This window comes from Myotis daubentonii, chromosome 3 (assembly GCF_963259705.1).
Source record: "Myotis daubentonii chromosome 3, mMyoDau2.1, whole genome shotgun sequence".
NCBI classification, from domain to species: Eukaryota; Metazoa; Chordata; class Mammalia; order Chiroptera; family Vespertilionidae; genus Myotis; species Myotis daubentonii.
The window spans coordinates 44,703,224-44,775,074 of record NC_081842.1 but is presented as its reverse complement, the minus strand read 5'-3'; the positions used below and the strand labels follow the sequence as shown (position 1 = coordinate 44,775,074).

The window sequence follows — 71,851 nt, the reverse complement described above, 5'->3', positions numbered from 1 at the left end:
TTTTAGTTTTGTATTTTCCTAACTGCACACGATGTGTATATAATGATTTTATGATTTGAAATATTTTTAAAACTTTGCAAAAACAAAATTCCCAGTTTGGGTGAATTAAGAATAATTTTTAAAATTAATTGAAAAAAATGTTGGCAAAACTATAAAAAGGTGATATAATTAAATATCTGAAAAATCTCTGGAATTAGGCAAAAATTAAAATTTATTTTTTAAAATATCATAATAGATATGCACGCCTGCCAGTGGAAAGAACAATTCCTACTTCCGATCCTGCTCCCTTACAAGTAATAATGTACCAAGTCTTTGAAAATAATAAGTGTAACAGCCTGCAGGATTCTGTTACTTGTCAACCCTTGGACTCAAAATGCCTTGAACTAACCTCTACCATTCATGGTCAAGTTTGAGGAAGGGCTCTTGGAAGAAATCCCAGCTGTGGAGGTGGGAAAGGAGGCGGGTGGGGGAGCAAACATGAGCCTCCTCACCAGCCTGGAGTGAACTTAGACACTTATTCACTGAAGGCACTTAGAACTCTGTTCTCCCTCCTCCATGCAAGTTCTCAGAGGCAAAAACCAGGACTTCCTGGGTTGATTCCAATCATTCTGAGGCACTCAGAGTCCCAGCAGCCAGTAGACAGCCTTCCAAATTTTTTTCTGTAGTCCCAATCCTGTTCATTTACACTTCGGAGTGCTGAAGCCAGGATGAAGAGGAGGCTAACAAATGCTTCCTTGGATACCTCCATCTCTTCATCCACAGTCTACACTATTTTTCTCTCACCTCTCTACTCCAATGTACTTCAGGCCACCCTTCATATCCATGAGATTCGTCTTCCCCAAATTTCCCCTTTCCACTTGTCACTTCCCTACTCCAGAACCTACCTTGGCTCCCTCTTACTCAAGGGATCAGATCCAGATTCCTCAGATCCCCGTGCACAGTTTACTCCCTCCTAACGCACCTTCCTCTGCCCTACACCACCCCTACGCCCCCATCCTCCTTACCCTCCACTCCCCCCCGGCATTCAGCCCAGCCCTCCCGCTCCTGCGAGCTACACTGTAGTGACACTCGGAAGTCCCATCAGTTGGGAAGAAGTGTTCTTTCACTAAAATAGCATAATGGCGTCTTGTCCAAATGATGCTCAAAGATACAATTTTCTCAGTGTTCAGTTTTCTCCCCTCAACTTTTTTTTTTAATATATTTTATTGATTTTTTACAGAGAGGAAGGGAGAGAGATAGTCAGAAACATCGATGAGAGAGAAACATCGATCAGCTGCCTCCTGCACACCTCCCACTGGGGATGTGCCCGCAACCCAGGTACATGCCCTTGACCGGAATCGAACCCGGGACCCTTCAGTCCGCAGACCGACGCTCTATCCACTGAGCCAAACCGGCTTCCCTCAACTTTTGTTAAACCTGTGGTATCAGCAGCTCTGCCTAGCTCTAGTGAGAGCCCCCAGATGGCAAAGGGGCAAACAAGCTCCTGGCGAAAAATTGTGGAAAAGCCTCAGCAACAGCCCACCACGTGTCTTCAACAGCTTGTGTATTTCACAGACACAGGCTCATGGTTGTAGTTTTATATGCACACAGAAAATAAATTCCCATTTCCTACTAATAAAAGTGTCCTTGGTTCATGGATAGAATTATGTACCGCATGCTTTTGTGATAGTCCTTTTAAAAACATCTTGGTGGTCTATTAAGAAAATTATGATTGCTGTGAGCCAGGACACCTGGGTGACTTTGGAAACCATTTTTCAGACGTATTACACCCCTCTTCCCCCAGTATACACACACTCACACACGCTTGTGCCTTCGTCTGCATATGATCTCCACATCCCGTTTTCTGACAACGAATACCCCGGCACGCTGCCACTCACACAGCACATGAAGGCTTTCTGCCCTCTGTCCTGAGATCCAACAGAATTCCTTTAGTCCCTTCAGAAATCTCTGAAGAAGAAAGAAACACTGGGTATCAGAGAAAATTGGTTAAGAAGAAAACACTAAGTGAAATCTACAAGGGGGAAATATCACATCGAGAAGCAAGATGTTAGGAATTCTTTAATTTATCCCAGGGAATACTGAAAAGGTCAGTAGTAGTCATGAAATGTTAGCACCTAGTGCCTCAATTCATACCGAGAAGAAGGGAGGGAGCAAGATGTATTCTGTCGACTCTATGCCAGACACTCTGCTTGATGCTTTTGGAATGTTCTATTTATTCCTCCTCAGAAACCTTAAAGTTTGCATTATTATTCCTCTTTTACAAATGATAAAACTGAGGCCCAGAAAGATCAAATTTGCTCAAATTCACCCACTTAGAAATGGCAGAGCCACGATGGAAACCTAGTTCCACTGCCATAGCCACTAGGCACTGGACCACACACACACACACACACAGAGAGAGAGAGAGAGAGAGACTAGCCAACTCTGTGAGGCAGGAGTTACTATACCCATTTTTCTGATAGGAGACCGATGAGCAGAGAAGTGAAGTGAGCAGGACCAACAGTCACATAAGAGTGGTGAAATTGAGATGTGAGATGGGCTTTCACCCCATGTTCTTGTTCTGTTCACAACACAACGGAGCACAGGTGTAATTTAGGAGCTGTGAGAGAAGGCGGTAAATCTGGAAAGCAGGGGGATGTAGGTCTGAAGATCTTTGAATAAATAAAGAGCTTCTTCCAGACATGAGTCTACAGAGCTATTACCATATTGCCATATGGGTTACCTCGTTACCATTTACATTTGTAAGATGTACACATAGTTGTAAATGAATGCTACCTGCATTCCAGCCGGGAACGTGTGGGTTGGAAAGGGTAAAACATGGTTCCTGTAATGAAAAATTACATCTTGTCACTGAAGTCAGTTTTAACACATAAGGAGGAAGAGGAAGACCATATTTAGCTCTTACATTCTACTGTGGCTCAGACGGACCTGTCAGAACAGGCCCTGAGGTCAGTTTCCAGGTTCAAGATGAGCATTCCTAAGGTCCAAATGAAAGCCAGATAAATATACAAAGTAATTAGGCTTTTGGAGAAAGGAGCAATAAAAGTGAGGAAAGATTTCAAAGTTGATTCAAGTCAAAGGGCATGTGAAATTCTCCCAAACAGGAGACTACCTAGTGAAGAAAATTTCTCAGTGATCAAGCCAAAATGTTGATCTTTCAGGGCTGCCTAAAGGAAATCCTCCAGGGGCACTGGGGCCTATCCCTGGTTGCTGGCCACACGTAGGAGGACCAGGCAGGCTAGAGGAGGAATAAGAAGTGCTTCTTTCAACCTATTCAAGATCGCCAGCCCAGAGGATAAGGGTGCGCCTATGGGGGAGGATATAAGTTGAATAAGTTAGTGAGGAGGCTGATCCCTTCCTCCTGCACAGGCCTGGATTTCAGAAATGGAAATGGGAGGTTTGGGCATTTTGGTGCAGTATAAATTCCTCTGAGTTGCTGAGAGCTGAGATGAGGCTGTAAGATCCCACCAAGCTCCACGCCATCCCAAATCTGGCTGAAATGAAACTCAGTGTCCCAGGGCCCAGGTATGGCTGCTAACGAAATGAAGCATTTCCTTTGGTGTGAACCCTGAGCAACTGCAGAGGCCAGGCAACCAGCTCCTCACTCCTCTCCCACCCTGTGGGCAGGCAGGAGCTGGGCATACATAAACACAATCCACAAAGAGAAGGTAACCCAGCCACCCCCTTTCTCAAGCACAATGCTTTGCTTGCTCATTCACATATTCATTCATCCTTTGGTGATCACCTGCTAAGTGCCAGGAGCTATATATAGGGCTGGGTAATAGAGACAAGCACCCAAGAGGGTCCCTGTTAGAGGAAGTTGTCCTTTGGGCAACACAGACATGTGAACAATGTGATATAGGCTGCAATTGAGGCCATCATAGGGCAAAATATGTTGGAAGCCTTTCTATGTCCTTTGGTTGATGATTTTTAAGCACTTACGAGGTGTATCCCACGATTCCAAAATATGAATGATCAATCCCTTAATGACTGTATAAGACCCCAAACCTGTCACCATGTCCCTTCCCAGCCCTGATCGTGCACTGGTGGGGTCCCTCAGACTGGTCTGCGCAGAACAACCAGTCGCTATGACGCACACTGACTACAAGGGGCAGACGCTCAATGCAGGAGCTTCCCCCTAGTGGTCAGTGTGCTCCCACAGGGGGAGCACCACTCAGCCAGAAGCTGGGCTCATGGCTGGTGAGTGCAGCGGCAGTGGCCGGAGCCTCTCCCGCCCCCGCAGCAGCACTAAGGATGTCTGACTGCCAGCTTAGGCCTGCTCCCTGCATCAGTCAGACATCCCCCGAGGGCTCCCCAGACTGCAAGAGGGCACAGGCCAGGCTGAGGGAGTGCACAAATTTCATGCACCGGGCCTCTAGTATCCTATATAATAAAGATGTAATATGCAAATTGACCCTCATGCCCTCATAAGATGGCTGTCTATGACCAGGCCAACAGGGGGGTTAGTGAAGGATAACCAAATGACTGAACAGCAGGCTGCATGGAGTGACCAGGCTGGCAGAGGGGGCAGTTGGGGGCAACCAGGCCGGCGGGGGGGGGGGGGGTGCGGGAGGGGCAGTTAGGAGTGACCAGGCCAGCAGGGAGGGGGCAGTTAGGGGCAACCAAGCAGGCAGGCAGGTGAGCAATTAGGAGCCAACAGTCCAGGATTGTGAGAGGGATGTCTGACTGCTGGTTTAGGCCCGATCCCCAGAACATCCCCCGAGGGGTCCTGGATTGGATAGGGTGCAGGCTGGGCTGAGGGGACGCCCCCCCCTTCTGTGCACGAATTTCATGCACCAGGCATCTAGTCATTAATAAAAGCACAAACTGGAAACTGCCCTAATGCCCATTAACAATAAAATGGATAAGTCAGTTGTAATATATTCATACAATTGGATACTATACAGAAAAGAGAATGAATGGAAACACAACTACACAGTATAAATAGATGACTCTTCCAAATAATGTTGAAGAAAGGAAGCCAGACACAAAAAAGTGTTCCTGTATGATTCCATGTATAAAATGTACAAAAAACAAGCAAAATGTATCTGTGATGTTAGAAACCAAGATGGTGGCTACCCTTGTGGAGAATGGGAAAGGGAAATTAGTGACTAGAAGGGGGCATGAGAGGATCTTTTGGAGTGGAGAGCTGACAATGTTGTTTTGTGATCTGGATACTAGAAGTACAGAGATGCTTGCTTTGTGAAAATTCATCAAGTTCCACACTTATGATCTGTGTACTTTCCGTTAGGTATGTTACATTTCAATAAAAAATAAACAGCCCATCCGGTGCCGCTCAGTGGTTGAGCGTCGACCCATGAACCAAGAGATCCCCAGTTCAATTCCCAGTCAGGGCACATGCCCAGGTTTCAAGCTTGATCCCCATTGGAGGGTGCCCAGAGGCAGCTGATCGATAATATTTTTCTCTCATTGATGTTTCTATCTCTCCCTCTCCCTTCCTTTCTCTCTAAAATAAATAAAAACATATTTTAAAAAATAGAATAAAAAATAAACAAATGCAAAATAGACCACAGTTGAGATGCCCAAGCATTTCCTTACATCAAGCAGATAATTCCACTTAAGAGTTAGATGCTGACCTAGCCTCCTAGATCTCCAGCCCTGGGACAGTGGTGAGAGATGGGAGTAAACTGTAGTTCCTAATGGTTTGGAGCACCTGTTTCCTGCCTTGAGGCAGAAGCTAAGTTCAGAGAGAAACAGACAGAGGACCTGAGAACACCTCTGCTGTGCAGAGAAGTCAGAGCTTTCCTGGGATGGGATGCTGTTCTCACAGTGTGCATTTTTAGCCATTTAGTTTGACTTAATGGGAGAGAATTCAGAGAAGGGAGAGGAGCAGGGATGAGGAGGGGTTTTGAGGTGGGCTCTGGTTTAAATGGAAGCTGAGTTATGCCCCAGAGATAAGGGGCCAGAGACAGGTGCTCAGTAAGGATCATGGTGGGGGAGGGGCAGAAGAAGCCATCCTCTGCTTACAAACACTGGCTTCACAGGGCAATAGGAGGAAAAACTGCCTCAGGCTGGAAGGACAGGCTAGATGCCCATGTGAAGCCTGAAGCCATGCGATGGGATCCACTGATGGGAGCATTTCACCTGGGAGCTCTATTACCAGTTGGCCAAGGTTGCACTTTCTTTTGTCCAGCTCAAGGCCCAACTGGTGGCTCAGTGCTTGAGCATCGACCTATGAACCAGGAGATCACGGTTCAATTCCCAGTCAGGGCACATGCCCCGGTTGTGGGCTCTATCCCCAGTAGGGGCATGTAGGAGGCAGCCTATCAATGATTTTCTCTCATCATTAATGTTTCTATCTCTCCCTTTCCCTTCCTCTCTGAAATCAATAAAGATATTTAAAAAAAAAAAAAAAAAGATAAATACAGAGCTGGTGCAGGATGGGTATTTACCAACCAAGCCAAGAGCTGAAAGAACCACCCTCTTTACCACAGGCTCTCCAGCTGCCATGTTGAAGCAGGCCCATGAGAGAATCCACATTCCAGTCTCCCCCATCCCAGCCCTAGTCTGCTCCTCCTGTGGGGCTGTCTGGCGATGCCAACGTGAGGCCTTTCACAGCTCCAAACGGGCAAGTTCTGAGTTAGCCTGATAGTCTGACTTTGGGGGCTAAAGTCTGGGCAGATTGCAGCAAGGGTTAACCATATGAGACTCTCCACTAAGGGCATAAAAGGAAGCAAAAGAAGGACTCTGAGTGGTCAAAATAGATTTTGCCAAGTCTACACATTTGAGTTCATTTACTTCCTCATTGGAGGGGGCCCTTTAGCTCTACACCCATTTCAAGCTCACTCGGTTTGCTGGTTTCCAAGCCTCTGGCGGAGCAGAGGCAGAGAATTGCAGCAGACATGAGGGGCTGCTTGAAAAGCATGTTCTTAATATATTGAGTTCTGATTGACAACTTCATGTGGAAAAGAAGCAAGAAAACTCTAAAAACCAGACATGGGTTCCCCCAAATCCCAGTAGCCTAAGGCTCCTTCATGTGGGGACAGCCAGTGTTTCATGACCTCAGAGGTAGAGCAGGATGTTGGCATCTGACTGGCTTGAGGAACAGGCGACTCTGTCCTGCATGGCCAGACCCAAGGGCCGCGGAGAGACTGCAGGGTTATCGGCCGCGGTGAAGATCCTGCTGCAGAGCTGGACTATCTTCTGAAGGTAATGGGAAGCCATGGGAAGTTCCCAAAGATTCCCGCCCTATTGTTTTTGTAAGGTTTGAGGCTTAAGGAAGAAATCTCTCAAAACATTGGCAATCTAAATGTATTATGTGTCACTTGCTTTTCTTGATAGTGGATGTTTTATGAAATCTAAGAGTTGAAAGTTAGGAGAAAGGATGTCCTCAAGCTCAGGAAAGGAGCCAGGAGAGGAATAAGGCCACACTAGGCCAGGAGGTCAGAGGGTCAAGAACATGGCTTGCTCCTTCTTAATGGAAAACTCAGACATGATTTGTAACCTCACTTTGACCCTCAAATTATACATAATCAAATTGGGTGTTATTACTGTCTCCAAGAATAGTTGGGAGTATTCAATACGACAGTATGTGTAGCCCTAGCTGGTTTGGCTCAGCGGATAGAGCGTCGGCCTGTGGACTGAAGGGTCCCGGGTTCGATTCTGGTCAAGGGCACATGCTCAGGTTGCAGGCACATCCCCAGTGTGGGGCGTACGAGACGTAGCCAATCAGGGATTCTCTCTCATCACCGATGTTTCTATCTCTCTCTCCCTAACCCATCCTCTCTGAAATCAATAAAATATACTAATTTTTTTTAAAAAAGACAGTGTATGTAAAGTGTCTAGCACGCACAGAGCCTGGCATATAGAGGTATAGGGGATGCTCAGTAAAGGTCATTTCCTTTCTCTTTCTAAAGTGGCTTTAATGAAGACAAATTATAGCTGCGCTGGATAATAATTCAGAAATCTGGCTGGAGTTGCTGAAGCACATTCCCGAGGAAGCACTGTGGCTCTCTTGGGAGTGGAAGATAAGCAACCAGGGCCCCAAAGGCAAGAAGAGGGAAATTGATGGAGTGGGTGATCGCAGGAACTAAGACCACAGGATAAAGTGTTTCAGAGCAAGGCCTCTGTTCAAGGTCTGCCCTGGACTCCAACTCTTACCAGCCGTGTGATCTTGGGCAAGTTACCTAATCTCTGGGCCTCTGTTCCCTCAGCGATAAAATAGAGATAATGATGGTATCTGCATCACAGGGTTCTTAGGAGGATCAAGTAGGTTAATATAAGCAAGGCCCCTAATGGGCCTGACAGGGTAAAGTGCTTTTTCAGTGTTGGCTGTTGTCACTACGCACACAGGGCTTCCCTGAGGCTGAGGCAGCCCAGCAGAGTGGTTACTGACCAGACTCCCGAGGGGGCCCCTTGGGCACACGCGCTCTCTTACAGTGAGCTAGCGCTGTGACCTGGAGCAATTTATGTAGCCCTCCTATACCTACATTTTTTTTTTCCACCTGGGAAAGGTGAAGGTGATAAGAATAGGAGCTCCCTCAGAGGGCTACTCTTGTTGGGATGAAATGTGTCCATACATATGAAGTGTTTAGAAAAGAGTCTGGCTCCTATTAAGCACTGAGCAAATGTCAGTTATTATTCCTTGGCTATCAGGAACCCTGAAGATGATATAGCCCTTCTTTGCTTAAAGAGACATTGAATCTAAAAGATTTTATTTTCTCTCCTCAATTTTTAGGGTATTTATTTCTGAATTGTAGAAAGAAGGCTGTGCCAGCCAGATACAATCCTTTTTCCCTTGAAGATAAGGAAAACGTGTGGGTACTTTTTTGATACTGTCCTCAAGCCCTTCCCTCCTTATGATACAAGAATGGGAGAGGACTCCTGGGAGCATGTAGCCCACACCCAGCCTCCACGAACCACAGACAGCATTGCTAACACAGGAACTCAAGGCATTTTCCTAATGTGCGGAACCAAGATCATGAGGCTGCCACATTTCCCACTGCCATTTTGATGATCATCAGCTCAAGGCAGGGTGGCTTGCTTTACATTTTAACTTGCTTTGGGGATTTTAAGGGAAAACTTTAGAAGCGGTCCCCTAAAGGGAGACAGAAGCTTTCGGGCTTGAGGCAAGAGACTTGTTTTTCTTTCCTTCTGTGTTGTTTCTCTGTAGACACACTGCAAATTGAAGGACAAGGGGATAGTTATCCTACTGCGATGAAGTGAGTTTCGCTACTGCCAGAGGACAAAGGCTAGATTGACACGAATGTTCCAGAGGGCAGGTCTGTCTTTTTATCTTTTCCAGTCCTGTTTCTCTCCTGGAGGAGGGGGTACATAAGAACACATGCTGGACAAAAACTCCAATGTAAGCAATGTTCTTAGGAGGAAAGACTCAATGTGCTGGGCAAAGAACTTCTAATACTGACACCTCTTACAAAGGTAACAAGAGAAGATGGGGAGTGGAGTGGTGGTGGGAGTAAAGAAGGGAAGTCCCTAAGAAGGGAACACAGAAGAAAAGAAGAAAGAGGCAGAAAAGAAGCAGCTCTGGGCCCAGTAGTCAGTCTGGCAAGATTAGTCATCACAAGATATACTCACACATTTCAAGTTAGAGCCAAGGTGCCTGGGCCCAGGACCTGAACTCCTGTCTAATACAAGCTCCAAATTTTCAGAATCAGAGACTGTTAGGGCTGGAGCAATCCTCTGAGTTCATCTATCTTACCTAGTGCACTAGCCCCTGTGCGGTCTCCCTAAATCTTTCTGTGCAAATGCTTCCTGTGACAGGAGACTCATTATATTCACTCACTGGGGCACCCCTAACATTCTGAAATCCTTCCTAAACCTCTACTGAGATAAAAACCTGCCTCCCTGAAACTCCAACCAGTTTTGTCCTCTACTGGGTAAATGGGGTTCAAAGGATATTTTCTGAGTTACAGAGGCATATGCTAGATCTCCTGCCTGAGGGCTTTTCCAGGTTCAGCAACCTGCAAGCTGTGTGTCCACTGGCAAGATACTTAATCTCTCGTTGCCTCCGTTTCTTGTCTAAAAAAAAATGCAGATAATAATTGTAGAGACCACTGCAGTGCTGTTATTATGGGGATTAAATAAGGTAATCTGTAGAGAATTATATATGTTATGAACAGGTCATATAATAAGTGCTCAGTAAACTTCAGCTGCTGAAATTGTGCCATAGATTGTGGACCCCTCCAAGACACAGACTGGATCATATTTATCTCTGTAACTTTATTGCCTAGCACAGGAGCTGGCTGAGTATTTGGTACAAAATAATTTTTACTGAATGACTAAATAATTCATTGGCAAGAGCTCTATTCTGATGTAAATCCCTATATATGATCTTACGTCTGTAAAAGTCTTCTCATAAGAACCCATCCCCCAACTCCTCCTGTGCCCTCAACTTAGCCACTATTTATTACTACTTAATCCAGAAATACCAACTTCTCTTCCCAAGATGGGATGGAGAACCTTGGCTTGAGGCAAAGGTCACAAGAGCCACACTTCAGGCATCAAGTCCCAACCTGTGGAGAAAGTCCTGCTCTGTATCCTCGCAGGTAGAGTTATAAAGTATGATTGAGCCTGGCCTGCGTCAACCTATGAACCAGGAGGTCACAGTTGCGTTCCTGGTCAGGGCATATGCCTGGGTTGCAGGCTCGATCCCCAGTGTGAGGCGTGCAGAAGGCAGCCAATTGATGATTCTCTCTCATCATTGATGTTTCTGTGTCTCTCTCCCTCTCCTTTCCTCCCTGAAATCAATAAAAATAAATATATACATTTTTAAAAAGTGTGATCAATGTGCTATGGCTTATATGGTAAGGCCATGTGGCCCTGTGGGCTGCGGGCCTTCCAGAGGGCTAGAGCCTGAGACAGATTTAAGAGAAGTACAAAGCTCTTCTGGAGAAACTACATCAGACAGCAGATAAGATGAGAAGAGGTAGGACAGGATTCGGGCAGACAAACTGGGGAGGAGGAGGATCCAGGAGCTGACCTGGGCCCTGAGTCTAGTTGGAGAGATAGAAGCTTCAGGGATGTCAGCAACACCCTGGGAACACAACTGGACTAGGGTAACACCTCTAAGTCACCAAGCGGAAATGGTGCTATCTGGGGAATGAAGAGAAGCATAAAGTTACTGGAGCTGGGGCCAGTAGCAAAATGCTCTACTAGGAAATTAGATATCATGGAACTGCTCGTTAAAAGTGCTGAGCACTTTCCCACCTATCAACTCATGCCCACCCTAGTGTCTTCCAACATCAATAATAGCTCAGCCCTAACCGGTTTGGCTCAGTGGATGGAGCGTTGGCCTGCGGACTGAAGGGTCCCAGGTTCAATTCAGGTCAAGAGCATGTATCTTGGTTGCTGGCACATCCCCAATGGGGGGTGTGCAGGAGGCAGTTGATCGATGTTTGTCTCTCATCGATGCTTCTAACTCTCTATCCCTCTCCCTTCCTCTCTGTAAAAAATCAATAAAATATATATTTTTAAAAATAATAGCTCATGCCTGGTCAGTGCTGAGCCCAGGTTTCAATCAGGGTATTCCAGGTTCCTTAGGTGAACTCCCACCTTTCTTGAGCTTTAAACTACAGACCAAGTGCCTGCCGGCTCTGTTTAAGATACACAAGAGCGGAAGCAGAAAAAAAAAGGTGGGCAAATTTTGACTAAAAAAAAAAAAAAAAAATCCCCTCTAAAAATCCACACTGCATTCTTTATGGTGGGATCCAGGAGCAGCCCCGGAGTTCGCTACCCTGGGGACCCCTTTACTGGGGGCTCTTTCCTAACATTTGGCGTCTTTCCACCCCACCGCTAGCACGCGGGATGAATGGCAGGGCAGAGCTCCCTCACAAGCCCCCGCATCCTAGGGTGGAGCGGAGCCTCCCCGCGGTTTTCACTGGAGAGGGGAGGGGGCGCGGGGAGAGCTGCGAGAAGACTGTTTATTTGTTTCCTGGAACGCCCCGTTAAGAATCTCGGCAATTGCCGTTAGTGCCCCATCGCTTGGCAAGCAGAGCAGCTTCTCGCCGCTCCCAGCTGCACGGGATCTAATTCTCAAATGCACCATCTTGCCTTCAACACTTAAATGGAAAACAAGCAGCCCCCGGGAGGGAGGGAGGCGGTCTAACTCCGCAAGCCCTTTTCCGAGGGATTTATGCCGCTAGGTCGGTTGACTGGTTGGTGCCCTTCCCTGAGAGGATATTTCGTTGAGCGCCGACCCTCTCTCATCTTGGAACCAACTCTAGCGGGGGTTATAAACTGCAGTTACACATGGATAGAAAACGGGATTTGGTTCGGCCTTAGGCCTTGCCAGTATAAAATAGTAACTAAAATCTGTTCAAGAGCTCAGATTTTAAAGGAAGATGCTGCTTATTCTTCCCCACTGGAAACCTGGGTAAAGGAAATTAAGGCCTCTCTTAAAGGTAACTAAGATTAGAGGGCTCGGTTTCCGTTTTCTGTGTTTCTGTGGGCCGAACGCCCAGGTCGGTCAGCGAGTTTCTCTCTGGGTGGAATGACGAATTCCTCTCGCCTGAATTCTAAAATGATCGTTTTTGCTTGGTTCTGCAGCTGTGAACGTCTGTCGCCCATGGGGCCCAATCCTGGCGGTAGCGCGCTGCTAGTGGGAGAAATGGGTGAATGGGGAAGAGGGACGAGCCATGCCTCTGTGAAAAGTTGGAAGACCTGCGAGGAGACAAGTAACCGCAGTTCCTCCGGGCCTCGGCCCCTTTAAGTGCTTCACTGACTCAGCTAAGCTTCCCCCTCAGGTCGTGTTTTTTATGAATGAAAAACGTCCTTACATTCATTATATAAACAAGCCTGTGCTGATTGGTCAATGGCCCCCGGTGCATAGATTATGTAAAACAGATCCCTGAGGGGTGGGGAGGGACGTCCCATTGACCAATGGAAGCCTGAGTTGATGGGGCGGCCTGGCTGGATTTGCCCGTAGACAGGGTAAACAAGAGGTGATGGACAGCTAAGGAAGCAACCTTAAGCCAATGGGAACGCGGCAGGGCTAGGGCTATGGGCCAATGGCGGCGGGCGGAGCAGCGGGCCGCGGGGGGCCGGGCCAGTGCTCCAGCCTGGCTGGCAGCTGCGGCACAGAGTCCAGCGGCTTGTGTGCGGAGCGGTTCCCTGTACCTAGAGCGGTTCGGCCCAGCCATTTGCTTAGGCGCCCAGGCCCGGTGCGCGCGTGCGTGAGCGCGCCTGCGCCCGGGGCCGCTGCAAGGGGAGAGCCGCCGCCTCAGGTGAGGGCGCGTTGGGGGGGCCTCAGAGGGGGAGTCCAGGAACCGGTCGGAAGGGCCCTAGAGTTTACGGGCTGATTCAGAATCTTCAAATAGGGGTGCACTTTTTATTTGGGATAAGCCCCCCCCCCAGGGGTCTGACCGCCCCCTCCTCTCACGGCCCGGTCCGGTTCGATTTCTGGGAGGCTTCGGGCGGGGGTGGCTAACGGTTCCGGAGCGCGTGGAGAGAGGGTTTCCGCACGTCTCGGGGGAGGCGCTCGGGAGCGCGAAGTGCGGGGGCTCCCGGGCGGGGATGGGGGCGCAGAGTCGCGGGGCTTTATAGTCTCCGGAGGTCTGAGAGCCCCGAGGGGACCTGGAGGCTCGCGAGAAGAGACGCTCGGCGGAGCTTTGCAGTGGGGAGGAGGGTGCCGAGAGCAGCATAGGGGGGAGTATTTGAGAGGTGATGCCCCAGAACCCCAGGAGCGGTTAAGTGACATTAGGCTTGTGTGCGGGATTGGAGGTTGGCCCGGAACTTGCAGGCCTTGCAAGTTTCAGGGTGTGGAAAGTGGACACCCAAGCCCCCAGCGAACTGAGCGTCAAGCTGCACAGCGATTACCGAGAAATCCGGGAGCATCAGAACAGCGGCCTGGGGATGGTGGGGAGGAAAACGGGTGCGGTGGGGAGGGTGAGGTTGGAGAGATGCTGTAGCCTCGCGCAGGATTAGGGATCTAACCTCATTTTCAGAGGAGAGGGGACTTCTGAGGGCGAGGGAACAGAACTCCTTGTTGAGGAGGGGTGCCAAGGAGGGATGTTCGGAGGGTCTTTTGGTGGAAAGGGGAGGAATTGAGGGCGGTTGGTAGCTCCCGGCGCCGCAGCTCGTTTTTATGAATGTGAGTGACTTTATGAATGAAGCGGGTTTCTTTCGTTGGCTCCTGCTCCCTGCGGCTTTTTTTTTTTTTCCTCCCCTTTTTGTGAATGAAGCATTGAGCTTGCTTCCTAAAACGCTGGGGTGAGGGGCCTGCGTCGGAGGCTGGGCGTGCGTTGGGAGTGGGGGCGGGGGCGCCGCTGAAGGAGTTTTCATGAATGGGGAAGGCTGGGAATTGGGTGGAAGTGTGTCTTGTTTTGTGAATGGGGCCCAGCGCGAGGGATCCAGTTACAGGCTTTACCTGATGTGGCTGCCGCGGCTCGCTCTCCCATTCATAAAACCGGGGCCGCTGTGCGCCGCGGGGGAGGGGCCTGGATCGCTCCGCAGCGCGGTGTTAAAGTTTTCCTGGGGGCACCGAGAAGGACGAGGGGGTGGGGGGGAGGGCGCAAAGGAAGTAGTTTAAACTCCTGGATGAACTCAGCCTTCCCTTCAGGTTTAAATATATACTTATATACTTTGAACACGATTTCTCTAGCCCTTGAACTGCGAGGACTGCTTTAAAGATCCTCAATGCCTCATGGATTCGCGTGTGGCATCCTTCTTTCTTTTATTCAATTTTTTTAAAAAAAATATATTTGCTCGTCATGGTGAAGTATTTTGCAACGTATTTTATCATGAGACTGAATATATCTCCCCCTCCGGTTTCTCCCTCCGATCTCCTACCCGTTGTCCCCTTCCCTCAATAGACATTTACAGAACTTCTAAGGCCAGGATTTAATCGGACAGGTTTTTGAAGGGCACAGAAGACTCATTTTCATGCCCCTCAATTCAGTGCTGGTGATTCTCAGATTTTGTATACGGGTTGGTGACATTTGAGAAAGGGGCTTTATTCTGAACATTTTAGCGATATTTGGAAGGCACGCAAGCAGGCTAGCAGGAGTGTTTTTTTGTAGGAAACTGAACTGTGTGCAGTTTTGCTCCTCCCCCCCACCACCACCACCTTTCTCTTTGACTGAACATATCTGATTACTCGTGCCAAAGTGCTGAGAGGAGGCTGGCAGTGAAGGGTTTCCTTGCATCCTGCTCACCAAAATTTGATATGCTCCACACAGTGTGAAAAACAAATTGGATGGAATTGTCCACTGAGAAAAAGTTCCCTACTTAAAGTTTATATGCAAGTTAAACAAAAGAATTATCCTTAAGCATTTTACATTGTTTCAAGTTCGAGTGGGTGAAATTGTTTTCCCCATTTTGTTGACTTAACTGTGTTTCCTTATTTGGAGAATAAAACAAATTGTTCAGGAAGATGGTACCTTCCCAAGATTGTTGTTTTATTCCTCCCAAATTAGAAAAGGTTCCCTCCTCTCCATTTTAACCCCCAATTTCTCTTTCCAGCCCCAAGACTTGACAGGAAACAGGTTTAATTTTATAATTTGGCATGTTGCGGAGGGGTGGAGTATGAACATCAGTGTAAGGAAAACACTGAATTTTCTTTTCATGGATCTTTTGCTTTCGATACTTTCAAAAAAGATCTGTGGTAGATATGCATTTAAAATATGTACAATGGAATTTAGTTTCCTTTATCCACTACTTTTCATAGTTATTTTATTATTTTAAAAGTTGGAGGTATCTCTGTAAGTTGCCATGGAGATTATTTGTGACATTACAGACACACACCTGTTTGGACAGAAGGTTTAGGTTTTAGTAAAGAGCAATGTGAAGATAAGTATACCTTTGGTGGATATATTCATGGAACTATATATAGTGTTTTGCCACTGACCTACAAAATACTTTTAGAAACACTATGTATGTCAGATTCTTAATTGCCAATAATTTGGAATGCTTAAACCCAGTTTTCTACTTCCTGTCACTGTAGTAGAAAAATTAGATTATCTATATAACAATCCCAACACTACAAATGCCTTAGAGAGTTTTCTATTGAAGAGAACTTGAAATCACCTTTTTATAATGAAAATAAGGTGCCCCCTCCTTTTTAAAAAACAAAAGAAAGATAATAGCAAACATATACTCTAATGATAGAAAAGGATGAGTAAATGGATTTGGCACTAAGTACACTATGTACCTTTGATGCCCTTAAACCCAGCGTTAGTCTGTAAAGCTAACACCTTGAGTGGGCTTCATGTACCTCAAAGAAAGGTAGTGGTTTACATAGGCCCTAAAGAAAGAATGGAATAAAATTATTTCATTTCTCTTCCCCCCCCCCCCCAGTAAAAATCTCCCAAATTCATATTACAGGAGGACCCCCTTCCCCCCAGAAATTACTCAATGCTGAAACCTTTCCAAGTGATATTAGAGACGTTGGAAGCACCATGGATGGGTTTTATGACCAGCAAGTCCCTTTTATGGTCCCAGGGGTAAGTTTTTGTGGCTTTTGATTTGTTTTGTCCTCCCTCTTCAAATCCCAGTCTTCTCCTTATTGATTTAGTAATACCACCCCCTTTCAAGACCCCTTTTTTACACCTGAGTCTTCACTGTTTGTTTGCCTTTTTCAGAAATCTAGATCAGAGGAATGTAGAGGGCGGCCTGTGACTGACAGAAAGAGGAAGTTTTTGGACACAGATTTGGCCCATGATTCTGAAGGTAGCGAAGCTTTCCCCTCTGTGCTGTGGCTTCCTCAAATGGCTCCCAGGGAAAGCCGCAGATTTTATAAAGTAGATTCTTCCCTTCTCCCCCACCGAAGAATCTTCATTCTGGTGTCTTCTGTTTTTAATTCTAGAGTTGTTTCAGGATCTCAGTCAACTTCAAGAGGCTTGGTTAGCTGAAGGCAAGTTTCTTGGCTGTCCTATTTTCCATATAAAACATTTCACTGTGCTTTTTAATAAAACGTAAAGGTCTAAAATAAAAATCTCTTTTTTCAGCACAAGTTCCTGATGATGAACAGTTTGTCCCAGATTTTCAGTCTGATAACTGTAAGTACCTTTCTGGTGGTGGCTGATTTGTTCTGAAATTGTTTGGTCTTGGATTATCCATGTCTAGATTGCTTCTTTCAGATATATAGTCAGCATGTTTGGACAGGGGAATGCGTTTTGTTTCTTTTAATAACACAAAGTTAACCTCCAAAACATTTGTTCCATTCTTTATTGAAATTATTTCTAAAGTGCTTTTATTCTATTGCAGGTAAGATTTACCGAACATAATTTAACCTTAAATTTCTTTTCCCCTAAGAATATTCTAAGGCTTCAAGCTCAAGATTATAAATTAATTGACATTGTATATAAGATGTTGGACCAAGCATCCATTAACCAGACATTATCTTACAGTGTTTTTGGTTTGTTTTATGAATTAAGTCCTTGATGCAAATCATGAGCCTGGCATTTTATTTTCTTTTAAAGGTGCAGAAAATAGTTAATGGAAGGTGCAGTTAATTGTGGCCTCACCTAACATGTTGTCAATTTTGTTTCTACTTCTAAGCTGAAAAGGGGTGATCACAGGGTGACCTGAATTACTCCTAATATTCACGTGTTGCCAGTACTTTATCACTCAGAGAAGAGTAAAACTACTTTAAAAATGGTCGTTAAGTGATCATGTCCTTGAGATAACAAATAAGGTGGCCAGCTCAAAAGACAGCTCTCCAGGCTGGCAGGGGTGTGGTTGGCTTTGCACTGATCTTTCAGAGCTGTCCTCAACAGGTTTGGGGAGCTTTTATGGTCCAGGCAGAGCTATCAAGGACAAAGCTGGCTGATGAAATTTGAGCAGCACAGGGCAGCTCTAGAGAGCATTAGTCACTGGCGAATGAGCAGGTTTGAGAGAGGCCTGGAGAAAATGCTGCCTCTCTTGAGAGTTGCATCATAGAGAAATTCATGTCTCTTAGTCATAGTTTATAATAGCAAGCACCTGAGCCAGGCAAGGATTCGATTTCTCATTTGGTACCAACAAATTCTTCCCAGCTTTGTTTTAGAGAGAGAGGGGAAGAGAGAAAATGAATGACATAAAGAGAGAGAGAGAAAATGCTTTGGGAGAGAGGGTGTCTTTGAGTCTCAGTAAAATCTGGGTGTTCTAAATCATTCAATGAAAGATCAGAAGCACCAGCTAAACATTCTTTAATGATAGGTCTCATATTCAAGGCATAATGCCATGGGACTTTAAAAGGGGATAAACTATAACCCACAGATGCATGGTTACCTTAGCTTTGTCACAGCTTGCTGTGAATATTTTCTTAGGAAAGTAAATGATGTTAATTTTTGCCCTTTGATGGCTTTTAAGTGATTGGGAAACTTGCCACTGAAAGACTAAATAAAGATAACACAAAGTGGGGTGTGTGTGTGTGTGTGTGTGTGTGTGTGTACGTGTGTGTGTGCATGTGTGTGTGCATGGATGCATACATAAGATAAAAGGCAGGATTTGTAATCCCACTCTGTTCTGTGTTGACAACTTGGCCCAGCCTTTCCAGTTCTTGCTCAGAGCAGCATAAATTGCAGTCTGTTTGGGAGGTGGCTTTCTTGGCAGAGGCTCGTTGAAATGCTTTTATGACACTTTGTTTGTTTCACTCTAACCCAAAAGAGTGAAAGGGAGGTGAGATGACTGCATTCAAATTGATTTCATGTGCTAGGGCAGAGGTATGTTCTTTAGACAAAGATGTCAGCAAACAGGATTTATATTTGGAGAGATATTTATCTGCAGGAATAAGCTGAAAGGAAAGAATCAATAAATGGCTTTTGGCTCCTTAGAAGCGAATAGAATGTGCTAAATTCTTTCATTAAATTGTCATACCTAAAATGGAGGTGCTTTGGGAGACGTTTCTGCTTACCAAGTGTGCTATGTTTTTTACTTTGTTTGCTTTTTGCTTTAACTTCTTACGGTTGAGCTTTGCTGTCTTTTAAGGATAAAACAGATGGTTGAGTAGCCTTGAAAGGTTTTTTAATAATTCTTTCCCCTCCTCTGTTATTTCTGGAGATGGACCCTCAAGAAGAATAGATTTTAGTAGATCCACTTGCTTTAGAGGTTAGTGAAGAGCACAAATTTGGAATGGTGTATCCTTCACCCATCCATCCTTGCTATTAGTGTGACTGGTTTGACTTCTGTTGAAACGGACAATGTAGATGCATGGACGCTGGCAGAGCCCAAGGCTGGGCCCACTCTTCTCGTGAATGCATCTCACAGCCTTGGGCTGAGGAGCAGCTTCTGCTCCTGTCACTTTTCCTTCTGGAAGAGCCTGTGATTATTCCAGGGGAGCGGGAGAAACTCATTCATTCAGATTTAATGGAACTTTGTAAGTTGGTTTGAATCAGCTAGTCCATGAACTGTAAAACAAACTTGCACTTGCTGGGTGAAGCAAACCTTTCCCTACTCTCGCAGAGCCTTTGCAACAAGCGCTCTCCTGTGGCCTGCCGCTTGGGATGGTCTGCCTTTGCTGGTAATGCTGATTTGGTGAATTTTCTGTTGTGCATGTGTGAGACTGTAGGAGAGAGAAAAAGAAATATCATGTGGGTAATTGTCTTTATTTTAGAATTCAGTTTTGAAAATTATGGCGTACTTTCTTCAGTAAGCACTTACAAGGTTAACTTCTGAAGAGATGATATTTTGTTAAGTGTTCTAGCTTTAGGTTCCTACCCATAGGCATCCATCCACACTGAAACCATTGTTCTTAGAAGTCTTATATGAATGCCCAGCTTATTTCTAGCTATATAGATTTCACCTTACTTCACAAATATAAACATTAGTATCTCCCATCTGGAAACTCTTCTAGGTCAAATTCAAGGGAATAAAAAGTGCAACCTATAAGCCTATAGGGGTTCTGCCAAGTTCTCCCCATTGTCCCCTGGTCCTGAGAAGTACCCCTGAAAATCCCAGATTGTTTGAGCTGGAGGTTTCTTGCAAAGATAAGTCTTGTCCAATCCCTCGTTTTACAGAGGGCCTAGATAGCTGGATAGCTGGAGAGACTGACTAATGTTAGGGGCCAATAGCAGGGGTTAGGTGAAATGATGAGAGGAAATTATACAATAATATCCTTAAAGAAGCAAAAGCTGCAGAGGCAGGGGGTACTGGCGGGTTCAGGTGTGCCCAGGGCTCCCCCTCATTATTTCGAATACCTCCAGATGGCCCTCGGGAGAGCCCTAGGGAGACTGCTGGCTGCCTGGTTCAAAACCTCCATTCTCTTTATCCTGTGATCCTGAGAAACTTATTAAATATCTCGGTGCTTTGAGTTTTTCCCATCCAGGACTTGGAAGAGAGAGAGAAATTATAAAACAGAAAAAAACATAAAATGGACATGTTTCCTAGAAGACATATTAGCATGTGTATAGATAAAACTGTGTGTTATGCATCCTGTATATTATAAATGAGTATGTGTGTGCATACCTATGTAAATGTGCCTGTGGCTAAATATGTGAATTAACACATAGAGCTACCAAACCAGGGAATCTGGGTCAGTAGATGGATGTATAGACATTTTTACTACACATTTTCACAGAATTAACTACAAATCAAAAGGTAAGAGTGGAACTCAAAATCCATAGATTTGGTGTGGGGTAAGGGTTATATTGATTTTTCTGAACTGAGTGCTTGAGCATTTAAGGGTATTCCTGGATTTTAGCATGTACAAATCGTTTTGTTAATGCAGATTTCAATTTTTTTCTTACTTATTTCATTTGTGATATTGTGAATGTTTACCAACATCTCAAATAACAATATTTTATGCTGGGGAGAAGGCATGATAAAAATCTTATTTTAAAATCATGGCCTCCATACTAAGTATAATTTAGAGAATTGTTTTAAAATCTAAGTGACCTTATTTCCCCTGAATTTTTATTTTTCAATATGTCTTTCAAAAAGAATGGCAGGACTGGAGGAAGTACGAGTAATTTTCAAAGGACTGTCTAATTAACCGATGAAATTGACTTTTCATAAATACTTGTCATAGATGGCTAGGGAAATAGGATTAACTGTTATGACAACCCTTGAGCCTAAAACACATTGATCTTAGTCCTGTTTCAATATGAGATTATTCAGTTGGACTTTTTCCTTTTTTACCAAATATGTGAATTAACACATACTTAGTATGAGGTTGATACAATAGAGGCAGTGACTTCCTTTTGGAGAGGACATACCATTTTGGACCCAGAGATGGGGTAGCAAAACTCTAGGTTTACTTGCTCTCTGGTCCTGGGCCATTTCAATTTGAAAGGATCCTCCCTCTCCCTTCCTCTCTAGAATCAATAATTAATATATATATATATATATTGGGAGAGGGATAGAGAGTTAGAAACATCGATGAGAGAGAAACATCGATCAGCTGCCTCCTGCACACCTCCTACTGGGAATGTGCCCACAACCAAGGTACATGACCATGACCGCTGGGACCCTTCAGTCCGCAGGCCGACACTCTATCCACTGAGCCAACCGGTTAGGGCTAAAAAATATGTATTTTTAGATGAGAATGTTGAAGAAGCAAAGCTATCAATTTATCGTTTTCAGAAGCCAGTAGTTGGAAGGTGGGGAGAAGAAAGAAGAGTGCTGAAGAAAGCCGGAGGAAAATGTGGGGTTGGGGGAGATTATTTCATTCCAGGTTTACAGTGTATTTTCAAAGGCTCTGTGAGCTAGTTCTGACCTCTGAGAGGGTCCTAAATGATAGGATATCCTTCCTGTTTTGATAGCGTCCAAGATCCTTAGACCTAAATCTCTTAAGAAACCAAGACCTAGCCCTGACCGGTTTGGCTCAGTAGATGGAGCATCAGCCTGCGGACTGAAAGGTCCCAGGTTCGATTCCAGTCAAGGGCATGTACCTTGGTTGCGGGCACATCCCCAATGGGGGGTGTGCAGGAGGCAGCTGATTGATGTTTCTCTCTCTCATCGATGCTTCTCCCTATCCCTCTCCCTTCCTCTCTGTAAAAAATCAATAAAATATATTTAAAAAGAAACCAAGACCTAGAGAGCCCATTTAACTAAAAGCCATATGTTTCTACAAATCTGTTTTCCTCTAACTTTAATGCAGTTAGGCTTATTGAAAACAATGGGTTTTTCTCTGCCTCTTAGGTGTCTTCCTGCTTTTAGTCCTCTGATAAAACCTACTAACCTTTCCAGTCCTTTGTGTTTGGTGAGAAAGACTTGGGATGAGGAATTACATGGGGTCTGCCTGGTAGATCACTTAGGTAGATTCCAGGTAACAAAATCCTGTCATCCCTCAAGAAATTACCATCTATCCCCTATCTCTCATCCTTCTTCACTTTTGTAAGATGAGGACAGGTAGCATGATAAAGCTGAGAATTTGTACTATCTGCCATTTCTACCTTCTAGTCGTGTCATTGGTGGTGGAGTTAGGTGGGGTGTGTGGTTCTCTACCAAGAGACTGTTCCCTCCACGTGTTTCTCAGGTTTTAATGATGGTAAAGTACATCCAGGCTCAGAGGCTGACAGCCCCTGGTGAGCACATGGCTGCCCTTGAGGCAGCTCGGGCCCCATCTGTGCCCTGGCACAGTGCTTCGCCACTTGCAATCTGAGGAGTGTGGAGTCTTGTCATGTTGCAGCTCCCAGCTCTTGGACAAGTGCCAGGCATGCTGATGCCAGTACCGGATTAGGTTGCTTTTTTAAAAATTCATTCTGTGAACTCATCAAGCTCATTTAACAGAGGCTTTGGTCGTCAGTTTCTATCATTGTCCCATTCCTCTTAGAGGCTCAGCTTGAAGGAGGGGCAAAATAGTAAAATAGTAGGCCCTAATATGCGCGCGCGCGCGTGTGTGTGTGTGTGTGTGTGTGTGTGTGTGTGTGTGTGTGTAGCCATAATATAAGTACACCTTTGGGCTTGGCAAGTAGATCATGGACTAGCAGCTCTCCTCAGGGAGAAGAGCTCCCCGCCCCCCCTCTCTGCCCCCCAGGAAAGGACCCTGCGTAGCAAATACCCGAGACTCCCATGCCTGGAAGGAGAAGCATCCAGGGGAAAGTTAAGGCAGAGGCTGCCAGATGCCAGGGAGCAGGATAAGATCTAGCCTTGCAAAGGCCAGGTGTTGGAGACAGATCTGCAGGACAGCCCAGGCATTGATCCTGATTCTGTGGTCAGAAGGACTTGACAGAAATGCTTTACGAGTCACCTCCCAGTTCACTAGGGAGTGGGGGTGACGGCAGCAGAGAGAAGGCGTCTAAGCATGAGACATTTGACAAAAGCCAGATATTTTATAAAAAGAGGAAACAACTAAAATTTATTTCCTGGCTTTAATTTTCACAAAGTAGTATGTTTTTCCTTGAAATAAAGTCAGATTGTCAGACTGGCTTCAGTAGATCTCTCTCATGGGTGATTATTGAAGGTTTGAAAAAAATATATCAAAGAAACCAAACCAGTTTTTAGCCTTGTACTCTCTTTTACATTGTCCTTGGAGTAGCCCCAGATCTACACTGCTCTTCAAGCCTTTGGATGTCTCATGGGTATTCAGAGGGGATTATAAACCTTACAGGCTGGACGAAGCGCCAGAAAAAGAAACTGGAAGTGAATGTGTTAATAGTAGGTGGCTTGCCGCCTCCCACTCTGCAGCCACAGAATCTAGAGTAGAGTCTCCAGAGACCCTCTCCCTTGAGGGGAAAGCCAGGTGGCTCCCGATGTAGCAGTTGGCAATGAATGCAAAAGCAAGGAGTCTGCGAAGGCCAGCTTCCAGAGAAAGCTGTCCTCTAATGCAAACCAGCTCTCCCCGGGGGCAGGAGAAATACCGCTGAAGTCTGTTTCTCTCGGCTGGTAGCGACAGTCCGATCCGAACCAGGCAGTCCAAGATAGTTTTCTTTCGCCCCTCCCCCTTTGCCAGCGGGCACTGGCCGACCCCACTCGGAGCGGACTTGCACACCCTTGCAGATTTCAGCCCCAGTCTGAGCCATCTGAATCTTAGGGAGGGTGCGGAGCGGGCAGGCGCCTGCAGCGTCTGAATTTCTTACATAAACAACGCGCTGGGCGAGCAAGCGTCCCTGCGGCGACAGCTGGGCTCTGCTCCGCCTGCCCCAGTGAGCCGAGCTGCGAGTCCCCCTCTTGCTGAATGGAGCATTCCAAATTGGTTGTGAATGGAGGGCGGGGCTCCCTCGCAGACTTTTTCAATGAATAACCAGACCCCATTGTGTAGCTTGTGGAAAAACAACCAACTCAAACAACACTGGGACTGTTAGAAATATGCTTGTGATTGGCAGCTTGGAGAACCTCCAAAATTAGTTTCCTTTGGCTTCCCTGCTGCTCCCTGTTCTCCGAGCCTGGGCTTAATGGGGTTTGAGTTTTCTTTCAAGTGCTGACTTTAACCCTTCAACTGCCCGGCCAGAAGGGCTGCTGCTGACCCATCTGGCCCCCCTTTCGTGGTCTCCGTTCGTGGTCTCTCTAAAAGGAGTGATAATAGGAGAGGGTGGGTTAGCTTCCCTGGAGGGAGCGGTGTTGAGACTTGATCTGAGGATATTACCCTTTTATCTCCTGCTCCCCCTGGGGCTGGGTCTCTAGCTTCCTAGTGAAGTTTGCCGCCCGCTCGCCTGCTGCAGTTTCCAGTCTTCCCTCCTGGCCTGAAGAACGGCTGTTTGCCGGCCCCCCCCCCCCCCCCCCCGTGCCAGTATTTCTTGCTCAGACTTACATTTTAACATGGGAGCGACAAAGCTGTAGTTTCTCTACTCTTTGGCCTTCCTTCTTCTAATTAATTTCCCATTGTGGTCAGATATGTGTCATCTTAAAATGACACTTCCCAGACTAGGACTCAGCTATAGGGGAGCCCTACTATGTCTGCAACCCTTCCGGTGGGTGCTCCTCAAATGCCTTGCTTCTGCTCCAGAGCCAGGGTAGCCTCACCCCAGAATGAGGCCCGGTTCTAGGGGTACACTAGCCTCAGTAGCACCCCCTAAACATCCTCCAGTATCTTGGCTAACACCTCACAGACTACCCCAAGGGCTGTGTGGGCTAGACCCGGGCTGTATGATGCGCTTAAAAAGGACAACCAGTTAAAAAGCAAAACAAAACTTAATAGTAATCCAGTGCAATTTCCTCAGGGTTTTTTAAAAAGCTCTTCTTAGTCCCTAATCCTTATCCTCACAACCAAAATGAGGCTGTTTGCATCTGTGTTTTGCTGTAAGGAGGTTTTTTTCGTAAATAGTTCCCTTGATATAAGTTGGTCCTTCTCTATTAAAAAAAAGAACAGGCCTGGGCAGATTGTCCTTTTGTGAGGGAGTTTGAAACCTCTCAGGAGGTAACCCTAGATATCGGCTGTGTGAGAGGATGCTGATGTCTGTGCCTGCTGAGGAGGACTTCAGCTTACATAAACACTTTCCAGCCCAGGGCCTGCAAATGCTTTGCAGTTGCCTGAAAGGACACTTAATGAGGATCTTTTATACTTTTCCCCTAGAAAGAGTAGAATAGAAAGGGGGGGGGGGGGGACTATTCTATGTGACCGCCCACTGTAAAGACCAGATCCTGGAATGCCTACCCTAAGCTTCCTAAGCTGAATTTTGGTAGAGAATAATTTAGTGGTCATAACTTCACTGTGTTGAGGGATGCCTCCAGTCGGAACATTTCTGCCCTCCTCAACTCCCTTTTAATTCCTTTCGTTCCCCACCAGCCTGGAATCTTATTTCCTGAGGAATAGGGAGAAAGCAGCATAGGGATTTAATGTGCAGTATTTGGAATCTTGATGAATATTAACCCTAGTCCCTGCTTCCCAATTTTCATTCTGTTGAAACAGGAAACAAATTCTCTTTGGCTCTAAGTGTCTCCAATAGCAGAGAATCCCTGCCTTATGTTTCCTCATGCCTGTCTCAGCCATAGCACCTGCTCTGCACACAGCCAGTACTTGGTGAATGTATTTGCACCCTACCACATTCTCTGTTATGTCCCCTTTCCACCCCATCATTCAACAGCCCCCAAGTCCAGCCTCTAGCTGGTAGGGAAGTAACTCTGTAGAGGGTCTCAAGACCTGAGTTCTGAGAGCCCTTGGGATGACCTTAGAGATAAATGGAAAAGAACTAGTTAGGGCTACTTCTCATTTTCTGGTTCCTCTTTTAAACACACACACTAGCCAAGTCTTCCTAGGCTGCATTTAGACTTTGTGCAGCTAGTGCTACGGTTCCCAGAAAGAGCATGTGCAAGAGAACAGCCACAGTTTAGGCACCCTTGACACCCTTGCTGGGTTGCGGCTTTGGGAGGAGGGCTATAGATAGAAGGAATGGTTCGCAAGAGGCACCGATTCCTCTAGCTGGGATTTTCTCCTGTCAGATTTTAAAGATGAATTTTAAATTGGAAGATAAATTTTTCCACAGTGCTTAGATCCTATTTCAAGTATTCCCTTTACTGCCAATTTAAATGAGAATTATATAAATTGGAAATAAATTATAGAAGGGATGTTAGAGAAGGTTTAGTTTTTGCATTTTTTCCCCTTTCAGGAAAAGTGCCCTGTTTCCCCTTTACCTGATGGTGCGTTCCACAGTGAGTAGCCTTCCGTGGTAAAATCTAGGGTTGACCAAAGGCCCACGGTAGAGGAAGCCATCCTGTCATCTCTAGTAAAACTCCAGTTGGGAGGACAGAGCTCTCTTTAGGCCTCTTTCTCAACTGTGAAAATTAAACGAATAGTTGTCTATCGTATTGGTAAAGACTGAATATTAAAATTTTTTGAACAGCTGCCCCAGGAAAGTAGATGGTATGAATCATACTCAGCCCCTCCTTCTGGCATAATTAGGACAGTCAGTCACCTTGAACTTGAAGGTAACCAAACACCCCAGGTGGAAGCAAGGCCTCGAAGCTGCAGGCCTAAAAAGATCCAGCCTGTGGCAGTGGAAAGGGGACGGTGCATTCAAAACCAGAGGAACCACTTATTTCTATCTTGACTCTCCTCGTGGCCAGCTCTGTACACTCGGACAAGCCTTTTATTTGACTGTCAGATGCTTTGGTGTCTCCATAGCCCACAAGTATGGGGATGTGATATCTTACGCAATTAGAAATATTTATCCTGTACACAATATTTTTATGAAAGAGCCCCTATCTATTAATATACAAGCCCTACCTCCATCAAAGTTGGGCCTGTTCTTTTCTAAGCTCCCTTTTCCTCCCTTTAATTTCTGACTCTCACATTCAAGGCCTCTGGGTTTCCTTTTTCAGAATTCTAAAGTAGCAAACCTAAATTGTTAGGATAAATGAGTTCTTTGAAGAAAAGGAACTGCACAAATCCAACCTATACTTCAAAAATAATTCTGAAGTGTGGAGAGAGTGTGCACTTAAAGGAAGTAAATCTGAAACTCGTTTATCTGGGGGGGAAAAAACCCTCTCTACGACCATCGGTATTAAATTATCTCCTTTAATTGATAACAGAGAATTTTCTGTTTGGAAATGACTATTTGAAAGATTTGCAGTTTTGTGCCAAGAATGAGATGCAGCTATTCCGTGATAGACACTTGTTTTTCACCAGTTCCCCATCTGTGAGTCAGGACATTCCTAGTTTGGTACATACATCCTTGTTGGGCTCCCCTTCCTAGCACAACCACTTCTGTTGGGAGGAAGAGAGAAGAAGCATTAATACAAAGAATCTCTTTCCTCCTATTTTAGCCAGACTTAGAATAGAAATCTTTAAAAGTCACTCATGTCATTATTGTTAGTAGCGATAGAGGTGAAGAGAGGACAAGGCCAGTATCCCAAATTCCATTTAGCAACTGGCCCTCCTAGTTGATGACCAAGGACATGAACAGCCAAATTCTTCACCCGGATAGACTTGTCCTTGGACCATTGGTCAGCCTTGAGGACTGTCCTTCTCAGAAGGCCCATTATTACCCCGACTTCTTCCCAGGCTGAAGAGCAGCTTCCAAGCTCCTTGCAACTGAAGATGTAAATTGCCTTGAGGGCCACTTTTGCTCTTCTTAGCCAAAGCTATCTCATCACTGTCCTCTAGGACCTGGGTGTCATCCTTGAATTGGATCACATGTTTTCCTCTCTGGAGGGGGAGTGAACAGGTAGGGGAAGCCTCAAGCTCCCGTGAAGGATAGGACATCCTCCCACCCCCTACATGTCAAGTGGTCAGCCTGAGTGGTACTATTCCAACCTTTGGGTTGCAGTTGTACATTTTACAGTCACTTCCCAAACTGACTTTCATGGGAGAAATTTGATTTTGAGATACCATGTGCTGGCCTGCTGACCAGCTGCTACTATTGTTGAAAGAGGCAATGGGAGGAGGAGCGTAGGAGGGAGGAAATTTGGGGGGGATGTTCTAATCATTGAGCTGGGACTAGTAGAAGCAGAACTCTAAATCACCTCCTCTCCTCCCCATTCTATGAAGCCACTAGATAATATAAACATACTGTAGTTTAAATTATATGACCCCAGCAGTGTAAAGAATGCCCCCAATAAGGCCCCCAGTAATCCCCTTGTTAGGTCAACCGCCTCCCCTTCCCTCAGAGAAATTAAAGTCTCTTTATACACATAAAACCATTATTTTCATCTTTTATTCTAACCAGAAGGACTTTGTTTTGGGGTCTAATGGAAGCTGCAACATGGGGGGCCCTTACACTGAGACCGCTAATGTGCTTTGGCATCTTTGGAGCTGGGCTTCTCCAGTGTTGAGTCTGTCTTGTAGCACATAATCCACATTCCAGAGAGCAGTAAGGGCATAAAATAACACCATCCCTATGCAAACAAAATTTACAAACACTTCCCTCTCCAAGCCAATGTGAGCACTGCAGCATCTTGTCATCCAAGCACCAATCCTAGGTACTGCCAGCATTTCCCCAGAGAAAAGAAAGATCTGCAAGCCCAATGCATTATCTGTGGCTCCACTTAGGCCCATGTTGCTGTTGTCAGCTCAAGTCCATAGCAGAGATTTAGGGTTATCCGAGATAAACAGAAAATGGAAGAGAGGCTTACAGAGAACAGCCTTGTGGTTTTAACTTCTCCATGGTATCCATTCTGTTGTCTGATTTAAAACCCAGGTGGGAGAAACTCTATCAGTAACTCTAATTCCTGTACTCTGGGAGAAATTCCACTGCCTTTGCAGGTGGCCTCTTAGAGTTGTTTCAGATTCCACTCTCTGCTAATGCTATTTATACAAGGGTTGGCAAAAGTAGGTTTATAGTTGTCAGTATGCAAAACACAGTTTATACTTGTATTATTATTTATTTATTACTTATTGTATTCTTTGTCATATTATTATTATTTTGTATTCTTACACACAATTTATCTTTTAGGTAATGATGGCTGGTAATTTTAATCTACTTTTGCCCATCCCTGTGTATTTTTTTAAATTGGACTATTTTTCTAAGCTCCCTTTACTTTTTTTTTTTTAATCCTCACCCAAGGATATTTTTCCATTGATTGTTAGAGAGAGTGGAAGAGAGAGGGAAAGACAGAGAGAAATATCGATGTGGAAACACACCGATTGGTTGCCTCTTGCATGAGTCCTGACCAGGGTCAGACCAGGAAGGAGCCTGCAACCGAAGTACATTCCCTTGACCAGAATCGAACCTGGGACCCTTCAGTCCACAGGTCGACGCTCTAACCACTGAGCAACACCTGCTAGGCTAAGCTCCCTTTACTTTCTAATGCTATGTTCAAGGCTTCAGGGTTTGCATTTTCAGAATTCTGAAATAACTAGAAGCCCCATGCACGAATTTGTGCACTGGTGGGATCCCTTGGCCTGGCCTGCAGGGATCAGGCCGAAACTGGCTCTCCGACATCCCCCGAAGGATCCCGGATTGCTAGAGGGCGCAGGCCAGGCCAAGGGACCCCACTGGTGCACTATCGGGGCAGGGGAGGGACTGCGGGAGGGCTTCAGAGGTGTCCAACCCATCTTGTCCAGTCCCGACGGCCGGACCCCAGCAGCAAGCTAACCTACTGGTCAGAGTATCTGCCCCCTGGTGGTCAGTGTGCATCATAGAGACTGGTTGAACAGTCGAACGAACGTCGGACACTTAGCATATTAGGCTTTTATTATATAGGATCTTCTCATGACCCTGTTTAGCCTGTTTTTCTACCATCCCTGTTGTGAATTGAGAGAGGGCTCTCTGGAGACACAGTCTCCACACTATCAAGTAAATGCCTATCACTTTTTAATAGGAGTTCACCAACACAGTATTCCTGGCTTGCATCCCATACAGCTTCCAGCTCTTGAACTTCCAAATACTTGGTATAAATTTCCACCTACTCTTATGGGCAAGAAAGGTGTCTTCCTCCCTCATCCCTTTTCCCAGTGGACCAAGACCTGGCTCCAGTCTCATTGGCTATTCTTTCACTCTGGTATTCCCCAGCCATTTTTATGCATGATCATCAAGACTTAAGTCTCGCTCGCGGGTTGGTCCTGTTTCTATATTAATGTAACCCTAACCCTATTTGTTAGTTCTGACTTTTCCCATAGGTTATGTCAGAAGTGCAGAGCCTTTTTTTCTTATTTTTTGAGCTGATTATATTATCCCAAGTTTCTAGCTCTAAATCATGAAAAATAGAGTGTTTTTTTGTTCACACACCAACTCCTGAAGCCTCTCTCCTGCTGACTATAGGTTTTTGCCACTGCATAGGAGAAATCTGATTCCTGGAACCAAATGTTCCAGGAACTAGCTTTATCAGTTGCTAATTTGGCTCTTTTGTTATTTCTTGTACAGATGATATTGACCATATAGGAAGGACTTCTACAATTGTTAATTAATGAATTCTGCTTCCTCATGGTTGATCCTGACCCCTAGGACCCTGCAATAAACCATTAGCATGATAGTGTTTGGGCCCTCACTGAGAAAACAGGACAAGTAGGAAATTACCTGGAGTAATCAACACCATAACCCCACCCACCCAGCACCACCACCATGATGAATCACCAGCCTAAAATTCTGAATACTGCTGCACCGTGTCAGGCCTGAAGAGATCGGTTCCTATACTTACTGATACCAAATTCTACCCCAGAGCAGAAGCCTTGCTTCCTTCTTGTAGGACTTTGTCCAGGACAAATTCAACTTTTCTTGTAGTTTGAGATTGTAGAAGGAGCCTGCCCTGAAATCTCAGCCCCTGTATGTGGTATGCTTACCTAGCTGTTGGCTGTACCAGATGTTTGTCATCTTTACCACGAGTTGCACAGAAAGCCCTGATTCCACATGAGAGTCCTACGTCCATCCTTGATTCCTAGGATATAAATATACAGAGGATTCTCCAACAGACTTTCTTTAACACAATGTGGGTCTTCAGCTCCACATTCCTTTCTGATCTCCTAGGCCAGTGGTCGGCAAACTGCGGCTCGCGAGCCACATGCGGCTCTTTGGCCCCTTGAGTGTGGCTCTTCCATAAAATGCCACGTGCGGGCGCACATGTACAGTGCGATTGAAACTTCGTGGTCCATGCACAGAAGTCGGTATTTTGTGGAAGAGCCACACTCAAGGGGCCAAAGAGCTGCATGTGGCTCGCGAACTTCAGTTTGCCGACCACTGTCCTAGGCTGTCAAGCTAGGCTGGACCAGTTGGAGCCCCCAGAAACACTTGTGTCATTTTTCCTTAAGGCTCAGAGCACCAAAAGCCCAGGCCACCTGTTGGGGAGCACAGGAGACTTGTTTGGAAAGGTCAAGGAATAATCAGGGGCGCTGCCTTCGGCACTGCCCTAATTTGGAATTCCGATAAACAGGGCGGGCCGCCTTCAGCACACTTCCCTTTTCTCAGAATGTCCTCTTACAAACTTTCCAACCAAGTCTCGTGTGCTCCCCAACAGCCACCCATTTCGAGCTTCTGGCCCTGGCCCTGCTCAGCCTTTATGGCCAGAAGGAGCCAAACCAGCTGCTTTGTGGGGAAGAGCATAAAGGAGAAACTCAAGGAAGAAAACTTTAATTATTTTTAATTTTGTCAACCTTCACAGGTTGGTGATGGTTGTACTATATCCTCCTTTTATTTTTCTTAATCCTCACCCGAGGATATTTTTCCCATTGATTTTTAGAGAGAATGGAAGAGAAGGAGGGAGAGAGAGAGACAGAAAGCAACATCGATGTGAGAGGGATACATCGATTGGTTGCCTCCCACACTCACCCGACCAGAGTTGGGGATTGAATTTGCAACCCATGTACATGCCCTGGACCGGGAATTGAACCTGTGACCCTTGGGTGCTCGGGCCAAGGCTCTAACCACGTAGGAAAACTGGCCAGGGTTGTACTATATCCTCTTGAATACTCTGGGATGAAATCTAATGCGTTATCTAGCTGTTTTGGTAATGTTCTAAACCTCTTGGGCATGTATATTCAAAGAATGAATGTTCTCCATTTTTTCCCCCAAGAATGCTTTGTGGTCTGGAGGTGGACATCTGTTTTAGTTTATGTATAGTAATATCTATATGGAATTACTAATAGATTTCAGTTTTGTTAATATTGGTACTTATATAATTGATGTTGTTTTACAGCATCAGTTGGAAGAGGGGGCAATGGGGAATAATCATGTTGACAGGAGTAGCAGTTTTCATTTTGTCTGCTCCTGGGTGTTCCCTTCTCCTTTCTAAGTGGGCCAGAGCCACACACAAAATTTGAGAGCCACTGGCTTAGAAGTTAGGGTATGACCAACATTTGTCCTTGTGTAATTTTAGATTCCTGGGGCTATGTTATCCAAACATAGTAGAGGTACAAATAAACAGGTCAGTATCCTTTCATTTTGGTAATAGGCCTGGGTGACTTTCCTCATGTGTGAATGCATGGTTTTGAAGTTCTTTGCACATCTACTTGTGACCTTTTTAGTCAACCATAAGATAAAGGGATTTTTTTCCTCTAAGTATCTCAGAGATGGGGTATTATACCTGCTTTACTGATTTATTTTTAAAACATTGCTACATTTGTTGCATTTCTCTATATATAAATTTTTTTTTTCTGGATCATTTGAAGTAAGTTGCAGACATTTTGATATTTTACCTCCAAATACTTTTGTGTACATCTCCAAAGATTAAGGACATTCTTCTACATAGAAATTAACTTTTATCCACTAATATTCAGAATTCCCCAGTTGTTCCCAAATGTCTTTTATAGCTGATATTGATACTGTTTTTTTATCTAGGATTCCATTAAGAACCATATATTGCATTTATTGTTATGCCTCTTTCATCTTCAATCTTTACAATCTGCCTACATTTTTTCCCTCATAACACTGAGGTTTTTTAAGAGGCCTAGTCAGTTGTTTTGTAGTTTTGACTTTTTTAGGATACATTTTTAAAGGATATACAGAAATGCAAACATATAGGAATGCTAATCTTAAATCTGGAAGTCTCCTCTCCTGTTTAAGTCTGGAAATCTCCTGTTGTCTATTCTCACATCTGATATCCATGTGTTGACTTTAAAACACTGGTAAAGTCCAGCCTCTGTGGTTCAGTGGTTGAGTGTTGACCTATGAGCCTGGAGGTCACAGTTCGATTTCCCGTCAGGACACATGCCCAGGTTGTGGGCTCGATCCCCTGTGTGGGGCATGCAGGAGGCAGCCAATCAATGATTCTCTCTCATCACTGATGTTTCTATCTCTCTCTCCCTCTCCCTTTCTCTCTGAAATCAATAAAAATATATAAAATAAATAAATAAAATAAAACACTGGTAAAAACAGTGAGTCAGATGGAGATACCTGGTCAGAGATAGCTTGTGCATGTTCAGGAGAGGGCTTTTGAGGGACTTATTTTTTTAAAAATTTAGCATAGCTTACTAAATAATTGATTTATGGGTGATTTTTCACTATATTCAACTTTTGAATATATGCTTTCAAATCTTAGCTGTGTCAGATATTAAAGAAAATGGCACATTCCCCTATACCTCCTCCAAGTCTTCATTTAGAACCTGTGCCCCCTAACTAAATTTGATAACACTTAAAGTTTTTATTTTTGGAAACTATTTCTAGGCAGAATTGATGTTAACCATTAAATAAGTTTAAGCAGGTCTCTTATTTGGTTTGGAAAACCAAAAGGCATCTCCTTTTCCAGATGTTCTTTGTTAAGTGCCAGAACCACTTACTTTATCTCCCTTGAACCTCTTGTTTCCCAGAACAGGTGCCATATCCTTGTCCTTCACTAGTGCTGCTATAGCAATTACAAAGAATATTGAGCTATTAACAATATATTTTATGCTTGAAATGAATTTCTAATCTTCTGAGCCCTAGAATAATAACATATTTCCGACCTCTTCTGGTAATATGGGACAACTTAAAAAATAAGCCTCATACTGTCTACCCCTTTTTTTCTTACTAATTAGCTTTGTCCCAAAATGTCCTAAAAAGGGAAAGGCAGCCTTGTGTTGGGAAGTAGGCCATTTGCTTTGTTTGTACTCTTCAAACCGAAGAAACCAAGGGATGCTGCATTTGGTGACTTAAGCCCTTTGATCTTTGGCAATGGGGTACTCTGACAAGCTAGGGGTAAATCAGGGGAGAAGAAGACACACCTGTCTTCCAGGTGGCTTCCTCAGTTCTGTTTTGCAGTGTCATTTTATGTTCACATGTCCATCTGCTTGATAGTCTTTCCCTTTGCCTGCCTTCCTTGTGTTCCACTCACTGTCATATCCAAAGAATAGTGTGGGCAAATGCCTCAGGCTCCTTCATCCCCACATTCTTGAACTACACAGCACATATTTCTTAGTATGGAGGGAAATGAGGATGGGTGGTAATGGTTTAAGAGAGGAACAGTGAGCTAAAGTTGGTGGCAAAGAGAGTAATAAGCTTAGGAATAGACCTTCACTTCAGGATTACGGCTCTGGAATCCTGAGAAGTCTCTGACCGCGACTATGTCCGTTCCACATCATGTTTGTTCAGAAGTGCTGTGAGAGGCTCTGCAGACCGAGGCTGGCCACCTGAGACCTAGCCTCATGGACATGCCATTCTGGTCAACTTCCGCATGAGACACAACTTTCCATGTAAAGTAAGAAGATCATGGCTGCCGAGTGTGACTAAATAAGGTTCTCCCTGAGGTCAGTCTTGCACAGCTGATGTGGGAAAGATGAGTCTGCCCCAGATGAAGGTAATGAAACTGCAGAAGAGAAGAGAAAAACCCCCCAAACAAGATCTGAACAACAACTGGTGGAAGGCAGGCAAAGCCTGTGTGTGAAGCGGGAGTAATAAGGACTAGCTTGTTCTTTCTCCCTCTCAGATGGCAGTATAACTGATTGGCAATTTCTCTAACACTTAACAACTGCATACATGTTGTATGTATTCACAACAGTCTGCGACTTGTTGCAACTTTGATGATTATGAAACACCAAAGTAAAGGTTTATTGGACAAAGTGTGTTGTGTTTTTTGTGGGGGCTTTTTGTCTTTCTAAGAAAAGAAACAAAACTATTTCTTGTGACTTAAATTGTTGTTCATCATAACATTCAACAAAAGTATTTTCCTTTGTTTTGATCCTCGAAGCTGTAACAGCAAAGTTCACAGCCAGCACTGGCATGGGGTAGCTTCCTTGGATAGATTCCATAGGCCTGTACTTGTGGGCAAGAAACAGGTTTTAGCGGCAAAGGGAATTATTATTTCTCTTGAATGGGCCAATTTGTCTATTTTTTCTCTTTTAAAACAAGTGGGGTATTTCTTTGAAAGGCTGCTTCTATACCATCACACACTAAGATGTCTAGAATTGCTAAAATTTTAGACATCTTAGTAACTATTAACTCGATGATGGATAGGGCTCCTTAGCAAAAAAATAGAAACCTAATTGAAATAACATACAGCAATCATAAGAGTACAGTTTGATAGATTTTCACCAACTGTATAAACATTTAGATCAAGACCTAGAACTTACCAGAACACAAGAAGATTCCTTGTGCCCCCTAAACCAGTCATCCTGACTTTAAACACCATAGATTAGTTTTGTCTCCTTTTGAATGTTATACAAATGGACCCATGTAGTATGTACCCTTTTATGTCTAGCTTCTTTTGCTCAACATGTTTATGAAATCCCATGTTGAATGTAATTTACATTTCATCCTCATTCCTGTAGTAGTGCTGAGATTTTGTTTGGGGTTACCTTGAGTTTATACATAAATTTGGGGAGAATTGATATCTTTATAATAAGCTTTCCAGCTCATAAATATGCCATATCCTTCTTTTTATTGAGAGTTCTTTAATTTTTCTTAGTGTATTGTAGTTTTTAGTTGAGGTATCTTACATGTTTTTTATTAGATGTCTTCCTAGATATTTGATGTTATTTGTTGCTATTGTAGATGTATTTTTTTTAATTTCACATTGTTTTAGTTACAATGTATAGAAATAGTTCTTTTTATATACTGGCCTAATGATCTTGGTAAATTAGCTTACTTATACTTTGTGGAGACTATTATATTTTCTGTGTACCCAACCAGGCCATCTGTGAATAATGACCTTATATTTCTTCCATTCTAATTTTCCTACCTTTTATTTATTTTACTTGACTTATTGCATTGGCTAGCATCAGGCATGACTTTTGATCAATTTTTCAGAGAGAAAAATCTTTCATGGAGTTCCCTGGTAAAAAAAAAAAAAAAAAAAAAAAGCAATTTATGAAGTTAAGTTGGTTGACTTGTGAACATCATATCCAAATTTAAAATGGTGTTATGATGGCCTACAAAGCCACCATACACTGTTCCTTATTGTGCACACCCACAGATATGGGTTGAAAATCTTGTCAGCCAGCCACCCTTGTCTTTCCTACCCCAGACAAGTAGAGCATCTCATTTATATTTGTGCATGGGTCCTTAACAGAGTCTCATAGTCAAATAAGGGTCCAGACCGCTCCCTGAAAATGTTCTTGCCTCAGAGGTGGAATTAAGAGACTATTGTCAAGTAGCAGTTTCAGGAGGGCAGAGCTTGTGGAGAGATGGTATCCAAGGCAATGGTGCCCTGTTGGCAAGTCATTGGCTGGCTGCAGAAGATACCAAGTCTTCCAAAGTGCCTGCAGTTGTCCAAAGGAGCAGACGATTTTGGTCAGCTAGCATATAGAAGGAAGAATGATATCTTTTAGATGGAACACTAGAACTGGAGGCAAGGACTATAAGAAGTAAAAGCTGCTGGAGTCAAGAGATGTCAGCTGCCAGTAGGAAGGAGGAGGGAGGAATCCTGGGCCTAGAGATAGGAGAAAGTGTAAGTCCTTGTATGAATTCAGGTGTATCAGGTGTACCTCCAGCTGGAGAGTGCAGTTTTAGAAAACATGAGGATACAGACCCTGAGAGCTGGCAAAATGTATTCTTCCTCTCTCTTCTTTGGTGTTGTCTTCCTTTTCCATCTCTTTCTCTATTTCCTTTAATCCCTTTATGATGTAATCTTTATCTGTCAGATTTTATCTGGGAGGCAATGTGACGGAATGACTAAGAACTATTTAGGTGGAAATCCTGACCACTTACAGCTATGCAACCAGAACAGATTACTTACCTTTATTAAGCCATGGTTTTCTCATCTATAAAATGGAGACAGTGGAAGTAACTTTTTTATTGTTTGGGAAGATCAAATAAAATAATGTATGTAAGAGTAACTTGGCACAAAGTAGATGCTAAAGGGCCCGTCTGGCTGCCTCTCTCTTGGTCTGTCTACCTTGTTCTTTTCCAGAGGTATTAGTTCTTATGCATGTTTCCCTTGTACTAAGTGTAATGTGTTTTTCTTGTTTTAGTTGAAAAAAAGCTTTATGTCCTCTATTTTTAATGTACAAATTGGGTGAGTGAAATATCTCCCATTTCTGTCCCGGTGGTAGATTACCGAAATGACAGTGGGGAATGATTTCCTCCTCTCCCTTCTAATGGCAGCAGCTCCAAGACCTTGAGCAATTCCTTTAACTTCTTTGGGCCCAGGGTCCTTATATATATATGTAAGGGACTAGATTAAGTGGACTGTGAGGCTCTCGTCTAACTCTAATTATATCTATGAGAAGATGCTAGAAGTCAGATTCCTCACTAAATTATACATGTCATGAAGAAACGTGTCTGTTTTGCTTATCATCATATCCCAGCGCCTCCAGGATGCCTGGCCCATAGAAGATGCTCAGCAAATGAATGGTTGACATCTTTACAACAAGGAATGTGGTTCATAGTCACCAGGAGTTGTCAGGGCACCATTGGCTTTATGGGCCCATCTTCAATAACTCTGAGAAAAATTTCTAATGGTAGAAAATGCTTACCAACTCACATAGTCAACCTTTTTGGCATTTACTTTCAAACTTATGAATTCAAACTTCATAAATATTTTAGAGTTCATGATCCTTTCTCAATTTCAGTTTGTTGCCATCTTTATAGCGTAGGTCTCGTCATCGTTCAGTATGTCACCTGTATGAAGGTAAAGACTCTATTTTTGAAAGCACAGTGTATAACTACACAGTATCATAGCACCATCTGCAAGGTGCTATGCCATTTTCTTTATTTCTCAAGGCAGCATCACAAAGCTCATATACCAAAGGAAGGGACAGACTAAAGGCAAGGAGCATTCCTTGGGCTTCTTCTTTCCTGCTTTAAATATACATCACTATCTCTGACTAACGCGTGCCATAATCAGAATCCTTTATACATCCTCTGGCTCAGTTCCTTGGGAGAGCTGAGCCTTCTTTCTTACTGCTTGCAGGGCCCCTAATGGCTTTCCTATCAGTGGTCTGTGAAACTTCCAATTCTCATTCCTGCTGTGTTCCACTCTCTTCTTTCTCCTTTAAATGGTAGATTCCTGGGGAAGAAATATTCATGACTATCATTGTGTCTAGCTTTGTAGGCTAGATGTGGTTAAGAATTAATTGGAAATTTAATCCATTCAGTCACTCATTGTCTTAGTCCATTCAGGCTGCTATAAGAAAATACCATAGACTGAGTAGCTTATAAAAAAACAAGTTTACTTCTCACAGTTTTAGAGGCTGGAGGTCTGAGATCAGGGTGCCCGCATGGTTGGATGAGGGCTCTCTTCAGAGTCTAGAAAGTTGGCATCCTCACATAGCTCTGCCCTCATTACCCAATTATCTCTCAAAGTTCCCTCACCTTTTAATACCATCACATTGGACATTAGGATTTCAACATATGAATTTGAGAGGGACACATGCATTCAGACCATAGCACTCACCAGATATTACTTGAATTACTCCTTTGTGTAGAGAATATAGGATCCCAGGTATAAGACAATTTTGGGGGTCATAGAAGGTTTATAATTTAGAGCCAAAATGGTGTGGTCCACACTAGAAGTACTGTGTAGATTTAAAGAAATCAAGACTTGGAATTGTCTGGCAGTTCATATTTTCTTGCAAAGTAGATATACACTGTTCCTGAAGCCATTATAAATTTTTTTCTTTTTGGGCAGCTTTGGCTTACCCTCTGGTGTTAGTCTTGTCATCAGAACTGATAATATTTATAATAATATCATGAAAATGTCAAGACATTTCTAAAACCTGAAATGAGAAAATTGAATAGTACCATAATCATTTACTTTCTAAACTTAGGTAAAACAGGGATTGTAAACTTAGGTAAACAGGGATTATTTTCTTTAGATAAAGTAAGAAAAGTAAACCCAGAACCTTTGTTTACATTGGGACATCATCACCTTTCCTCATTGTTTTGCCAACACTTTTATGGCAGAAGACGAGTAGTGACAAAGGGGCAGTGCTGTCTTGGAGAAATGGTTTCTGTGTCCAGTTGTCTGACTCTCCCTTCTCGTTTACTAACAAGATGCTAACAGTAACAAGCCTAGCCATTTTCTGTGTCTGAATGTCTGAAAACATTGGATAACAATTGAGAGTTGGCTGCCATGATGTCACCATCAAAAAATCATGGGAGAGACTCTAATGGCTTCTAAATATAATCTGCCAGTTCTGAACTTATTTCATGCACTCAGGAATAGCAGTTGGCATTATGTAGGGAAGAAATTATGAAAACCTGTCCTCTCCAGTCAGTCACTGGCAGGACTTTGCTTTATAAACTTGTCATCAGTGATAGACTTACCTGTCTCATTTGTTAACTTCTGAGACCAGAATTCATGGTTGGAGGAGGCACTGAAAAACCAGTTGGCCTGAAGATTGTTCAGTTTTATCAGTCAGAAAAGGGATGATTGTTGAGCTATAAGTCTACCTCCTTTAATCACAAAGAATTTGCCAATCTCCTGAACATATTTTAGGAGTAAACACTAAGTCAAACAAAATTTTCGTGGGTTACCAGGGCACTGACTGTGGTTAGCTATTTAATGAGACCTTTGATACACTGGAAAGTGGCTAACACAAATGCTTAACTCATTCGTGCTTCCCCCACCCTCCAGGATAGCTGGACAGAGTAGCAATTCTGACTATATAACATAGTGCAGCATCTTTAAAGTGTGTCCTACTTTGGGTAAAATGCTCCCTCTAAAATGAGTAGCGCCTAGATAAGACCAAAAAGGCAAACCTGGTTTGATTTAGTTCAGTTTGGTTTGGCTACTATATGTAAGTCACCTTGACTTGAAAAACTTGTTGCTTTGGCTTCTCAAAATCACATATGGAATATGCAGTTGACTTCCAAATGGAAAGCAACAGCTCTGTGCACCATTTCATTCATTGAGGAAAAGTAATTGGCACCATCCATGAAAGGATGAGTTATAAAAACCTGCCCTTCCTGGGGAGTCACTGGGAAAAAAAACACATAAGCGCAAAGGTTTCCAGGACATTTCCTGTACAGTTAGCCCTTCCTAGGTTGTGGTCTGGTCCTTTGTTGTACTCCTTTGCTTTTAAAAATGTTTGAAATGTCCCTAAAGTTGAATTGTCTCCTATTCAGACCTGATATTTAGAGTTGCTTGTGGAGGGACTTTTAAAAAGTCATGTATTTAATTTATAAATATGCCTCCAAATATGAAATGTATTTGCCAGAGGAATTTCAAGGCTTTGATGAGTTAATGTGTAATGTCTACCAATATGTTTTTGGCTGTTTTGTCCTTTTTGGATACAAAATTCTTCATGCCTGCAATTCTTGGTTTTCTATCACACCTGCTCTGGGGAGGAAGGGGGAGCATCACCTGCAGAATGTTTAAGTGTTTTAGAGCCTCTGGGAAGCAGACCCAACACCAAAGAAATTTGGAAAAGACACTTGGCCCTGGTTGGGTGGCTCAGCTGGTTGCAGGTTCCCCATCAGGGCACACATGTAGGTTGTGGGTTCAATCCCCAGTCTGGATGCAACCGATCGATGTTTCTTTCTCTCTTTCTCTCTTTCTCTCTTTCTCTCTCTCTCTCTCTCTCTCTCTCTCTCTCTCTCTCTCTCTCTCTTTAAAAATCAGAGGATTAAAAAATAATAATTTTTTAAAGTGTCATATGATGACACTTTAAAAGAACTTTTTAAGGGTTTTAGATGGAAGACTATATTTAAGCACTTGGCTTTCTCTGGCATGTGACTTGACATGAGTTCCAAGAACAATCAGCTCATTTCAGGGTTTGCAGAAGGAAGCACTGTGCTCCTATTAATCGGCTGTCCTCCCTCTTCTCATTTCAGTGGTGCTTCATGCCCCACCTCCAACCAAGATCAAACGGGAGCTGCACAGCCCCTCCTCCGAGCTGTCATCCTGCAGCCATGAGCAGGCTCTCGGTGCTAACTATGGAGAAAAGTGCCTCTACAACTATTGGTAAGTGGAGCCAGAGAAGGCTGGCCAGAAAGTAGCCTTCAAGCTGACTGTTTCAAATATTATTCAGCAGACACTCAGGCTAGCACACTCCATCTTTACCTGCAGTGTAATCCTCTAGGTGCAGGCCAGCTCAAATGGGCCTTTCTTTGTGCTGAACATGAAATGCAAAACTGTTCAACTGACTGGGGTGGTGGGAGGACTCAGTGCTTGGGGTACTGAACCCCCCTCCCCCCCAAGGGAAAAATCCTTGAATACTGAGATATTTGATCTGTGACTTCGAGGGAGGGAATGTATACTCCTTCGTGTCTATCATATGTTAATGTGAACTTTAAGCACCAAAGAAGTAATCTTCAAATCAGAATATATGAAAAGGCCTTGATGCTTATGCCCTTTACTTAAGAATATCCAGGCTCAGGAATGAAGCTTTAATTTTAAATCATTCTTTGCTCTAGAAGATAAACATAGATCTACTTGAGAGGGGGGAGGAGAAGAGTTGTTAATTCAAGTGATGTTACAGCAGAAATTCGTCTTCAACAAAGATTCTGACTAATTTCTGGGAACCCTGGAATACTTGGGAGAGGGTCTGGGAAACTTCTCCAGACATGTAAATTCTGCCCCCATCTGTCCACCTGACACACACATACATGGAGAACACGGTTGGAAGGGGGGAGAAAGGAAACTGGAAGCAGAGGCTAAAATTATCTTTGAGAAGAATCGCTAGAAGTGTTAAATAGTCCCTGTGACGCAGTGTGTTTGTCACTTCTCAGAGGTACAAATATTCCCTCAGGGCTGCCAGCAATTTAACTATGTTAATGCTGTCATTTCCTGGCAACCGAGGGCTGCAGCATTCTGCTGGACCTGGTGACCAAGCTAATGGCTTCATTGCAGCTTACTGGTTCCTTCTCTTTTTCTGTTTGCAGTGCCTATGATAGGAAGCCTCCCTCTGGGTTCAAGCCATTAACCCCTCCTACCACCCCCCTGTCACCCACCCATCAGAATTCCCTATTTCCCCCACCTCAGGCAACTCTGCCCACTTCCGTGCACCCTGCTGCAGCAGGCCCAGTACAAGGTGTGGGCCCAGCCCCCACCCCTCATTCGCTTCCAGACCCTGGACCACAGCAGCAGACCTTTGCGGTCCCCCGGCCACCACATCAGCCCCTGCAGATGCCAAAGATGATGCCTGAAAACCAGTATCCATCAGAACAGAGGTGGGTGCTGATCTGGGCTTCCTTTGCTGCCTGCATTCCCCTCCCCTTCTCCTCACTGGGAGAGGGGGAGCCGTTAGTCATATTTACCAGGTGTCTATAAAGTTCTCATTCCACTGCGGCATCTTGTGAGGTAAGACTAATAATAACATGAATATGACCTGTTTTCATGTCACCCTGTTCCTGAGGTATTCCAAGTGGTTTATAAACATTACAACGTCCTTTTGAAGCAGGAATGGGGAGATAATTAGTACTGTCCCCCCATTACAGAGCCCAGGGAAAAGTGACTTTCCCAGGACACATTATCTGTTGACCCTCACTCAGGGCCACTCTCCTGGCTGCTCACTGGATACTAGAATTGAACCTTGATTTATGCTACCCATACATCCTTTATTAACACTTACCTCTTGGGGAAGCTTGCTGGAAGGAGGTATTATTACTCATCTGATTTTCACAGATTTTAGCAGTAGGAGATTAACTAAAGACTTTATTTAAAATTATCTACTTTTGAGATAGAAGCCTCCTGGTTTCACTCCAGGTAGTTCTACATTTCAAATAAGGAAACTAAGACACCAGGAGAAATGTGCCCAAAGTCATGTATTCATCAAACAAACCAATGTGTGTGAAGGGAACCTGCTCTGAAAACATGAAACTTGGGTCCCGGCCTTCCCAGCCTGTTATCTGCCGTGTTCTAGAATTTTGGATGCTTGTGGCCTTCCTTTATGTAGGGTGTCTTGGGGGTCTCGGTTTCTCATTTCAAGTCTCTCTGGGATAAGGAGATAATGTAGGCGGCAAGTTGTCAGTGATGTTACCAAGGGCTGCAAGATGGTGGCCATTGTATTTCCTTTCTGTCTCTCTTGCTCTGCACTGGGTGGGTGTGAGGGCGGGAGGCAGGAGAGGAGGGAGGATGAATGAGTACACCTCCCCCAGGCCTGGCCCAACCCAAATGCCTCCCCGTGTTTACTCAGAGGTCACTTTATTTCTAAATGAAATGCAGAAAAACATTAGCCCTCTTATCTGGTTCTAATCCCCTGACCCCCTTGCTGTGAAACTCACCATAAAGAACTACCTCATTTGGCTGGTAGTGTTTATTCCCCGGTGAGGCCAAATGCCGCAAACCCCAGTGATGCATGGGGCCCAAGGGGTGAGCACTGATTGGAGGCTGGCTCAGTAGTGGGCCTCCATTTACACAGAACTCATCTAAAGGAAGCAACCACCACTAAGCTTTGCCAGTTATTACCTTGTTAACAGCCTTGCACTCTTCCAGGAGAATTCGGAAATTTGGATTTTTATGTAAAAATTCCGGGTTGCCTTTTTTAAAGTTGGCAACTAATTCAAATTAAAAACAACAGCAACACTTTGCAGACTAAACAAAACCTCTCTGTGGGCAAAATTACCCTGCAAGCCTGCCAGTTTGTGAACTCGGGCCTGGATACCATTTTTATTCCAATAGTTTTTGTGTGTGTGTTTTTAAATAGTATCCTCCTGATTATCTGCAGAGTTTATTAATTGAGGGGAAGGGATGGCGTAGGGCCTATATTCAGTATTTTAAATACTTAGTAAACTTTGTATTTGTCATACCATGTATAAAAGAAAATCTCTTTTATTTATACAGTTGTGCACTGCTTACCAACAGATACCTTCTGAGAAATTCATTGTTAGGCGATTTTGTCATGTGCGAACATCATAGAGTGAGTGCACTTACACAAACCTAGATGGTCTAGCCTACTACATACCTAGGCTGTATGGTATAGCCAGTGGTCAGCAAACTGTGGCTCTCGAGCCACATGCGGCTCTTTGGCCCCTTAAGTGTGGCTCTTCCACAAAATACCATGTGCGGGCATGCATGTACAGTGCGATTGAAACTTCGTGGCCCATGCGCAGAAGTCGATATTTTGTGGAAGAGCCACACTCAAGGGGCCAAAGAGCCGCATGTGGCTCGCGAGCCGCAATTTGCCGACCACTGGTATAGCCTATTGCACCTGGCTACAAACCTGTACTGCATGTTACTGAATACCGTAGGCAATCGTAGCGCAAGGGTATTTGTGTATATAAACATCTAAACATAGGAAAGGGATAGACAAAAAATGTACTAGTATATAAGATAAATAATGGCACGCCTGTCTGGGTACCTACCATGATTGGAGGACTAAGAGTTGCTCTGGGTGAGTCAATGAGTGAGCGGTGGGTGAATGTGAAGGCCTGGGACAGACTGTGCACTACTGTAGACTCTATAAACACTGTGCACTTAGGCTCCACTCAATTTATAAAACAACACAAGATTAAATCAAGCACAAGAGAAATGATGTAATCAAGCAGCAGGGTAAACACGAGACGTGTGAAGCTGCTGCTGGCGTAACACAGCATACTATTTTTGTGCACTCTAAAATGAGGATCAAAAGTATAGTAAAACATAAGCCAGCAGCATAGTCACTTATTGTTATCAAATCAAATGCACTGCACCTAATTGTATGCTCTATACTTTAATATGATTTGCAGCGCAGTAGGTTTGTTTACACCAGCATCACACACAGACACGTGAGTAGCAACGTGTTACACTGTGATGATACAGTGTCTATGACATCACCACATTTCTCTCTCAATCTCTATTTCTTACCAGATTGTGTCAAAGGTTAACTGAACCAGGGAAAGAAAAGCCCTAATTCTGCTGGAGGTTATTTGTCCTCAGGCAGGCCTGGCAGAGAGGGGGCCTTAGTCTCCAGGCTGCCCAGCCTCCTCCCAAAACGAAGAAATTTGATCCCTGGTAGTTAAAAGTTTCTGGCCTCAAGTGTCCAAAAAGAAAGAGGTAGGAACCAGAAAGTAAGCATTTCTTTTATGGGGTGATTCCTCCCTGAAATTTATCTGTTCGTCTTGGACTTACTTCCCCTTCCCCTCTGCCATTAGGAATGATGAGTCTAAAATAAAAAGACCTCACATCCCCTGGGTGATACAAAGATCCTTGAGAGAAATGGGGTGAAGGGTGAAGTTCCGAATCGATAAATAAAAAACACTGGGGCACTGAAGCATTATACACCAGAGCTCTGTAGTCTCAAAGTTGAGGGTACACAGGAGTTCCCACGGGGGCTTATTAGAAATGCAGATTCCTGCTGCACCCAGAGATTGACTTGGTGGGTCTGGAGCCAGGCCTGGATATATTATTGTCACATTTTGAGACATCACGATCCAGCCCTCTCTTTTATCCCCATCTCTACTCCAATCCCCCCCTTTCTCTCAGCATCAAGTACTCAGTACTCTGAATTTTTTTCTTATTGCCCTGATCTATGACGAGTGAGATCATGTGATATCTGTGTGATGCAAAATGCATTTAAAAAACAACAAACAATTTTGCTTGTAGATACCGGGTAGCACATGGAAAATGAGACAAACTGAAATCCCTGGTCTGATTTTGTAACAGTAACAGTAATTGCAGGCATGTATGATAAGCTTAATAACCACATGTTTAATAACTTTTATGCATGCCCGAAAGTGGGGCAGATTACTCGTATTAGTAACTGTAGTTTGTTCTCTGTTAACTCTTTATTTAAATTAGAGGGAATATTACTTCAAAAACGAACCCCTTTAACCAAAAGATATGGTATTTTGTGGGATAGAAGGAAATACAGTCTTATTGGAGCCCTTTAACAGCTCTGTAAACAAGGAAGAGTAAAAAACAAATCTATTTTACAGATAAGAAAATCAGGCCTCAGCAACTAAAGGACTTCCTAAATGTCACATAGCCAAATGCAGGGTCCTCCATTTAGAGACCAAAGCGTTAACTTACAGCTACGCCATATGGTTTGGTTATGATTTGGGTGTGGGGGGCAGGTTGCTAACATTCGCTAATGTCTATTAAAAACTGAGTAAGTGACCTTGAGAAATTTGTTCTAGCCTTGAACTTTATCCAGCTCTTTATCTCTTAAACTATCAGGACATACGCCATCTCTTAAACTATAAAATCCTACTAAATTCTTTCATCATTTACAGACGTGTTATAATACGTATCTGTTTTGTTTTGCTCATTCTGTTGAATAGAGTAAGCCTGTTGAGGTTTAAAAACCATGATTTAGACCCCTTTTTTTAGACCACATTTAACCCAGTATCTTACTTGTCTTCAGTATGTCTCTTGATGAAGTGATAATAGTTTGCTAAGATTATACTTTAAACGACTAAAACATAATCTAGTCAAAAGTATATTCTTAATGTTTTATGCAATCTTAGTATATAATTCTTCACAACTCAAGATTTATTTTTAGAAAATAAATACTTGCTTGGGAGGGTGATTTATATTCACTATTTCCTCCCCTCGAGGAGGAAAAACCCTTGTAATTTGGCACGTTCAGACCTGTTCCATTTATCCTTAAAGACCACAGCTGCTCTTGAAGAGGAGAGGAGAGTGCTTTTCATTCATCCATTGCAGTCTCACATGGCTTCTCATCGTGCTGTTTACCACATTTACATGGCAAGGTGCTGGAACTTAGAAAATATCCTTACGTTATGCCCATAGTACTGGCCAGATATGGTTTTGCCTTTCCCTGTACCATTTCCCATTACATCTAGAGTTGAGACTCCACAATTCAACTTAGGCTCAACTAAAAAATTGATCACCTAAGAATTTTAGAACACACTATTCTCTCATTTGACATCAAGACACAAAAACTCAAGAAAAGACAAAGTTTAAAAAAATATTGCTGCTGTTGGAAAAATCCTCTGCTTGGATGCGACCCGAGGGCATAGAATTGTAATAGGCTATTCTGCTGATACTGATAGTCAGAATACAGTGCCCCAGGGTCACCTAGAAAGGATCAGTCACGTGTGGCATCTTCTGAAGGATGAATGGCCTACCTGCTAAGTTCTCTCCCTCAGCGGTTATGACCAAAGCTTCAGAGCTCGAAAGGATGAGCTTGAGTGTCCTGGAATTGTGATTTACTGGATACGACTCATTCTCTAAAGATGGTAGATAGTAAGAGAGTTAACATATTCATGTTTTTCTCCTGTTTCTACTTTCTCTTTTAAAGCCCATCCCCAGTAAATTGCTGTTCGTTTTTGTCCGTCATACTTTGTAGCCTTTAGAGAAAGAAGAACTTGACTGAGTCACATTTGTTAGCCTGGACTGGAACGCAGTGAGTGTGTCTGATGCATCTTCTCGCCATGCACTCCTGTTAGTACCATGTTACAAATGGCAGCACAAACTCACTCTGGGATCCGCAACTGCGTTTCATAGATGCTTAATGGAACCTTCTTTAACAGACTCAGTAATCTACTTCTAATGGTTACAGTGTGGGTGTTTTTAGTTCTGAATCTTAAGAGAGCTTGTTTTCAGCAATTCACCATGTTTACTATAGGGTTTTTGTTACCTTTTAATCAGGCTAAAGGAAATTTCCTACTATCCCTAGTTTACTGTGTTTTTAATGGAATGGATATTGACTCTTATCAAATACTTCTCCCTCTGTTGAGATGATCAAAGGAAATTTTAATTTCCCACTGTAGAGAGTTACATTGATTTATATGGAACCAACCTTGTATTCTTGTGATAAACCTAACTTATCTGTTATGTATCATCTTTTGTACGTTGCTGGACTTGATTTTCCAATATCTACTTAGGACTTTTGCATCACTATGATTGAGATAAATGTGCACTTTTTCTTACATTGTCCTTGTTGGTTTTAGCATTGAGGTTATACTCATCAAATGAGTAGTGGGTAGCCTCCTTTTTATATATTCTGGAATAGTTTGTGTGAAATTGGCGTTCTTTCTTCCATGAAATCTTGGAAGAATTTGTCAGTAAAATCATGTGTATCTGATATTATCTTTGTGGAAGATGTTTAGTTACTGATTCAGCATCTTCACCTTTTTATAGTTTGCTCTGGCGTTTCTGTTTAGCTGAGTGAATTTAATAAATTATTTTTTCATTTTTTGTGAATTTTTAAATTAATTGCCATAAAGTTGTTTATAATGTTTTTTTAAATAAAACCTCTATAGCATCTATAGGTATCGCTTTTTCATGTTTGATATTTATCTAGTTTTTTTTTCTTTCATAGTCTTAGCAGACAATTTCATTCGTCTTTATAACAAATCAACTTTGGCTTTACTCATCCTCTCTATTGGGTGTTTTCTATATCACTGACTTCTGCTTTCACTAAAATATCTCATTTTTATTTCAGTTTATTCAGTTTTTCTTTTTCTAACTTCTTTGGTTGGATGATTACCTCATTAATGTGTAGCTTTTTTTCTTTATAATATAACCATATAACCAAATAAAACTCCTCCTAAGGCTCAGTGACCATACATTTAGTTTTTCCCAGGTCGTGTATGGTTCATGTCTTGTCTGGATGTAATTGCTAATAGCATCCTCTTTAATTCCCCAAAATATCCTGGTTGGGGCAATCAATTATTTTATCTCCCTGCCCAAATCCTGCTTAAGCTGTCCCCACAAGTTCTGATGTGTAGTATTTTAAAAATTCAGTTCTAACTGTTTGCTATTATTTCTTTTAGTCTTGAAGTTCTTTAAAAAATATATTTCTTAATTTCCAAATCTATGAGAGTTTTCAAGTTGCCTGGACTATATTTTTATTTAAATGTCATAAGATAGTATTTAAAAACAATTATAGAAACAATTGTAGAAACAGTGTAGGCCAGTAGCTCTGGAGTTGGACAGACAGACCTGGTTTTGAATCTGTATGACCTTAGGCAAGCAGTTAACTGCTCTAAGTGTTGGTTTCTTCATCTGAAAATGGAGAATAGTAGATACCACACATATCATTGGGTGGATTAAATGAAAAATCATATTGGCACAGAGAAGGTACTTATTAAATTATAACTTTTATGACAATTTCACTACTTAAAAATCACTCTTATATTTCATAAAGGAAACTATACTTAGGGAATCTTCCTAAAATGATGTAGATAGCACAATTTTAGAAATTGCAAGTTTTGAAAATGTAAAAGTCCTCTTTATCCCTAATCTTTTCTGTTTGTCATCAGACTTATTAATGATGTACATATAAAACTAATACTTTCACTATTTTATATTGGGGACATCTCATGTTTACATCACCTTCTTCCATATTTGATCTTGAGAAATCAGATAAGCATCTAAGCCTTTAAAATTTTATCACTCAATGTTTTATCGCCGTTTAAATGGGCCACCTTGAGTCTAAGCAGAGCTGTCAGGCCTCGCAGAGCCCTGAGAGCTGTTTCAGAATTCTCTGGTTTTGCTTTTAGGGACCGTGTTTGGGTTTTGTTTTGCAACAGTGTCTGGCTTGGTATATGGCAGGAAAAATAAACATTAGTGTGAAGTTGGGTCGCACATTGCCACCCAGAATATAAATCAGCATTCTCTTTCTGAGAAAGCAAACTAGATATTGGGTAGGCAACTAGGGGACTCTTCTATTTTGTGTGAGTGATAGTACTCTCTCCCAATTCCTTAAGATCTTTCCTTACATTTGCATAACTTCTGAATTTGGCTTGTTGCGGGCTGGGGGAGGGCTGGAACATTTGATAGTGATGTTTAAACGTAATGTATATCAAGCACCTAGCAGAGTGCTGGGCCCTGTTTCATGCATTATCTTACATAATCTTTACAACAGACTTTTGGGACAGATCCCATGGTTGTCCTTATTTTACTGAAGGGGAAACTGAGGCTCAGAGCAGTTATATAACTCACCCAAGGTCACATAACTAATAAGGGTAAAGATTGGATTTCAACCTAGGATGTGCTGACTTCACAGCCAGAGCCTCTTACCCAGCTATGCTGCTTCTCTTTTTTCTATCTGCTCTTAGCCTTAACGGAAATATTAAGCACTTGGTGTTGGTGTCTTGGCTGATCTTACATATCATCTCTCAATGGCCTCTGAACATCACTGCTTCACCTGGCACCCATGGCCACTGTGTGGCCTTCATTGAATCCACACTTTTCTCCTTTTTTTCCTCTAAGCATTGTGTTTACTCTGTGTGTTGGCAGCAGAAACTGAAAAGGAAATGCAGAAAAAGCATCTAACGGTTTTCATAACGTAAACCAAATGTTGGTAGCGTGGGTGAGCTCTTGGGAGGAAAGGCGCTATATAAATCTGACAGATAAATAAATAACTGGTTCTTTAAATAAACTGGCACTGAAAAAGCCTTAATCTGTAACCTATTGAATTTAGAATCCCTCGGTAGTCGGAAGTCTCCTTTTGCTCACCAACTGTGACCTCACTACCACCTGAGCCCTGTTGGGATATGAGTGTGGGAGTGCGGGTCAGAGGGGTTGGGAGTGAGCAGGGAGAGGTTTGTTAGGAACCAGGCCTCTCTTCCACTGAAAATGCTTGCCTGCCTCAGTAAACAAGAGGCATCTTTGTCACAGCTGTATTATGTATACAACACATTCTTAGGTACTTCAAAGGATTGGGAACAGGGAAAGGGGGTTCAAATGAAGGTCAGTGAGTAAAGTTCACAGAATGTATTTAGGGGAGAAGAACTGAATTACTTTACTAATCTCAGCAAATAAAAGCCGTTATCAGCAGCAAGCTCTGAGAGACTTTCTTCCAAATATGTTGGTTTTGTGACCTACCCTTAAGGTCCCCTTTGCCACTTCCACTCCCTCAAAACAAACCAAGACAGAACCATCCCAATGACAGAATCTATCTGCAGATCCCAGGCCCCCAAGTTTCACAAATCCTTCCAGTTATGCTGCCTGATGCCCATCTGGAAGTACCTTTTCCTGAAGGGGCTGTTCCAGGACAGCTCTAGTTTCATTCTGAAAGGTGAGAAGATGAGCGGAAGTGGAGTGGTTGGGCCTGCCAGCTGCAGAGGCTCTGATTACAGAACTGAGTGGTTCCTGCCATCCCGGAGCCATCAAAGGAAGTGATTTGTGCAGGTCACCTTTGAAGGTGCTGAGATGGTGGCAGAGGGGAAAGATAGAGAACAGCGCCCTTATTGCTGTTTCTTCCTGCTAGCATAAGGTTTGGGTACTTTATAAAAATAAGGCCTTGAGAATATCCTCATCTTTCTTTTGGGTTCCCGTCTTCAAATTTTTCTTCAAAAACTCAGGTGTTCAGTGTGCTGCTGGTGCCTAAATTCTATTTTCCTTTTTTTTTTTTTTTTGGTAGCTATATTCTAAACGTCAAGTCGAACCCCGAGTTTCAAATTTACACTTCTTCAAAGACTCCGCAAGGGCTTCCTTAAATAACAGCATCCTAGAAAATCTCATTCCTGATGAAGTTCCACTGTAATGCATTCAGTCCCTTAGTGAAAGGCTCTCAACCCACTGAGCCTTATATAGTTTTAAAACTTATTCAGTACATTGGCCAGGCAGATTCTGATGCTTTTAGTTCTGGGATAAAAGGATAAGTATATGTAAAATTGTTGGTGACCTTTATGTTATAAAATCATCTTAGGCTGCTGCTTTTTTTAAAATCCTCACCCAAGGAGTGAGGATATTTTCCCCATTGATTTCTATAGAGAATGGAAGGGAGGGCAGAAGGGGAGAGTCAGAGAGAGAGAAACATCGATGTCTCTCGCATGGATTGGTTGCCTCCTGCATGCTCCCCGCTTGACTGGGAATCGAACCGACCCTCCGGTGTGCAGGCCAATGCTCTGACCACAGTTATGCCAGCCAGGGCATAGCGTGCTGCTTTTGATAGGGTAGTAAAGACTCAGAGTGAGAGCCATGCTGTACCCTGGTCTAAAAAGTACTTTATCTGCACCCAATCTTTTCAGTTTAAGATTTTAAAGCTTGATATCCTAGAAATCTGTTGGCCACCTGTTGCCACAGACTGATTCAAATCAAATTCAAATGATTTGATTAAAGCTATTAATAGGATTCAAGCTACCAGGAGAGAGCAAGACCTTAATATTACAGGATTATATTGTTGATTTTTTAAAATGTATTGAAATTAGTTCTAAAATCTTTACTTTTTTCCCCCTGAACCTTGGCTCGTATGTTTTACCTGAGAGCACATATTCACAAATGCTTTTCTTTATACACATAGATTAGTGCCTTATGCATATTTCATGGATTGAGGCCTCACATTGAGGGTTCCCATCTCTAACTTCTGCACCCACCCTCCTCATGTCTACCCCAGTTCGGCAGTGATTACAGCTGTGCCGGAAACCATGCTTTTGTAGACATGACTTTATTTCATCATTCCAGTAGCATTTGGTCGGAAAATACATCCCCAGGTTACAGATGAGGAAACTGAAACCAAGAAAATGTGCCCCCCATCACTTCCCTAGTAAGCGGCTTCACTTCAGGACCCCAGGCTTTCTCTTTTACTACTCCGCCTTCGCAACAGGGCAGGGGCAGTTGGCACTCCTCTGGTTGCTCTGACAGCTAAAGGATGTTAATGATACTCATTAAATAACAATAACAAAGGCTTTTATTGTTCTGTCTTATTATAAAATAATGCATATTTATTCAACTATAGGTGAGCAAAAAAAGAAAATCACCTAAAATCATTACCACCCAAAATAAGCAATATGAACATTTAGGTACAAATCCAGGATTTTATATAACACCATACACACTTTTCCTTATGTTTGCGAAAATGTGATGCTCTTTGTACTCTTTCACAGCCTGCCTTAAAATATCAAAAATACCTTTGCAGGTCCTTATATATTTGTATACTGCATCATTTTTTTATGATTCCTTTCAACTAAATGTCCTTAGCCAGTTCCTGTATTAGACATTTGTACTCATGACCATCTTTGTAGCTAAAATCTAACTATATCTATGATTTCAGTGTGTTTTATGTGTCAGACACAGATTTATTAACTGCCTGCTCATCCTCTAAGTAATCGGGAAAAACTGTCTCTCTCCTTAATGATTACTAATGACTGGTTAGTTAAACTTTTTGTTTATTTATGAGTCCTAGTATTCCTTCTTTAGTGATTTTTCCTGATTTATGTCATTTGCCCATTTTTTTCAGTTGGGATGTTCATCTTTTATTGATTTTTAAAAGCCCTTTATGTCAACAACATTAACATTGCTATATTTGTTAGAGAATTTTCCTCCAATTAGTTTAATTTTGGGGTTTGATTCTGGTATTTTCTGACTGTCACAGATTTTCCTCCCAGTTTGTTGTTTCTTTGTTGGTTTTGTTGCTGATGTTTTTTGACTTATAGAAACTTATACAATGAGGTGTGTTCATATTTATTTTGGTGATTTCTGCTGTTGGTACAATGTATAAAAAGGTGTTTTTCTCCAAGATTTTATGTTTTCATATATATTTACTTTACTATTATGTTTTTACATTAAATCTTTATTCTATATTAAATTTATTTAAGCATATGGTATAAAGCAGAAGTTCAACCTTTCCCCTCACTAATTTGAAATGCCTATCTTAACAAATTTTGGAATATATTTGACAATTTCTGACTTTCCATTCGATTTCTTTGACATGCCTATCTTTCATTTCTTCTATTCCTGTTTTAATTATTATGGCTTTATAATATTTTCAGTGTGGAATAGATCATTCTCTTTTCAAAATTATTTAATCTTTTAAATAAAGTTTAGGATCATTTTGTCAAGTTGGTTGGAGAGGCATTGCTTTGCAAATAATTTCCTTAACCTGAACATCTGATCCTCAATGCTAAATTATAGAAGGTATTCGTGATGTTCTTAATTAAACAATATAACTACTTTCTTCTTGCAGATTTCAGAGACAACTGTCTGAACCCTGCCACCCCTTCCCTCCTCAGTCAGGAGTTCCTGGAGATAATCGCCCCAGTTACCACCGGCAAATGTCAGAACCTATTGTCCCTGCAGCTCCCCCACCCCCTCAGGGATTCAAACAAGAATACCATGACCCACTCTATGAACATGGGGTCCCAGGCATGCCGGGCCCCCCAGCACATGGGTTCCAGTCACCAATGGGAATCAAGCAGGAGCCCCGGGATTACTGCGTTGATTCAGGTTAGTATGAAGTCATGCCACTTCTTTCTTCATTCTCTCATCCATCTTTCTGGGTATTATTGAATGTCTTCCTCCTGTAGGGCTTTGGGGAATAGTTTCATAAAATTAGGAGCTAGTAAAGCAGGCGTGTTTATGCATAACTGAATAAAAAACAGAACACAAAAGCCATGCAAATGGTAGGAAGTGCAGGGGGCAGTCAAAAGTGGTGCAGGGAGATTTCAAGATGGTGGCAAGTAGGTGGAAGCTACACTCACCTCCTCCAGGACCAAACCAGAATTACAACTAAATTAAAAGTGGTGCAGAATACACCTCTGAGACCAACCCTGAAGATTGCTGGGGTCCAATCTTTTTTTTTTTTTTTTTTTTTTCAGAGAGGAAGGGAGAGGGAGAGAGAAAATCATTGATCGGCTGCCTCCTGCACGCTCCACACTAGGGATTGAGCCTGCAACTGGGGCATGTGCCCTGACGGAGAATCTAACCGTGATCGCCTGGATACTAGGTCGATGCTCAACCACTGAGCCACGCTGGCCAGGCCCGGGGTCCAATCTTGATGATACTCTTTTTAAGACCTATTATCTTAGGGTCACTGGACACAGGGCATATTATTTCTGCATCTTAGTCCTGTCCCTAGTTCTGTGGCTTTCTTTCTTAATACAAGACTCATAAACTTTCAATATAAGAATATGGAAGAGAGCCCACATGTGGGAAGGGATTCTTTCTATTCTTGAAATGAATGGTGTTCCAAGAAAGCACCTAGTGTGTCATTGCTCTGTGGGGTGCTGGGTGTGCCATGGGAAAGGTGTCTTTTTGGTTGCTTCATGGGATTCACTGCTCTATTGCAGTGTTTTCATCTGGAAAAGTTTCTGTGTCGTTCAGTGGCTGCTGGTATACACAGAGAGAGATACATTAGGTCTCCTATTATTTGGTTACTAGAGGCTCAATGCATGAATTCATGCACAGGTGGGGTCTGGCCAACCTGCCCCAACGGGGACCGATCAGGGCGGGGTGGCAGGGGGGAGGGGCCTAGGGAGGTTGGCCGGCTGGCTCTGCCCCCAATCAGGATGGTGTGGCCAATCAGGAGCAGTGCCGGCCAGGGGGAGGGTCTGCAGGAGGTTGCGGGGGTTGATCAGGCCCCCATCCGGCCGGTTGACCACGGCAGGTGCACATCATAGTGACTGGTCGTTCCAGTCATTCCATCGTTCCGGTCACTTGGCTTTTATATAGATAGATAGGTTACTCTTGTCTAGAACCTTTAAGCATATCAAGAGTTTAAGCTGTTCTTGGGGGCCCTGCTGTCCCCCCTCCCCTCCACACACACTCATTCACTGACTACATATCTTAGAGGTCAGGTTTATTAAATGAGATCGTCAGGGAAAAGGAGGGTTGGGTTGTAGCTTGCACATTTAGAAACTGTTTCTTCTGCTTCGTTTTTCCTCCTTTCAGAAATGACTTAAGTTTTTCACTCTTTTTTGCAGTTGGTGCTAAAGGAATTTGAGGGTTGGTGGGTAGGTTTTCAGCCTTCCCCAGGCATGCTTTTCTTGAAGACCCTAGGGAAGGGCAGGGCAGTATATACTTGAATGGATTTTGCAAATGAAATAGGTTATAGAATTTACTCAATGGCCTTTTTTGAGATAATACATAGGTTGCTAAATTCAGGCAGAAATTGGTTATGAAAAAGGTTGAGGAGGTAAGCAGACGGGAGACATCTGTTGCTTTATGATAGAAAAATCACCAAGTACAGGTATCAATAACTTGTAAAGTTCCCATTGGCATTCCTCCTGAAGGCTTTGATGTATTATTCTCAGGAGTAGGCATGACCAGAAACATTTTTACTTTGGGATTGACATTTTATTCTGTCCTGACCAGTTTTTTACCCCATCCCACTCCCTTATAGCAAGACACTCAGCAGATGTTACCATATCTGTAATTCTTTGGTCTGAGTGGTGTCCTGGTATGTAGGCAGGCTTGCCCTGCATAGACACAACTCAACTCACTGTCTTGAAAACATGATGCCAGAAGAAGAGATGGCTGTGCAGGGGTTCCATTCTGACAGGTCCAGCATGGTGCAAATGTACTTGCCAAATCCACTCCTGCCAGTTCTTGTCCTAGCTTCATAGCTTCAGATCCCCTAATCTCTTTGGCCTAAAAATACCTTCACCTCTTACAGCAGAACTGGATGTGACCCTCAGCTATAAAGAGTACATTGGGAAGATCTTAGTGACCCTCCTCCCCGTCCAAAATCCCAAAGCCGCAGAGTTGTTATAGGCAGAAGGCCAACCTTGGCCTTTTAAAAGCCAATTTCTTCTACCAATTTCTTCTACTCTCTCATCAAGTTTGGTGCTAAACTAATTTCTAAATGAGCAAGTTGTGAGAATGAGACATTTTTTTTCTCTCAGTTCTCGATTTAGGAGTCAAGAGTCCTCCTTTCAGATGGTGGGTTATATGGTGTTTTCCATGTTGGTTATTAGGGTGGTACCTCTTTCCCAGGACAAAACCAAAATGACATGACCTTGGAGCAGGAGAAGGTTAGGGCTTCACTGCAGAGCTGCAGTTTGATTGTTGTGATGACTCACCACAGAAATGATTGACGAGAGTGTGCCTGTCTGTGTTTCTCTTTCAGAAGTGCCTAACTGCCAGTCAACCTACATGAGAGGGGGCTATTTCTCCAACAGCCATGAAGGTAAGTAACTTCAAAAAAGAAAAGTATTCAAGGAAGCTTAAAATTGCTCAGTTTCCAGGCTAAGATTTGAGATCATAGTTTAAACTTTAAACCATCCTTAGCTCATGAATATGAGAGCTAGTTGATCATATTCTTCTGTTATTTTGCACACACAGTCTGAGGCTCCTGAGCACTGAGGGCTGCCAGCATTTTCAATAGCAATGACCCTAACTTTAGGAGTTCAGGGGAGAATGTGAAGAAAAGGTGGACCAATCAGTTTTCCACATTTCCATACAAGGAGATTACACAGCTGAATATAACACATTCGGCCTAAACTGGAACTTAGGAATTATGTCATGACTTGAGATGGTAGGTTCAGGACTTCTCTTCTGAATATTGAAACAGGGGAGAGCTTTTTCCTTAGAACAGCTTCCCCAGAAGTATGTTTTATTTTCTGTTAAATTAATCACTCCATAAATATCTAGAGCAGTGATTCGTCAAACCCAGGGCATAACCTTCACCTGGAACTTGTTAGAAATTCAAATTCTCAGTACCCACCCAGACCTGGTGAATAAGAAACTCCCAGCAATCCATGTTTTAACAAGCCAGGTGATCGGATGCACATTCAAGTCTGAGAACTACTACAGTGGGGCCTTGACTTACGAGTTTAATTCGAGTTTAATTCGTTCCGAGACCGAGCTCGTTAAGGAGCTCGTTAACCCAAATTACTCTATCAACTCAATGCAAAAAATCCCCCGAGAGACAGCTGGTATCTCAAAAAACTCGTTAGTGGGACACTTGTAAGTCAAGGCCCCAGTGTATAGAGCAGGGAGTCTGAGCTTTGGCTCCACATTAGAATCACCTGAGGAGCTTTTAAAACATTTGATATCCAGGCTTCACCCAGACCATTAAGCAGAAATTCTGGGGTGGAACCCAGGGGTTAGTAGCCACTAAAACTCCCCAGGTGATTCTAATGTGCATCCAAAACTGACAACCACTGTTCTCTAGAGCAGTGGTTCTCAACCTTGGCTGCATATTAGAATCACCTGGGAATCTTTTTAAAATCCTGATTTCTGGGCCTCATCCTCCGGAAATTCTGTTTCTTTGTTATAGGGTGAGGCCACAACATTAGTAACAAAGAAACAGAATTTCCGGAGGATGAGGCCCAGAAATCAGGATTTTAAAAAGATTCCCAGGTGATTCTAATGTGCAGCTAAGGTTGAGAACCACTGCTCTAGAGTTTTAGAGGAAGGTTGAAAGAATTAGTAAAACAGCACTATGAAACATTGGCTGGTTTTTGTAAGTGAGTGGTTCACAAGAGTGGTTTCAATGAAAAATTATTTCCCACTGGCTTGGTTGGAGGGGAGACCAGGTGTTGTTGCACAGGGCACTGAGATCATCAGAGTGCGTGTCCAGCCCTGGGAAGGAAGGGCTTCTATTGGACCTCTGACTGTGATCAGCACAGCTGTGTGGGGCTCTCTTCCAGGTTCCCGAATGTTTCTACAGAATCAATTGATGTCTGCAGCAGGCAAAATAAGAGGGAGTTGGGGGGAAGAGGGAGGAAAACATTTTGCATAATTACAACATTTAGAAAGGAGCATGCTCTTAAAGGAAATATTTTTAGTAAGGCATTGGGCTGCTTACTACACACAAAATACCTGGTGAGTTTGTGTTCGTTGCCCACTCTTTCCCATTCCTTTCCCTGCCCCCACACAGTGAAGAAGTTTGTTGCAAAGAGACCTGCATTTTTAATTGCTCTAAATTATTCTGACATGGTTTTTCCCTCCGTATACAGGCTTGACCACAGATGCCTGTGAAACAGTTAGTGGAACAAGTGTTTCTGATTGGCATCTGTGATTACTAAGATAGCCATCTTGCCTTAGCGTTCACCTGGAATCTTTGCATACTATTTTGAATCTCTCATTTCTACTTTGCTCCTCAAACAGGTCCTTCCTTCCTGCCACCTTTATTTGAGTGATTAGATAGTTGTAGCCACAACTGATGTAATTGCTGGCGCAAATTCAACTGACTTACATTTCACTTAAACCAACAGCATCTTCCAGATGTTTTAGAGAATCACATGTGGTGATAACTAGAAACCACAAAATACATCAAAACGATACTCATGGGCAGGCCTTCATCTGATTAGTTTGAAAACCAAACCTAGAAGGTAATCTAGTTTTACATTTTCTCCCGGTATATTATAACTGCATTATCTTTACGTTAGAGGAAGAAAAGCTCTAAAAATAACACAGCAAGTGTAACAGGTGTGTGAACTTTGAAGTAGTATATTTATAATGACTATCATAAGTCCATTCAAACACCACTGGAGTTACCAAAATCCATATGGAAAATCAGGAATATATAGTTTTCTGGCAAACAAGGCAAAAAGCATGATGTAACTCTTGTTGGTAGTATAAAGTATTACAGTTTGTCATAAAAGTCAGTTTTCTAATCAAATTGGAAAATAAATGTATTATAGGAGTCACTGAATTCCTGATTTAAAAGTTAGCATTGTATTCCTAAGTCTTTTTTAATGGAGACTGTGTATTCTCTCATTTATTCAAATACTTAATTGAGCACTTATTATGTATCAGGTGCTATGAAGATATGAAGAAATTCAGAACATGGTCCTTATCCTCAAGGAATTTAGAATCTATGAGAGAGAATAGAAGATAAAGTTCTCCCATTATTCAATTAATTTCTTAATAGTACTTATCACAATGTACAATTAACTATCTTAACTTTTTTCAATTATCATTTATTGCACACTTATCTACCAGGAGCTATTCTTGGCACGGCAGTATAAAGATAAATAGATCCATGGAGCAGAATATATATTAACTCGTTAAATTCTCACAACCTTATAAGGTAGGAATTATTATCTTCCCTAGTCTTCATATGAGGAAACTGGAGCACAGAAAAATTAATTAACTTGTTCAAGGTCACACAGCTAATCTAGGTCCGTCAGTCTGGCTCTAGGGCCTACACTCTTTAAATGTTCCATACCACACCATGTCTCATTTATTTATTTTTTTCCTACTTAATTGTCTGTGTCCATCAATTGGGATGCGAGCTCCATGAGCACAAGCACCAAATCCATAGTCTTCTCATGTCTACCTCCTTCCAGCGCAGTGCCTGGCAAAAATATTTACTGAATTAAATAATAAATAAATGACAATAAAATTATACATCCTTTGAGGTAATTAAGCAAACAGAGAAATAGTGCTTAGAGCTGAGGAAACAAAAAATCATTCAAACCTCAAAAAAATCTCAGTTTCCTTTAAATTGGGCAGTGTTTTCCCACTTCCAGGCCTCTTAAAAATGGTGCTGGTCCTGCCAAGAACTTGGTCTGGACTGATCATGAAGAAAGAACAGATTGTTTCTTGGCACCTTTACCTGTGGATTTTTCAAGTTATAGCAAATCCCTCTCAAAATCTAAGATAGCCCTTCACTATAGAGTGCCTCCCCCTGCCTGTCCCCACTGCAGACCTGGCATGCATACACCTGTACTACACAGCCAGGTTTGTGGACCAGAGAACTGAGCACAGGGAGCATCGTTTACCAGACGGGAGCCCCTGGTGCTTTCTCCTGAGAAGTGTGCTGGTGGAGGAGAGTATACTGGAGTGCTCACACCCGGAAGCAGGCCAGACCATGGGGAGAGATGTGGTCCCCATCAAGCCTGTCTATTAAGTGGCTTTGATTTGAACCGCTGATCTTGTCAGGATGCCTGGTGACATGGTGGTCAGCATGGAATGCATATTAAGGGTTTTTGTGGATTGAATACAGGACATTCTTTCCTTCTTCTTGACCCCTTTAACTTTCTGCCCTGGCTTCCTTTCATTTCCACATACATGTGTTATTGGACCAGTCAGTTCCCCCTTCTTGATCTCTGTTTTGTTATCTGTAAAATAAGTTTTATTGCTAGAACGTCTCTTCAGATTCCTTCCATGTGCCTGGTTATTACTGCAACATGCTTTTTAAGTTATTACTCCGCGAAATCCTCCACAGGCCCAAGCCTTTACTCAATGGGCGATCCTCTCTCTCCTCCAAACTCTTTCGTAATTGAATGAGGTATGTGGGCAGCCTCAACAGAGAAAGGTTGAAAATGGCGAGACTATGCACAGATCAATCAAATCCATGTGGCTAGGCCGACTGAAATAGATGAGATGTCTTTTCAGATATAAAGCCTTAGTCACAGCAACACTGATCCATGCAGACATCAGAAGCAAGGTGTGAAGGAACTTCTGGTGACTCGGTGCTTCCCTGCAGTCTTAGCTCTCCAAGCAGGGCCGCTCTGAAGCTCTGGTGAATACATCAGAACGCGAAGGCCCGAGTCCTTTTGAAGTCCCCGAAAAGTCAGTCTGGCATCAGTATTTCCGTTAATGGGGCTTAGGGCCCAAAAGGATAGAATCCCATTTTAGTTCTTAGATCCAGAATTTTAATAGAACACAAAGAGAATTTGTTAAGCAACGTGGTCTTTCTTTTTAACTTCTCCTTCAGGCTTTTCATATGAAAAAGATCCCCGGTTGTACTTCGATGACACTTGTGTTGTTCCTGAGAGACTGGAAGGTGAGCAGCCCTCTCCGGTTTGTTGCTAAGCCGGAGGCGCAGGGATGTCAGAGCACCTCCCTCAGTCTTATTAATAGCAGATTAGCATTAACTCTTTTTTGCCCAAACCACCTGAAATACTAAAGATTAAAGTACTGCATGTGTACCTTTGTCCCAAACAGGCAAAGTCAAACAAGAGCCCACCATGTATCGTGAGGGGCCCCCTTACCAGAGGCGAGGCTCCCTTCAGCTGTGGCAGTTCCTGGTTACCCTTCTGGATGACCCAGCCAATGCCCACTTCATTGCCTGGACAGGCCGAGGCATGGAGTTCAAGCTGATAGAACCTGAGGAGGTGAGCATTGGATGCTGGACTCGAATGATTTTTTATGTGTAGATGGTGCTGATGTTTGCTCTTGTTTAGTTCTGCATTGAGGCTTTTACAGTGTTAAATATGCTCTTCTCATTCAGATCCGGCCTGGTCAGTGGGCTTGGCGGTGCCCTTCCTATTATCCAGAGGTCAGTTTACAATTCACAGACAGGCAGATTCTCCACTGTAAAATACATTAAAACGCATTAGTATCACTTCTACAAAGTCTGGGGAGTTGGCCATAAAGATCTAAATGGGGCCTGTTTTTCGCCTTGAAAAGTTGTTTACAAGTGTTGTTTCAGTGATAAACTTGTTTTGGTGTCGGCCCTTATGTGTCATAGCCTATATGTGGAGCTACAGAATATTTGTGTGATGCTTTGGTAGTATATTACAGGATGCAGCTACCCCAATACATATTTCAAATAGCTCTAACCTAAAGAAATGAAATTATCAGAGATAAAACTATATTATGTGACATCACAATAGTTGAAAGATGACAAAACCTTAGTTATTTTGTTAATAGAAAAAGAAACATTGTTAACATTATTACTGTCTATTGCTCAGAACTATTGACAAAAAGGCCTACGGACAGAACCAGTACCATTTCTTCAGTGGGGAAGACATATTACAGAACCCCTTACCTGAATATCACATAACAAAGTAAATTAAATTAGACTCTCAGTTTGGCATATTCCAAAGGGATTGATTTTTAATTTCTATTTGACTTAGATTCTAGAGAGATTATAAATGAGAAGAAGTAACAGCCCTGAAAATCTTGCATGTGCTTCGTAGAGTATCATGTACTTAGGTGTGTTATATATTAAGTCAGCAGAGCATAAGTATCTTTGGGTATGTGTAATTGAAATGAGAACAATGTTCTTAGAAAACATTTAAGCAAGAACTGCAGTTTTAAATGTTGTTCCATTAATTCCAGGGCTCAGGTTAGCACACTAAGGGGTTAAGTTGGTATGAGGGCTAACAGCAGAAGGTAACAACCTGGCACTTGATTTGGAAGAAGACAATGGTCCAGAAGTTAAGAGGAGAATGTGTGGATTGGAGGCAGTTATAAAAGGAGATGCACGTATGGTGTTCCTTACCTTGTATCACTCACGAAAATGGAAATGTGTCAACATTCCATGTTATAAATGGTTTCTGTCAGTACTCAGTCTACCTTCAAAGCCAGAGTCCAGTACTGTTGTGTTTCTAAGCGTTTCTTTATGGCTAAGTCATGTGGAAATGGAGCCATGTTTTCGGCCTCCAGCCATACTGGGGAGCCATCGGCCCGCTCTCTGTTCCTCATAACGCGGCCTGGTTTATGTGAGGCTTGAGGAAAGCCTGTCGCCTAGACTCTCCGAGGCTTTGTGACAGTAAATCTGCCCTGCGGCAGCCCTTATTGATTTATCCTGTTGCACAAACAGGAGCTTTTATTACTTTATTGCCACTGCCTCGGGCCTAAGCACAGGCTGTACAGCTGCAGGTGAACCTGGTTATGACCCTTTGTAAAGCTGTTATTGAATCTTCTGCTCTCCTACCAGTGGTAAAGAAAATGATGAACAGATGGCAAAGGGCCTCTGCTTTCTCAATAAAGAAACTAATATTAATCCAGAATGCTCATAAATGCCAAGCGGCCAAGTCACATGAGGCCCGTGGTGGCCTGGAGCCCCCCTCGGCTGATTGGGCAGCTTCGTTTCTCCAGGAAGTGCTCCTTCCCACCCCACCTTGCCATCCCAGGCATTCCATGAACCCTGAATGTTCCAGGCTCTTCACCCAGGACGGCTCTGTTCCATCTCTGCACTTTACCTCGGGACAGGCAGCATTTGTGGTGTGTTTTTCCCACTGTACTCCTTGCGGGCCCTTCTCTTGTTAATGTCAGGAAGATACCAACTCCTCGGAAAAGCTGTAAGAAGTCGTCATGGGGGGAGCGGGGAGGGTGAAGTGGAGGAGGAAGCTGTTTGGGACGTAATTGTAGGCAGCTGTGTGGCTGAGTAGTGCACTCTGGGTAATTATCCATCATATCCATTACACTGTGCATGGAAATTGTGGTTTTAGAACTGCGTTTTGGCAGGCCCCCTAATCAAATGTCTTTTGATAGTCGTCCAGCTTAGCACCCTCTCAATTATGACTGACTCGGCTTTAATCTGGAGCCATTTTAACTGTGAATCTGCATTAATGAATATTTTGGGGGTAGGGTTGTTTGTTGAACATGTGGCAGATAACTGATGCCATGGGAGGTGTAAAAGGATGGGCTGCAGAAAGAACCGCTCCCCGTGCTATGGCTGCTCTCTCTTGAAAAGGGAGGAAAAGATATGTGGATTTTTTTTTTTTAACTCCTTCAGCCTCCATCCTCAAGATGCCTGCTATCAAAGGAATGGTTGGGAAAGATGAAAGGCAAAAAGAGCTGGTAACAAACCATTCCCTGCTCCCCTCACCCCAGAAATGAGGCAGCCCTAATTCCCAGCTGCTCTGCAGTTGTGCCACATTATGCATTACTGCAGAAGGAGCAGCCCTGGTGAAGGCTACTGAATCATAGGGCCCTGGCCCAGGAGGATGAGTCAGTAACTATGGCTACCACAGATGCTTTGAAGTCTGTGCATATACAAAACCTCTCTCCAGTAAGCTATTGCATAAGCAAGTGACTGCAAAGAGAGGTTGTGGCAGAAGCGGAGGAATATTCAAGAATGTTTTCCACCACTAAATATACTAAAGTGATGAGGCTGGGCTTCTTTTAAGGGTCCCTGCGTCACTTGTGGCTGACAGTAGTTTAAGTACAGTTTCATAGTCTCATTTCTATTGAGCCAGGGTGGAAGAACATATATTAGGGTAGCAGGTTTCCCTTTACACTACTATTTCCAGATGTAATTTTTGGTTAATTTTGCCCTTTTGGCTGTTTCAGAGATAGAGCTGAATGGATGCATTATGGAAAAAGGAGGAGAGCCAGGACATCGTGTGTGCATAGGGGCAGGAAGTAAACGAATGGAAATTTAACTTTCACAGTTTCTTGCAAGGCAGAGTGGAATCATGGCTATTAAATTATTCTAATGTAATTAGGACAGATGCATTCCTCCTTACTTATCAGATCATTTCTGGTATTTATTAAAGGTCATTTTAGAATCCTGAATTCAGATGTTGTTTTCATCCTGCCCAAATACTTTCAGCAGAATGCTGTTTTATGATCTACTTTTCCACTTGCAATCTCCCTACTTCCCATTCCATATTTAACATTTGGTGTTTTAATATAGTTATTTTGCTTTTTTTAAAAAGTTGCCAAAACTGACTTAAAATGTTCAAAACCTGACCCCTGGTTTGCATATATTTAAAGACCTCTGAGAAGACTCACATTTCTAGGGTTGTTCTTTTCCTGCCTTGATAGTCATCTTTATAGGCAGGATTTGGGCTCTTGAGAACAGAACTTGCTTGGCTGTCCTGAGAATTGGGTAAACTCTACTAGGAAGTTTTTTGGCTATAAGACTTTTTTTGCCCAGAGCTCCAATTACTTCTCCCCATCACTGCACCTTAGGTGGACTGGGTGGGATAATGCACTTCAGAACTGTTGGGGGAAACCTGTTAATTTTTCATTAAGTGGATAATGGTGCTACATGTTTTAATGTCCATTCTGCAAGTCCTCTGGGAGCAGGGGATTGGATGGCAGCGGGCTGAAATGATCTGGTTCCCCCTTATTCCATGAGCTGCAATAAGTAAACATCTCCCAGCCCCTCTCCAATCTTATTAGAATTGAACTTTTGCTCTGCTGGCCCATTAGCAACTCACTAGTGTGTTTCTAATGTTTCAGGAATGACCATTCTAATCATTCCTTATTGACTGCTACAGAAACTATAGCACTTAATGGCAACATGTTAATGGTCTACGGGTATTGGTCAATAATTCATATGTGGAGAAACAGTAGAGGGCCTGCTTCCTCTGGGACATTATCCAAGCCCTCTGTAATCTACAGTGCTAGCATTCTTCCACCTCTAGGTCTCACCTCTTAGCCGCTGTGACCCAATCATCACCTTTGTGGAATGTTTAGTCTTGAGGTGCTTTTCGTTTCAGGTCAGGGAAATGGAGCATTGACCAGATCAGTCAGAGTACAGACCCGGCTCTCCTGGGTCAGCAGAAGACCACTAGGCCCAGGGAATGAGTTTCCATTGCGTCCCTGTCTCTTCAGGTTGCTCGGCGTTGGGGTATCCAGAAGAACCGGCCAGCCATGAACTACGACAAGCTCAGCCGCTCTCTACGCTATTACTATGAGAAGGGCATCATGCAGAAGGTGAGAAGTTATGAGAGACACAAACCGCTCTGACCACATTCAAAGAGAATGTCAAGGGCTTCTGCAATAAGGCTGTTTATAATGGCTGGCTGGAGAAAATTAGAAAATAAGTGGTCTTCTCAAGTTCTTACTGGAGAAAATGTCAGCCTCATAAGTGGTTCTGTGGTAGGAGAAAGTCTTGGAAAAGCAAACTTAAGACAAGAGTCAAATGAGATATAAAGAGTACCTTTATTGCTCTTGGGTGTACATGAAAACCAGAGGTTGTGTGTGGAACAAATCATGGGAAAATTAGGCTCCTCTGCTTTACTTAAACTGCCTCTAATTACGAAAATGTCCAGACACTTAGGCCAGTTATTGTGTCCATAAAGGAGCATGTGTGGGAATTGACTTGCATCTCACAAGAGTTTCGTTGAAGTCTTTAGTTGTTAAAGCATTCTAGACCTTCAAATATGTTGGTTTAATGCTCTCAAAAATGTTAGAGAAGTAACCAACTCTTAAGGTGGGGAACCAGAGATTTAATGTAAAACTGTGGCTTAGAAAAACTAAATACGAATGGTTAAGTGTATGTCTGTATTACCAGCGAAGCTGATTTTCGGGTTTGATTTTTGGAGGTATGGGATGCTAAACAACCAGCAGAGAATGGTTCCCAGTGACCTAGGTTGCTCATCAGCTACATCATGAGGCCTTTGGATAATCAAGGCTTTTTGGTGCTAAATAGTGTTATGATGCGTAAATCCATATAAAGTAGTTATCAGTTCCTCAGTGTAACAGAACCATGGAATGAGCAATTTAAAACTGCAGGTAAGCCAAGAAGCAATTCTTTTTGGCTTTGGAACAAACTTAAAATTTCCACATAGGCTGTCTGATCAAATTCCTAGCCCTTCAAAATAACAAAGCTTATTGTGGAGATTGAACTTTGGAAGTGACTGAAATCATGACCTGGCTTCGGCTTTGTACCTTTCAATGCCGAAGCCATTGTACTTCCTCGTAACACCAAGCGCCAACCTCAGATACTCATTCTTTCTAAGTTGTGACTGTAAGACAGTGAGCCCATCTAGTGTGAATATGAAATTCAGATATCTCAACTGCTGAGCTGTGGTGTCAACACAACACTTGGCAGGTAGCAGGTCCCCAAGATTTATCAAAATAAATCTGCATGATTTGGATAATCAGTTACTAATGAGCCTCCTTTGGTCCCTGGCTTCCTGCGAGCTTGGTGACTTAAAAATATATCATTATTCTTCCCTTGGTCCCCACCATGCCCTGTTCCAGCTGGGCCTTATTAGGTGTGTTTTCTCTCTCAGGTGGCCGGGGAGCGATACGTCTACAAGTTTGTCTGTGACCCGGATGCCCTTTTCTCCATGGCCTTCCCTGACAACCAGCGCCCGTTCCTGAAAGCAGAGTCCGAGTGCCACCTCAACGAGGAGGACACCCTGCCGCTGACCCACTTTGAAGACAACCCTGCTTACCTCCTGGACATGGATCGCTGCAGCAGCCTCCCCTATGCTGAAGGCTTTGCTTACTAAGTTTCTGAATGGTTGAGTGGCCAAACCCTAGAGCTAGCAGTTCCCATTCAGGCAAATGAGGGCAGTGGTTTTGTTTGTGTTTTTGGCTGTTCCTAAAACTTGCCCTTTGAGTATTATCTGGAGAACCCAAGCTGTCTCTGGATTGGCACCCTTAAAGACAGACACCTTGGCTGGGGAGTGGGAACAGGGAGGGGCAGAGAAACCTCCAAAAGGCTGGTGCCTCAGCTCTGATCCTGACAGGGTTTCTGGGAAGAGATTGCAATGGAGCCTCCTTCCCATGGACAATATATGCAAAGCAATACCTTGTTCAGGTTAGTACCCACAAACTGGGGGAGAGTGTGACAATCTGCATTGATCACGAACTACTAAATGCCTTTACATAGAAGGGCTCTGATTTGCACAATTTATTGAAAATGAAACCACAAACCCAAAGGATAGTAGGTAGGCTAAGTTGGGGAGGCTCAAACCACGAAGGGTTAAAAATATATCATAAAATTCAGAGAGCTCATCTAGCTCAATCTATAATGTTTCCCCTTGGTTTAGAAAAAAGGGGGAAAGTCAGAACAGCTGTTACCCACTCCATGGTTCTCAAATAATTAGCATTGCTACTCCTGGGAACCTTCTGGCCATGTGGTCACCAAGTAGAACAAGCCCCCTTTTCTTTTCCCAGTCACATGGCTCTGTGCGGATGGCTTTAATTTTAGGAGAAGGGTGATTAACACTTTGACAGTATTTTGTTTTGCTTTGATTTGGGGGATTGTTTTGTTTTGGTGGTTGTTTTGGAAAAACAGTTTATAAACTGATTTTTGTAGTTTTGGTATTTAAAGCAAAAAAAACAAAAAACAAAAAACACCAAACCTTTTGGTAACTGCGCTGCATCCCTTAGATGGGGCAGTGCCGACTTATGAAGACGCTGCAGCTTGAAAGGGGCTTTGTGGGGGCTTCCCCTCAGCCGTGTACAAGCCCACTTCACTGCCCACTTTGTGCTTTCTGCACCAGACAGCCTGACGGAACACTTGCACCTGAGTTGTACATTTTCGAGGTGTGCAGGGCAGCCTGAACACGCCGCTTAGATTCTATGTGTATAGTTCCCCACGGTCTCTAACACACCCTCTCTGGAAAGCAAATGTACATAATACATGTCATGTCCATTTGGAACCTGGTCACCTGGTGGGAACCCAGGGGACGCGTCCCTGGGTATGACTGATGACAACTTCCGTTTCATCAGTTCGTTTTGTTTTTCCTTTTTCTTTCATTCTTGGACTTTAAACCCTGCATATGATTCCATAGGGTTTGAGACTTACATGTGACACTGACAGGTAAACAGTGCTAGCATTTTAGTTTCCTGCCACCTTAAAAAAAAAAAAATAAAAAGCTTATCTGGTTGCTGTATTATACTGAAGTTTTAAACAACCCAGCTAAAGCTATGTGGAAGCTGAGCTCAATGTAGAGGAAACGTTCATTAGAAAAGAGGCGGTAGCACCTCGCTGCTGCCGGCCTGCTCTGTTGACTCTGCTCCCGTGACACTTAGCGCTGAGAATAACTGTGCTGCTCCACGCGCGAAGGACAGCGTGGGCTCCGCGAGGGTGACGCCTGCCATGAATTGTTTTCCTGTCCCCCCTGTGACCGGCAGCACATTGGTGAAGAGGGTCACGGGGGAAGGGGTGTGTTTTATAGCTATGGAAACACAAGGTTTTCCTCTGTTGGAAGCGACTTAAGCCCACAAAGGTGTTGAACCTATAGCTTGGGCCTTCATTAGCATTGTACTCTAATCAAGGGACTCTTTTTCAAACCATATTTATAGCTTTCTAACCTACACATAGTCTATATACATAGATGCATATTTTATCCCCAGCTGGCTAGAGATTTATTTGTTGTAAATGCTGTATAGGATTTGTTTTTTCCTTCCTTTGCTTATCCTGGTTTGGGTTTTCTGGGTTGGTTTGGTTTTTTTAATGGGTTTATGCTATCTTAGCAAGAATGAAAATAATCGTGTAGCCTGAGGTCCCCCTCCCTGCTGTGACCGCGTGGCCTGTGCTGTCAGGGGCGTAGGATGGAGGCATCACCGTTGCATTCCCATCGGACTCATGCACCTCCCGGAGGGTTTTATTTTTGTTTGTTTGTTTGTTTTGGTTTGCTTCTTTTCCAGAGTGTGGAAAGTCTACAGTGCAGAAAGGCTTTAACCTGCCAGTTGATTTGAAATACTTCCCCCTGCGCAGGGCCGTATGCATCCTGCCAAGCTGCGTTATATTCTGTACTGTGTACAATAAAGAAGTTTGCTTTCAGTTTACCAAGTGTCTGAAACCCGCCTCTTTCTTGCCCTCTGTGTCTGATTTTAAAGCAAGCAGAAGCCACCTGGCTATGTCTCTTTCTCTCTCCCCCTCTCTCCCTCCCTCTCTCATTGTCTCTCAACTGTTGAGCGTTACCCAGGATTGTGGAGGTGAGAGTAGTGTAGGGAACTGTTACCTAGAAATAGAGAATGCAGCTGCTCTTTGGCCTCACCTCTTAAACTCTGGCTGAAATGTGGATCCAAAAGAGAGGAGGAAGAGGTCCTTTTCCCAGCCAGTGGTGAGCTGAGGCCACCCCATCCCCTTGGGCCCACCTAATCACCAACACTTTAGTATTTGTTTTAAGATATTTTTATTGATTTCATAGAGGAAGGTAGAGGGAGAGAGAGATAGAAACATCAATAATGAGAGAAAATCATTGTTTGCCTGCCTCCTGCATGCCCCACACTGGGGATTGAGCCCACAACCCAGGCTTGTGCCCTTACTGGGAATCGAACCATGATTTGGTTAACCACTGAGCCATGCCAGTCGGGCAACACTTAATATTTTTTAAAACATAGCTCGTGTCTGGGCTCTGAGTTGTGTAAAAAGATTACTAACTAGCCAGGACTTAAGAGTTCCAGAATGACTCTAGCTCAGCCTCTTACACAGATACTTTTGAAAACCAGTAAAAACTCGAGAAGATCATTTATTTCCTAATTTTCCTGAAATAAGTTTTGATCTTAAAAGTAACAATTTTACTAATAGTTGGTCCCTCGAGAACAACAACAGCAAAAACTTAGGGAACTCTTGCCTGCTTTGTTTTTTCTGACCCTGCAGCAGTGCAAAAATCATCCGAATTTGTCTTTTTCTCATGGGTTCACTTGGGAAAAATCTGGGACAAAATAAAGTTTGCAGGGCTGTGTGCAGTATTATGCCTGTTGGTGTTCCCATTTCAGCCTTTTTCCGCAGCTTACCTTGGGCTTTTCAGGACTCCTGTTACAGTAGAGGAATAAGTAGAGCCCTTTTTCAAGCCTATAACAGAAGGCTTTCTGTAAGTTTATCTACTTTCTCTCTTAAGGGCATTTTACAAGCCCTTAAGTGTAAAAACATCTGAGACCGAATGGGTGCACAGCCGCTTGAATGGGAGCTTGTGAGGAATGAATGTCTGCCACATAAACCCATTAGCTCGGACAGATTAAGATGCTTGGGGAGAAGGCAGAGGAGCCCAGGACAAAGCAGCTCTGCCTCAGCTCCACCATGATAAGGCTTTGACAATCAGCGTCCCATTATTCACGGGCTCATTATCCAGCCCGGGCCCAGACCCAGGTCATTAACCTAACTCGGGAGGTCACCAAACACTGGGCCGCCCTTTTCATGCTGGGCGCTAGGATAAGGAAGCCCAGAAAATGTGAAGTTTACTCTTCATCGAGGTCCCTTTTCACCAGCCAAGCCAAGGAAACAATGCTTATTCAGTTATTCAATGACAAAGAGGTAGTGTGAGGGCAAAAGAATGTGCTTTTGAAAGCCAGAGTATGTGTAGAATCTAAATTCGAATGCAGCTGGGACAAATGTAAACGAACGTGGGAGAAAAACACTCATGTTTCCAGTTGGTTGGAAACCTTGGACAGACAGTTTGTTGCCCAGTGGTACAGGTGG

At 43.3% G+C, this 71,851-nt stretch overlaps 1 protein-coding gene across 2 annotated transcripts; it reads left to right on the top strand.

Moving 5' to 3' along the window:
- Positions 1–13,020: 13,020 nt before the first annotated feature.
- ETV5 (ETS variant transcription factor 5) lies at positions 13,021–70,215 on the top strand. Of its 2 annotated transcripts, XM_059687283.1 has the most exons (13): positions 13,021–13,202; positions 16,300–16,418; positions 16,557–16,644; positions 16,781–16,828; positions 16,923–16,973; positions 41,331–41,460; positions 42,381–42,668; positions 54,296–54,555; positions 57,176–57,235; positions 61,718–61,786; positions 61,948–62,117; positions 66,298–66,399; positions 67,704–70,215. In XM_059687283.1, exons 2-13 carry the CDS (start codon positions 16,374–16,376, stop codon positions 67,923–67,925), a joined length of 1,533 nt encoding a protein of 510 aa, XP_059543266.1. In that variant the 5' UTR covers positions 13,021–13,202; positions 16,300–16,373; the 3' UTR covers positions 67,926–70,215. The 2 variants fall into 2 exon arrangements, with proteins under 2 accessions (XP_059543266.1, XP_059543267.1); XM_059687284.1 differs by lacking the exons at positions 13,021–13,202; positions 16,300–16,418; positions 16,557–16,644; ... (1 more) ...; positions 16,923–16,973; positions 42,381–42,668 and having other exon boundaries at positions 41,348–41,460.
- Positions 70,216–71,851: the final 1,636 nt, after the last annotated feature.

What these genes read in the sequence shown, in the direction of transcription:
- ETV5 (XM_059687283.1), top strand. Translation starts at nt 16,374, where the DNA reads ATGGATGGGTTTTATGACCAGCAAGTCCCTTTTATGGTCCCAGGG. An exon ending in CAGTATCCATCAGAACAGAG is followed by an intron (nt 42,669 to 54,295) that starts GTGGGTGCTGAT and finishes TTCTTCTTGCAG; the next exon opens with ATTTCAGAGACAACTGTCTG. An exon ending in AGCTGATAGAACCTGAGGAG is followed by an intron (nt 62,118 to 66,297) that starts GTGAGCATTGGA and finishes CTGTCTCTTCAG; the next exon opens with GTTGCTCGGCGTTGGGGTAT.